The sequence below is a fragment of the Jatropha curcas genome, chromosome 1 (genome assembly GCF_041381405.1).
Source record: "Jatropha curcas cultivar XTBG-Jc1 chromosome 1, XTBG_Jcur_1.0, whole genome shotgun sequence".
Taxonomy (NCBI): Eukaryota; Viridiplantae; Streptophyta; class Magnoliopsida; order Malpighiales; family Euphorbiaceae; genus Jatropha; species Jatropha curcas.
The window spans coordinates 9,165,092-9,237,180 of record NC_143151.1 but is presented as its reverse complement, the minus strand read 5'-3'; the positions used below and the strand labels follow the sequence as shown (position 1 = coordinate 9,237,180).

General features: G+C 35.9%; 3 protein-coding genes, 2 long non-coding RNA genes and 1 other non-coding gene across 6 annotated transcripts; 4 read left to right on the top strand and 2 right to left on the bottom strand.

Moving 5' to 3' along the window:
* Positions 1-12,375: 12,375 nt before the first annotated feature.
* LOC149498960 (small nucleolar RNA R71) lies at positions 12,376-12,482 on the top strand. The gene has a single exon (XR_016319170.1). It is a non-coding gene; the product is annotated as a small nucleolar RNA R71 (small nucleolar RNA).
* Positions 12,483-24,350: 11,868 nt separating this feature from the next.
* Positions 24,351-25,303, bottom strand: LOC149498959 (uncharacterized). Its single transcript, XM_089721448.1, has 2 exons — positions 24,875-25,303; positions 24,351-24,404 (listed from the first exon to the last, which is right to left on the bottom strand). Exons 1-2 carry the CDS (start codon positions 25,301-25,303, stop codon positions 24,351-24,353), a joined length of 483 nt encoding a protein of 160 aa, XP_089577574.1.
* Positions 25,304-45,601: 20,298 nt separating this feature from the next.
* Positions 45,602-46,240, top strand: LOC149498958 (uncharacterized). Its single transcript, XM_089721446.1, has one exon. It carries the CDS (start codon positions 45,602-45,604, stop codon positions 46,238-46,240), a length of 639 nt encoding a protein of 212 aa, XP_089577572.1.
* An 8,799-nt stretch (positions 46,241-55,039) lies between these two features.
* LOC149498957 (uncharacterized) lies at positions 55,040-57,593 on the top strand. The gene is made up of 3 exons (XR_016318957.1): positions 55,040-55,414; positions 55,494-55,553; positions 57,418-57,593. It is a non-coding gene; the product is annotated as an uncharacterized LOC149498957 (long non-coding RNA).
* A 3,068-nt stretch (positions 57,594-60,661) lies between these two features.
* On the top strand, positions 60,662-63,235 carry LOC149498956 (uncharacterized). The gene is made up of 3 exons (XR_016318978.1): positions 60,662-61,087; positions 61,167-61,226; positions 63,092-63,235. It is a non-coding gene; the product is annotated as an uncharacterized LOC149498956 (long non-coding RNA).
* A 5,091-nt stretch (positions 63,236-68,326) lies between these two features.
* LOC105638639 (Endomembrane protein 70 protein family) lies at positions 68,327-71,615 on the bottom strand. The gene is made up of 7 exons (XM_012222465.4): positions 71,295-71,615; positions 71,164-71,204; positions 70,412-71,000; positions 70,183-70,314; positions 69,435-69,591; positions 68,849-69,333; positions 68,327-68,708 (listed from the first exon to the last, which is right to left on the bottom strand). The coding sequence occupies exons 1-7, from the start codon at positions 71,435-71,437 to the stop codon at positions 68,492-68,494; spliced, it is 1,764 nt and encodes a 587-aa protein (XP_012077855.1). The 5' UTR covers positions 71,438-71,615; the 3' UTR covers positions 68,327-68,491.
* Between the last annotated feature and the right edge of the window lie 474 nt (positions 71,616-72,089).

Genomic DNA, 72,089 nt, shown 5'->3' with positions numbered 1-72,089 from the left:
GGGACGTTACTTTCAATGAAAATGTGCTAATTCTCCCTGAAAAAGAAACTGTCAGTTCTTCTCCTTCTGACACAGGTGATTCGAAGAAAACCGACGAGAAGGTGGAGCTTGAGTTTGAAATACCAACTCCTAGTAAGGAGAATATTTCCTCATCTCCGATCACATCAGAGGTTCCTGATTCCATTGAACCAGATCGTCGTGAAAACTATTCTATTGCCAGAGATAGACCCAGGAGAGAAATCAAACGGCCTGAAAGATATAATGAAGGGAATTTGGTTGCTTATGCTCTTGCAGCTGCAGAGGATACAGTTGAAGGTGGAGAACCTCACACATACTCTGAAGCAATCTCATGTCCAAATTCTTCTGAGTGGCAAGTTGCGATGCAAGAAGAAATTGAATCTCTGCACAAGAATGATACTTGGCAGTTGGTGAAATTGCCAAAAGGCCAAAGAGTTGTAGGCTGTAAATGGGTCTATAAGAAGAAAGAAGGCAATCCCGGAGTTGAAGATGCAAGATATAAAGCACGTTTAGTTGCTAAAGGCTACACTCAAAAACATGGTGTAGACTTTCATGAAGTGTTTTCTCCTGTTGTTCGTCATACTTCTATACGTGTACTTCTTGCCCTTGTTGCCTTGCAGGATCTTGAATTAGAACAACTTGATGTCAAGACTGCTTTCTTACATGGAGAGCTCGAGGAGCAGATTTATATGCAACAACCAGAAGGATTTGTTGTTCCTGGAAAAGAAGACTATGTTTGTCACTTGAAGAAGTTTCTTTATGGACTAAAACAGTCCCCAAGACAATGGTACAAAAGGTTTTATTCCTTTATGGTTGAGCATGGGTATTGTCGTAGTCAGTATGATAATTGTGTTTATCATAAGAAGTTTTCATATGGATCTTTTGTCTATTTATTGTTATATGTTGATGACATGCTAATTGCTGCTCGTGATAAGTCACTAATCAAAGAATTGAAAGATCAGTTGAGCAGTGAATTTGAGATGAAAGATCTTGGTGTTGCAAAGAAAATTCTTGGTATGGAGATTCATAGAGACCGATTAGCTAGAAAATTGTATTTATCTCAAAGAAATTACATTAAGAAGGTTCTTGAGAGATTCAACATGAATAACTCAAAACCTGTGAGTACTCCTCTTGCAGCTAATTTTAAATTATCATCTGATTTCTGCCCTCAGTCTAATGAAGAGAAAGAGCAATTGTCACATGTGCCCTATTCTAGTGCAGTTGGTAGTCTTATGTATGCTATGGTATGCACTAGACCTGATCTTGCACAGGCAGTTAGTGTTGTGAGCAGGTATATGAGTAATCCAGGTAAAGAACATTGGCAAGCAGTTAAATGGATATTTCGCTACTTGAAAGGTTCTGTGGACACTGGATTGGTTTTTGATAGGAATAAGGTGACACCGAATATTATTGTTGGATATGTTGACTCTGATTATGCAGGTGATCTTGATAAGAGAAGGTCTTTGTCAGGTTATGTATTTACTTTATGCAATTCTGCCATTAGCTGGAAAGCTAGCCTCCAGTCCATTGTGGCACTGTCAACTACGGAGGCAGAATATATTGCAATCACGGAAGGAGTCAAAGAAGCAATCTGATTAAGAGGTTTGGTTACTGATCTTGGTTTAACCCAAGATGTTGTTACTGTATTTTGTGATAGTCAAAGTGCTATTCATTTAACTAAAAATCAAATGTATCATGAAAGAACCAAGCACATTGATGTGAGGCAGTATTTTATTCGGGATGTTGTGGCAGATGGGAAGATCATCGTGAAGAAAATTGCTACAACTCATAATCCTGCGGATATGCTCACGAAACCAGTTCCAAATCTCAAGTTCAAGCATTGCTTGGACTTGATCGGTGTTCACCAATTCTAAAGGCTCTTGGGGCATGGCGAGAAAGGAATATGCACATCATTTTGTAAGGAGATCATCTTAGAATTTAAGTCAAGGTGGAGATTGTTAAAATTGCCTTATAATTCTAAGATTCACACTACTAGTCCTTTGGTGGCTAGGAAATATGTTTCTCATGGCTTATACTAGTCTTTTGGTGGCTTCAATATTAGTTCACATTACTAGTTTTTTGGTGGCTTCAATGTTTCACACTACTAGTCTTTTGGTGGCTAAGAAAATTCAATGTTGGTTGGCAATGTTGGTGAGCTAACTTGGACTAGGATGGCACATCTTCAACAATGGAAGGAAGACTTGAAATTTGTTCACATGGTGATACACCTCTATATAAGGCAACCTTGCTTGGAGCACATTTAGAAGATCAAACAAGTGAAATTCATCCAAGAGAGAAATCCTCCAAGAGCATTTCTCTAAAACTATCCACTCTCTTCATATACCACCTTTTTATATATATACACACTCTTGCCATATTCATTAAGTGTAGTGAGGTGTTATCTTGAGTGTATTTTTGTGTGGGTGTAAAATCATTTGTATCTCTATATTTTTCATAGTGCATTTACTCCTCTCTCGCCCCATGGTTTTTTCCCTCTACATTGGAGGGTTTCCACGTAAATCTTGTGTCTCTTCCATTTATTATTTTACTTCTCATTTTATCATCAATTATCGAAACTAAATATTTATCCATTGCCACGCTAAATTCCGCAACATTTATTTATATGTGTTCTTATTTTCTTGGTTTGTGTTGCAAAAAGCTAAATTTAAATCACTTTGTTATAGTCGGTTCATTGTGGTAGTTTTTGACTCTGCATTTTATTTTTTATTGATTCTGTGAACTGTGATTATGTTACACTATAACTGTTTCTTAGAATATAAGCATTTGCCTTTTTTTAGACACGATTAAAGTCACAATTTCAGGTATATATACTTATTTTTTCTTTGTTTAATTAGAAAGAGTGATAAATTTTCGTATATATTATGTTTAACTGCTTGCATTTATATGTGTTCTTATTTTCTTGGTTTGTGTTACTAAAAGCTAAATTTAAACCACTTTGTTATCTTCGGTTTATTGTGGTAGTTTCTGACTTTGTGTTTTATTTTTTATTGATTATGTGAGCTGTGATTATCTCACAGTACAACTATTTCTTAGAATATAAACATTTTCTACAATTAAAGTCACAACGTCATGTATTTATGCTTATTTTCTCTTTTTTTGATTAAAAAGAATGATAAATTTTCATATATATTATGTTTAACTGCCTGCATTTATATGCGTTTTTATTTTCTTGGTTTGTGACAGCTTATTTCGCAAGTGCACGAATCGCTACAAGTAATATATGATGAGTAAGATATCGTTCCCACGAGGATTGGAATCCAAGTACCAAAATTATGTTATCTTGTTATTATTTAAACGATGATTAAGAGAATTGTTGTATAAATGTAAATTAAACAAGGGTCAAGTAAACACAAATTGATTTAAAGAAATCAAGGAAGTAAAACTACTAGGGGTTTTGATTTCACTTAACTCTATCCAATTTATTTCATTAGTTCATTGATCAATTTAATTATTCAAGTAGGGGAAACAACCCAAAAATCACTAACAAGCTCTCCCGATGTATTGTTAGCTATTTTAACCCGGTCTAATTACCTATCTTCCAATAGCGCAATCAAACATGAATTAAATCATTAAGTTTTATGGTTTGTTTTGTGAATTCATAACCTAAGGTCATTAACTTATGAAAACCCCCCATGAGTCAAACCATATAGCTTCCGCATCAAGTTATTATTCTCATGTGTTTTATTAACCTTTTCATATCAAAGATCCTTCTTCCGATAGTGATAATTGAAATACATCAATCTAGGGGAAAATTCTGCCTAGAAGCATTAAGTTCATTAATAAATCATAACTTGAATAAGGAAAAATAAATCTAATTGCATAAATTGGAAAAGAGATTAAGCTACATCAAACCCCTAGTATAAGAAATTAGTTACACATAGTACTTAAATAAAACTCAACAATACTTGATAAATATTCCATAATCAATAAAGATGATGAAAGAAATAACAAGAGTAAGAGTTTAGAATTAAGAACTAGTGATAGGTTGCTTGGATGGCTTCCTTGAAACACTTGACAACTCTTCCATGCCTAACTTCTAAAAGAGACTATATAAAGGCTATGAGAGGGAGAAGAGAAGTAGAGATGAATGTAATGTGTGTGATGGGGATTATTTGAGATGAACTCTACTCTTCTTTATGTAGACTTCTTTGAGAGAGGATTCCACATGGGTTAATGATCAAAGTCTTCTTTGTTGGGTTGTAAAGCTCTCTTTTTTGGTCTCCATTTTCTTCAATCATGACTTACCCATGTGCATAGGTTGGACCTTGGTTTGCATGTGAGGAAAGTTGTCCAAGATTAGCTCCATAAATTGGTAGAAGTAGGTTGCAACTTTTGACTCAAAACATTGATTTCTTGCTTGGCACGGGCGTGCTGACAGGCACGGCCTGGGGCGTGCCAGGCCTTGGAGGTCAGAGGCTTCGGCACGGGGCGTGTTGCACGGCACGTCCTGGGCATGCTAGCGCGCACGGGCGTGTTGCCCGGGCGTGCAGTCTCCTGGAAGTCTGGTTGATAGCGCGCACGGGCGTGCGGGGTAGCACGGGATGGGGCGTGCATCTCTCTGGAAGTCAGAGGCATATGAGGCACGGGCGTGCTGACTGGCACGGCTGGGCAGGCTAGCGCGCACGGGTGTGTTCCTCTGCACGGCTAGGGGCGTGCATCTCTCTGTCTCTTGGGTTGTTTTTGCCTTGTGCCAGACACGGCCGTGCGGATTGACGCGGGCTAGGGCGTGCCAATTGTACCTTGCTTTATTTTTGTTCTTTTCTTTGCGAAATTCTACAATTTTCTTTCCAATCAAGTGAGTTGTGATTAAAGGAAACGTTTGAATAAAAACATATCAATAATGCATAAAAACTAATTTAGATAAATTAAAAGTAATAGAAATTTAAATCAAAATTACAAAAAAATACTATAAAAATCAACACTATCAAAATTCCCCAAACTTAAATCATTGCTTGTCCTCAAGCAAAAAAATTCTTCTGAAAATAGCATGGAATAATTAATTGCGAATTTAATCACTTAACTGAATTAATCATAAGAATAAATTATAAATAAAATTCCTATGTAAGTTATTTTTAGCCAAAATTAATATAACATATTCCTTTTATTAAACATGAGTAAAGAACATTTTGCCTCCTTCTTTTTGAATAGTAAGTATTAGGACAAATAAAGCTTACATGTAATATTTCTCATCTCAAGGTATTTTTAGGTAACCTCATTCTATCTCTTTAATTGGTTGCATTTTATGCTCCATACCAATTTTATTTTTGTGTGGTCGCATTTTTATGCTCTATACCACTTATACATAGGGATATAAGTAACAAGTAGTTGCATTTTATGCTCCATACTACTTGGTTTTAAATGGATTTTTGTTTTTCTTTAAAACCTTCATCCTTTATTGATTTAAAACATACATGTAAGATGGCTTCAGTGTCCTTTTTCTCTTTATTCAAGTTTTGGATTCAAAATGCTTCTAGACAAATGGTTAAGTTCAGGAAGTATGTTAAAATCAATTTTTGGTTTAAAATAATTTACTTTGGAAATATTATTAATTTATTCAAAAGTTCAACTAAGATAGATCATAAATTCATGCTAATAATTATTCCATACTTATTTTATTGAAATAGAATTTATAGAAATAAAATTTATACTTTGGATAAAACGTCCACCCCCTACTGAATTGAGCACATTGTCCTCAATGAGCAATTCCCCAAACTTATGGTAGTGCAAATAATAAGAAGTTCAGAAAGTGTACCATCGTTGGCAAGAGAATGCACTGGAGAGTGGTAGATCATCCAAGCTATGAGGTGAGAGACATAAAATAATAACCAAAATGTGGAAATGGACAAACAAAGATAAAAAAATAGATCCAAAGAAATAACTGGAATTAAGGGAAATTCAAAATGTGCATAACAAACCAATGCCAAAAAGTGTGATAATTAGAACAATAAGAGAATAAACAAAGAAGTGCAAAAGAAGTCAGGCCCTGGTGGTGGAGGAGGAGGAGGCTGAAGCAACTGGATCACAGTCTGAAGCTGAGTGGAGAGGCCCTGGTAGTGACTCTGCAAAGTGTCCAAACGAGAGTCAACGCTGCCCTGTGTGATCTCAAGAGACTGGAAGCGATCATTAATCATGGACTCCATGCCGGTAAGTCGAGTGTCGAACATATCCATGCGAGAAAACATACGGGCGAACAGCTCATCATTTGACACAGTGGAAGTGCCCTGGAATGAAGGTTCAGCTCCAGATGTACTTGCACCGGAAGGAAAACCAGGGAAAGGAGGTGGCTGATCCTCCTCAATGTTAGTAGCTGCAGGTATGTCCTCGTCAGTGGTTTCCGCTGGTGCACCTATGACTCGATATGTATCTCCAAATTTTTCCACAATCTTCATGTGAATCATAAGATCAATATCTAATCTAGTCCCTCTACCAGCTCCTAAGCTATCATAAATAGGTCTAGCTGGATCCCACATCCTCAAATAGGTGGCAATGCGTGTAACAAAGCTACCCATCACAATGGCTCCCTTGTCGGCGCGTGCCACTCGAGCCCATTTTTGTCCTAGCCAATAGCCCACATTTAACAACACTCCATTTTGAATGGCCCAGAGAAAATAAAGTTCACTGCGCCCTACAACTCCTTCACTCTCATTTCGTCCAAAAATAGTGTGCACCAAAAACTTATGGATGTATCGTAAAGCGGGGCTTTTTAATTTTGATGCTTTGGAGGATCTAGCACTATAAACACTTCCGTCCGCTATCTCACCCCACCTATGACGATCCAAAAAATCATTCGGGATTTGGGTGACTGCATTTTCAGTAGGAAAACCGAAAATGTGACTAACCTCATTTATGGATAATTCAAAATTTCTTCCTAGGAGTCTAAATGTGACTTTATTCCTAAAACTGTCAGCTGGAAATTTAATTGATGCAGAAAAGGAGCTTAAAAATTCTAATGTGAGGGGAGGATACACCGGGTCTTTCATTTGAATAAAGGCACCCCACCCTACACGTTTGAACGGTTCAATCACAGCATCTTTAAGCCCCACAATTGACAAAGCATGATCATCAATAAATTTATTTGGTATGATGGGGCGTAGTAGAAGTTTATTGTACCTCTCTAACTGGTCACTGGAACCCATATCAAATGGAGGCAGTGGTGTAGTGTCCGAAGAAGGCGTGGAAGATCTTGTGGTGGAGCCTCGTCTAGCCGCTACTGATGAAGAAGAACGGCTGCGCTTGTACCTAGGAGGCATGATGTGAAAAATTATTGAAGAAAATCAGATATAAGTGCAAGAAGATGAGAGAAAAGTGAGAGAAAATGAGAGAAAATGAGAGAAAGAGGCTGTGACGGCTAGGGCGTGTTGAGTTGAATGATACAGCCGCTAGGGCGTGTCATTTAAATAAGGTAGCGCGCACGGGCGTGCAAAGTGACACGGTCCAGGGCGTGCACTCTCCTGGAAGTCTGGGTGATAGCGCGCACAGCCGTGCGTGATGACACGGTGCCGGGCGTGCACCTCTCTGGAAGTCCTGCAGGGCACTTATCTTACCTGGCACGGGCGTGTGGTTCTGCACGCCTGTGGGCATGCATGAAGGCACGGGCGTGCAACTCTGCACGGTCCAGGGCGTGTTTCTTTTTTTTTTTTAAGCTTTAATTTTCTTTTGAGCATGGTTTAGCTAATTTACATACCAAGATCATCTTAACTTTTTTTTTTTTTTTTTGGCAATTGTAAAAAGCAATTAAAGTTATAACAAACTCATAAAACAAAATAATCAAAATGAAAATGGGTTGTCTCCCATAAGCACTTTTGTTTAACGTCGTTAAGTTCGACGTACCGAACCTGATTCAAACTTACTCAAGATTGATAGCGGTTTTAACAGGATCAAAATTTCCACTTTGGTAAACCTTTAATCGGTGAGCATTAACTTTGAAACTGCGGTCACTGTCCATAATCTCTACTGCTCCATGCGGGAAAATTTCTTTAATCGTGAAGGGGCCAGACCACCTTGAGCGCAGTTTTCCTGGAAAAAGGCGGAGTCTAGAGTTATAGAGTAATACCTGCTGGCCTACCCTTAGATTCCGCAGAATAATACGCTTATCATGCCACTGTTTGGTGCGTTCTTTATAGATCTTGGCATTTTCATAAGCGTGAAGCCTCATTTCATCCATCATATTCAATTGAAGCAACCTCTTTTGACCAGCTTCCTTAGTGTCAAAATTAAGAAATTTGATTGCCCAATATGCTTTATGCTCCATCTCGACAGGGAGGTGACAAGCCTTACCGTACACCATTCGATATGGTGACATGCCAATTGGTGTCTTGAAAGCAGTTCTATAGGCCCAAAGAGCATCATCGAGCTTCTTGGACCAGTCCTTCCTTGATTGGCCAACAGTTGTCTCCAAAATCTTCTTGATTTCCCGGTTCGTGACTTCTACTTGTCCGCTTGTTTGAGGGTGATATGGAGTACCTACACGATGTGTAACGCCATATCTGGAAAGTAGTGAGTCAAGGTACTTGTTACAGAAATGCTTACCTCCATCGGTGATTATTGCTCTTGGAGTACCATGCCGTGTGAAAATGTATTTCTTGATGAAGCTCATTACACTTTTGGCATCGTTATTGGGAAGGGCAACAGCTTCTGCCCATTTTGATACATAATCCACTGCCACTAGGATATATTGGTTTGAGTATGACGATGGAAATGGTCCCATGAAGTCTAGACCCCAAACGTCGAAAATTTCGACCTCAAGAATGCCATGCAAAGGCATCTCATGTCGCTTTGAAATGTTACCTAACCTTTGACATCGATCACAAAGACGAACATAGTTAAAAGCATCTTTAAACAGATTAGGCCAATACAAACCGCTTTCCAAAATACGTGCTGCTGTCTTGTTTGCTCCAAAATGTCCTCCACATTCCATTGAATGGCAGAATTTAAGGACACTTTCCATTTCACTTTCCGGTATACACCGCTTGAATAGTTGATCACTACAATATTTGAACAAAAATGGCTCCTCCCAATAGTAGTATTTGATATCATGGAAAAATCTTTTCTTTTGTTGATAAGAAAAATTGGGAGGAGTAATTTTGCACACAAGATAGTTGACTATATCAGCATACCAGGGGGTTTGAGTCATTAGCAGAAGATGCTCATGGGGAAAACTCTCGTTGATTTGTAGCTCGGTTGTATCCTCTTCTCCTAATTCTAACCTGGAAAGGTGATCAGCCACCAGATTCTCGGTTCCCTTTTTGTCTCGAATTTCCAGATTAAATTCCTGCAATAAGAGAACCCAACGAATCAGTCTCGATTTAGCATCTTTCTTTTCTATCAAATATTTGATGGCTGAGTGGTCTGTGTAAACTATTGTTTTGGCCCCAATTAAATATGCTCTGAATTTATCAAAAGCAAAAACAATAGCTAACAATTCTTTTTCAGTAGTTGCATAATTCAATTGTGCGTCATTCAATGTGCGACTAGCATAATAAATGACATGCAACTTCTTATCCTTTCGTTGTCCAAGAACAGCTCCAACAGCATGATCACTAGCATCACACATAAGTTCAAATGGGAGAGTCCAATCTGGTGTGGTGATGATAGGTGCTGAGATTAACTCCTTCCTTAATCTGTTAAAAGCATCTAAACATTCTTTGTCAAAATTGAAAGGGACATCTTTAACTAATAAATTACAAAGAGGTTTTGTGATTTTTGAGAAGTCTTTGATAAACCTTCTGTAGAACCCTGCATGACCAAGAAAACTTCTTATGCCTTTCACTGAGTTAGGAGGAGGTAGTTTTTCAATTACCTCGATTTTGGCTTTGTCTACTTCAATTCCTTGTTGAGAGATTTTATGCCCCAAGACAATACCTTCACTAACCATGAAGTGACATTTTTCCAATTCAACACAAGGTTAGTATCTTCACATCGTTGCATTACTAAAGATAGATTATAAAGACATGCATCGAAAGAAGAACCAAATACAGAAAAATCATCCATAAATATATCAATGGATTTCTCAACCATATCAGAAAATATGGACATCATGCATCTTTGGAAAGTTGCAGGAGCATTGCATAGTCCAAAAGGCATTCTCCTATAGGCAAAAGTGCCATAAGGACAAGTGAAAGTGGTCTTTTCTTATCTTCCGGAGCAATGGGTATTTGAAAGTACCCGGAATAACCATCCAAGAAACAGTAGAAAGGATAACCTGTAAGTCTTTCAAGCATTTGATCAATAAAGGGTAAGGAAAAATGGTCTTTACGTGTTGCTTTGTTTAATTTTCTGTAATCAATGCACACACGCCAACCTGTGACTGTTCTAGTGGGAATTAACTCATTGTGTTCATTAAAGATGATAGTCATACCTCCCTTCTTTGGCACCACTTGAATAGGACTTACCCAACTACTATCGGAGATTGGATAGATAATTCCGGCATCCAGAAGTTTTATGATTTCAGCTTTCACCACCTCCTTCATGTTCGGATTCAAACGTCTTTGATGTTCGATTGAAGGTTTATAGTCATCTTCCATTAGGATTTTATGCATGCATACACTTGGGCTTATTCCTTGTAAATCAGAAATTGACCACCCTATTGCCTTCTTGTGCTTTCGAAGAACCTGCAACAATCCTTCCTCTTGATCAAGCATTAAGTGAGAGGAAATAATAACAGGAAAGGAGTTGTTCTCACCTAGAAATGCATGCTTCAAATGAGGAGGAAGCCGCTTCAGTTCTTGGTTAGGTGGTGTGTCTTCTTTTTCTTTTTCTTTTTCTGCATTGTTATCAACTATGCTATATAGAGTTTTATCTACACATGTATCTATTACATCTATTCTAAAGCAATCATCGTAGTCCATAGGAAGTTTACAAGATTTTAACACATCAAAAACAACTTCTTCTTGATCTACTCTCAATGTCAGTTTCCCATCATGTACATCAATTAGAGCTCTTGCAGTTGCAAGAAAAGGTCTTCCAAGGATCAATGATCCTTCTCTTCCTTCATCAATATCAAGGATGACAAAATCTACTGGAAAAATGAATTTTCCTACCTTGACTAGTATGTCTTCGATAATTCCTTTGGGATATTTGATCGATCGATCTGCCAATTGTAGAGACATCCTTGTTGGCTTGAGTTCCCCCATACCTAGCATTTTAAAAACTTCATAAGACATCAGATTTATGCTAGCTCCTAAGTCAGCTAAAGCCTTTTCAAAATTTAAATTGCCAATGTTACAAGGAATAGAAAAACTCCCTGGATCTTTAAGCTTTGGTGGCAATTTGTTTTGAATGATCGCACTACATTCCTCAATCAGTTTTACCATTCCTTGGTCATCGATCTTTCTTTTCTTGCTCAAGATTTCCTTTAAGAATTTTGCATAGCTTGGCATTTGAGCAAGAGCTTCAACAAAAGGAATGTTTATTTGAAGCTTTTTGAAGACGTCTAGAAATTTCATGAAGCTTTGGTCATCCTGTGTCTTTTTCAACCTTTGTGGAAATGGAACGGGTGGAACGTACGGTTTCACCTCTTCTTTCTCCACTAGATCGATGATAAGAGCATTTTTCTCCTCTTCCTTCTCCTTCTTTTTCTCTTTTCTGGGTTTGTCCTCCAACTCTCTTCCACTCCTCAAGGTGATGGCTTGTACCTGCTCCTTAGGTTTTTTTTCCGTGTTGCTAGGTAACGTACCTTGAGGTCTAGCTGCCATCATGTTTGCAAACTGTCCCATTTGGATTTCCAGATTCCTTATCGCAGCTTGTTGGATTTTATTGTGTTCTCTTGTTTCGTTCATGAAATCCATGTGCGATTTTGAAAGGGCAGTGAGGAGATCATCATGAGACTTTTTCTCCGGAGGCAAGAAACCTGGTGGTGCATTTAAAGTGTTGTTAGAATTACCATAAGAAAGGTTTGGATGATTCCTCAACCTGTTATCGTAGGGATTCGAATATGGGTAGTTCCTCCTTTGTTGATTCATCACATAGTTCACTTGCTCCAAAGTTTGTGGATTTGCAGAATCTAGCATGCATTCTCCAACTCCATGCGGTTCATTGCATCTGTCACAAGTTTGCATGATAGAGTTCACAGATTTAGTGGTTAGCAAATCGAGCTTTCTTACCATGTTATCAACCTTGGCATTGAGTGCAGTGATGGCATCTATTTCATAGATTCCAGCAGTTTTTCTTCTTTCAGAACTGCTTTGATAATGGCTATTGCTTGCCATTTCTTCTATTAAATCATATGCCTTATCGATCTCTTTTCTTTCAAAGGATCCTCTTGCAGCTGCATCCAAAGTGATTTTAATGTTAGATGACAATGAATTATAGAAAGTTTGGACTTGTAACCATTTGGGCAAACTATGGTGAGGACATTTTCTCAACAAATCTTTAAATCTTTCCCAAGCCTCATACAAGCTTTCTTGATCATGATGAGCAAAAGTCATGATCTCATTTCTTAATTTGGTGGTTTTAGAAGATGGAAAGAATTTAGCCAAAAATTTCTGGGCTAACTCTTCCCAAGTTGTAAAACTCCCAGCAGGACAAGATTGTAACCATGATCGTGCTTTGTCCCTTAGAGTGAAAGGAAAGAGTCTTAATCTAATGGCATCGTCAGAAACACCATTTTGTTTAAAAGTATCACAAATTTCCAGGAAATTGGTGATGCGAGCATTAGGATCTTCACTAGGGAGTCCTCCATATTGAATAGAAGTGGAAAGCATTTGTATTATTGCTGGTTTAATTTCAAAATTATTTGCTTCCACTCTTGGTCTAGTGATGCTGGAGGTAGCTCCGTTAAGAGAAGGTGTGGTGTAATCCCGCAAGGTGCGGACATTTTGTCCGTTCTGAGGATTTGCAGCAAGAGGCATTTCTGGAGGTGGAGGATTATTTTCATTCATGTTTGATTGTTGTTCGGTTCTGTTTTCTTGTGCTCTCCTTGCTGCGTTGTTCCTTCTGCAGGTTTTCTCAATTTCTGGATCAAAGATCAGAGGTTCTGTCCTTCTAGATCTTCTTTGCATAAAACCTGAGATAGTCTACAGAGAAATTAAATGACTAAAAACAAATAAATAAATGTCTAAATTAATAACATGATGATTTGTGTTGATATTGGCTTTGCCAATCCCCGGCAACGGCGCCAAAAACTTGACAGCTTATTTCGCAAGTGCACGAATCGCTACAAGTAATATATGATGAGTAAGATATCGTTCCCACGAGGATTGGAATCCAAGTACCAAAATTATGTTATCTTGTTATTATTTAAACGATGATTAAGAGAATTGTTGTATAAATGTAAATTAAACAAGGGTCAAGTAAACACAAATTGATTTAAAGAAATCAAGGAAGTAAAACTACTAGGGGTTTTGATTTCACTTAACTCTATCCAATTTATTTCATTAGTTCATTGATCAATTTAATTATTCAAGTAGGGGAAACAACCCAAAAATCACTAACAAGCTCTCCCGATGTATTGTTAGCTATTTTAACCCGGTCTAATTACCTATCTTCCAATAGCGCAATCAAACATGAATTAAATCATTAAGTTTTATGGTTTGTTTTGTGAATTCATAACCTAAGGTCATTAACTTATGAAAACCCCCCATGAGTCAAACCATATAGCTTTCGCATCAAGTTATTATTCTCATGTGTTTTATTAACCTTTTCATATCAAAGATCCTTCTTCCGATAGTGATAATTGAAATACATCAATCTAGGGGAAAATTCTGCCTAGAAGCATTAAGTTCATTAATAAATCATAACTTGAATAAGGAAAAATAAATCTAATTGCATAAATTGGAAAAGAGATTAAGCTACATCAAACCCCTAGTATAAGAAATTAGTTACACATAGTACTTAAATAAAACTCAACAATACTTGATAAATATTTCATAATCAATAAAGATGATGAAAGAAATAACAAGAGTAAGAGTTTAGAATTAAGAACTAGTGATAGGTTGCTTGGATGGCTTCCTTGAAACACTTGACAACTCTTCCATGCCTAACTTCTAAAAGAGACTATATAAAGGCTATGAGAGGGAGAAGAGAAGTAGAGATGAATGTAATGTGTGTGATGGGGATTATTTGAGATGAACTCTACTCTTCTTTATGTAGACTTCTTTGAGAGAGGATTCCACATGGGTTAATGATCAAAGTCTTCTTTGTTGGGTTGTAAAGCTCTCTTTTTTGGTCTCCATTTTCTTCAATCATGACTTACCCATGTGCATAGGTTGGACCTTGGTTTGCATGTGAGGAAAGTTGTCCAAGATTAGCTCCATAAATTGGTAGAAGTAGGTTGCAACTTTTGACTCAAAACATTGATTTCTTGCTTGGCACGGGCGTGCTGACAGGCACGGCCTGGGGCGTGCCAGGCCTTGGAGGTCAGAGGCTTCGGCACGGGGCGTGTTGCACGGCACGTCCTGGGCATGCTAGCGCGCACGGGCGTGTTGCCCGGGCGTGCAGTCTCCTGGAAGTCTGGTTGATAGCGCGCACGGGCGTGCGGGGTAGCACGGGATGGGGCGTGCATCTCTCTGGAAGTCAGAGGCATATGAGGCACGGGCGTGCTGACTGGCACGGCTGGGCAGGCTAGCGCGCACGGGCGTGTTCCTCTTCACGGCTAGGGGCGTGCATCTCTCTGTCTCTTGGGTTGTTTTTGCCTTGTGCCAGACACGGCCGTGCGGATTGACGCGGGCTGGGGCGTGCCAATTGTACCTTGCTTTATTTTTGTTCTTTTCTTTGCGAAATTCTACAATTTTCTTTCCAATCAAGTGAGTTGTGATTAAAGGAAACTTTTGAATAAAAACATATCAATAATGCATAAAAACTAATTTAGATAAATTAAAAGTAATAGAAATTTAAATCAAAATTACAAAAAAAATACTATAAAAATCAACACTATCAGTTTGTGTTACTAAAAGCTAAATTTAAATCACTTTGTTATCGTCGGTTCATTGTGGCAGTTTCTGACTCTGCGTTTTATGTTTTATTAATTCTGTGAACTGTGATTATCTTACAGTATAACTGTTTCTTAGAATATAAGCATTTTTTGCTTTTTAGACACAATTAAAGTCACAAAGTCAGGTACATGCTAACTCCATTACATGAAATGTGGCGAGCCGGGATTTTAATGAAGAGTTTACGTGCAAGCATATGTTGCTGTATGAATGAAATTGGCGTTAATCCTACGATTTCATGCAAGCTAAATATTATTGTCGTTTTTGTTCTTGGAATTAGATTTAGGCAACTAACTTACTCTTCAAGTTTTTTAAAATGTTGTTATAAATGTGAAATGATTAAAGGTGACTAATTTAATTTACTCATCGTTATGTGGTGGTTCAAGTTTCTTTTATTTCCAAATATAAATATTGCATTTTGTATGGTCTATATTTTTCAATTTCTTTTGAGTTAATATTATTGTTTTGAATATTAGAATGATTGTAAAAATTGATACTATTTTTCTTATTATTGGCTCTACAAATTATTTCTCTTTTTCTGCTCTATAAGTTGCCGATTTGTTTTTGTTTTATAAAGTTAGAAATTTGCCTTTCCAAATATTTCTTTCTATTTCCTTTGTTTTCTTTTTTTCAATTGTTATATGTGATTTCTGCAAATTTTAGCTATTTTAAATTGCAATGGCACGAATCCTATTAATGTTTTGGTCAGTGTTTAACACATGAAGTTAAACAATATGCAAGCTTTTGTCACATTAAAAACAAAAATATGTGGCTGAAGCAAGATTGTCGATGATCATTTTATATATATATATATATATATATATATATATATATATTTTGTGTTGTATTCATTTGTCATTTGTGTATGGTTTTATATCAGTTGTTCTTCAAGTTTTTAAAATATTGTCATGCATGTGAAATGATTAAAGTTGGCTAATTTAACTTACTCATCGTTGTGTGTTAGTCAAAGTTTCTTTTTATTTTTAAATATAATATTCAATTTTGTATGGTTTTTTTCAATTTGGTCATTTCTTTTGAGTTAGTATCGTTTTGAATATTAGAATAATTTTAAAAATTGATACTATTGTTCTTATTATTATTGGCTCTACAGATTAGTTCTCTTTTTCTGCTGTATAAGTTGCCGATTCGTTTTTGTTTTATATATTAATCCTTAGAAGTAATTTGATTACGATGAAATCCGATATTTCTGATTTTATTTATTATTTAATTTTTGCTTTTTAGATACATCCCTTTACTACCTTCTTTGCATTGTGAAAGTACACTTCAAGACGTAGGTCCTTCGTCTCTTTTAATTGTAATGCTTAAATTGAATTAGGCTGTAATGTGCAAGTCAAATAGTTATCTTCGTCCTCAGTCATTATGTTATATTTTAAATAGTTCACTTTTTGCTGGTTTGAATTAGAACAAAAGAATATTGGTTGACACTTGAATTAATTATTTATGATTATTTTGTTAATCATCATTGGATGTGGTTGATCTTCCATGCATTAGTCTCTTGCTCTCATCATTCTATATTTAATTTTTTAGAGTTCTTTTTAGTCTTATCCCTGTAACTTACTTTAAATTTTGTGTCCAATTCTTTAACTTTTTGGCCTTATGCTTTTATTTTCGACTGAGGTTGATTACTACTATGAAATCAACAAGTCTTCCCAATGGGATATAGAGAGCTTAGCATGAAACCATTTGCAAATGACTCTCAGGTTTAATTTTTATATTTGTTTTTGTATAATCTCTGTATTATTTGTTTGCTTTTGATGATTACACTTTTTCATTTTGTAGATTGCACCATATGAAAAAAAATTCACCCTATCTTAAGATGCTTCTTCATTTCTTGATGCCAAGGTAATTAATTATTATTCTATTTTTCAATTTTTTTTTTTTTAAATAGATTGTTTCGAGTCTTACAATGAGTGCTATGTGCAACTAAGTGAAACTTAAACACAAAGATATGAAAAGAAGCAATTATGTATAATTGTTGAGGTATTATTTTTTGAAAAAAAAAACTGTTGGAGAAAGTAATTTGGAATTGTTGTTAAGCTGTTTTTTAAGGTTTTCCATCTTGATAATGATTTAGTTATACATAGGTTATGTTATCTTTTTTTTGGTGAATTTATTAATTCAATTTATGATTTTATTGCATGATGTTTTTGTTGGGGTTTAGGAAAATTAAGGTTAAAATACCACTAAAATTAGTAACAGAAGCAAAAGAGGAGATGCAAGTGGTGGCTGAATTGTCAAACTCTTCTTCTTCCAAAAGATAACTAATTTTTTTAATATTTTTCTTTTTTTCCTTTAAGTCTAGGAATTGAAATATATATGCAGAATACATATTAAATTTTTTTTTTTTATTATTTCAATTGTTTGTTATTTTAGTTTTTGATTATTTAGTTGTTCACAGTTTTTTTTCTTTTGATTTTAAGTGCTCTTTTGTTTTGTTTTTTTTTTTATTTAATTTCATGTGTACTAAATGCTTCATATGATTAAATAACTAAAATGCTCTACATGCTTTATCTAATTTTGAAAAAATGGTCTATATGTTTTGTTAAATTTATTCTTGTTTTTTTTTTTTCTTTTCACATATCTTGTTGTTATTTGTTTTTGAGTCCTAAATTGCAAAAAAAAAAAAAAAAAAAAAAAAAAAAAAAAAAAAAAGAGCTTGGATCCATGAAGTTTTATTTTGTTTTTCTGTGTTTAAAAGAAAAATGGAAATCCATTGTTGGTTGGAGTTATTTATTAGTTTTAAATTTGATCAGTTCATGCTTTAATTTGCTTTCATTTTGTTTCTTAAATCTTTTTTTTATGGTTGATAGCTTTTAGTAAAAACAATTAATAGTTTCACAATGTCTTTGGAACTTTAAATAGGTTTAAATAAAAGGCCTTTTGTTTTTCTTGATAAATTTTAACAAACAATTTCTAATTATTTGTGTGTTTTCAAATAATAAAATTTTATGTTTGTTATTTACTTTTTCTAGTTTGAATTAGAATAAAAGCATATTAGCTGGCCGCTTTAATTAACTATTTATGATTATTTTGTTAATAATCACCGAATATGGTTGCATTGTTCTGCTGATCTTGCACGTATCAATGTTGGCAAGCCAAAGCATCCTGCGTATATTTCAGTTGAGGTTCTGCATTTAATTTATAATGTAACTATTAAGTCTCTTGCTCTCATCATTTTGTATTTAGTTTTTTACAATTTGACTTACATGGAATTTTTTTCCTGCTGCTTCAGCTTTGTGGTATCATGCTTTTATTTTGGACTGCGTTGTGAAATTAAAAAGTCTCTCCGGTGGGATATAGAAAGATTAGTTTGGAACCATTTGCAAAGGACTTTCAGGTTTAATTTTTATATTTGTTTTTGTATAATCTATCTATTATCTAAGTAACTATTGGTTTGCTTTTAGTGATTACACTTCTGCATTTAATAGATTATGCAAGATCATAAAAAAATGTCTCCCCTTCTTAAGATGCTTTTTCACTTTTTAATGCCAAGGTAACTAGTTATTATTATGTGTGCCAATTTTTTAATTAAATAATTAGTTAAGTTTGGAAAGCTTATTGAACAAATCGAATTTATGACACCAAAGGATATTTCTGGTTGATATCTTAAAGTGAAATTAATTTTAAATTTGACCAATTAATGCTTTGATTTATTTTCATTTCGTCCCTAGAATGTTTTCAATGTTGATATCTTTTGGTGAAAACAATTAGTAGTTTCACCGTGTCTTTAGAACTTCAAATACGTGAAACTTGAACATAGAGATAGGAAAAAACACAATTAGGTATAATTAGAAGACTTTTTGTTTTGCTTGACAAATTTTAATAAGAAAATTGTAATTATCTGTGTGTTTTTAAATAATAGAATCTTAAGGTTTTAATTCAGTATTGTTATATTTTAAATAGTTTACTTTTTATTATATACTTCTGTAGGTTTGAATTAGAACAAAAAGATATTTATTGGCTGTCTGAATTAATTATTTTGTTAATGATCATCGAATATGGTTGCATTATTCTGTTGATCTGTCATGATCAATGTTGGCAATCCGAAGCATCCGACATATATTCCAATTGAGGTTCTGCTTTTAATTTATTATTAATCAATTTAATCTCTTACTCTCATAATCGTGTATTTATTTTTATAGTTTTTTTTAAGCCTTGTCCCTATAACTTTTGCATTTTGTAGATTGTAGATGCTTCTTTACTGATTGGTACAAGGAGAAATATCATTAGACAATTTTGAACCAAGGTAATTAATTATGATTTACAATTTGATACAAATAATTTACCTTTGTGTTTTAATATTCTTATTCACGTGTTGACAATTTCTTAGTTTGATTTTCTTTGTGTGATCTATATTTCATTCACATGTCCGCAATCTTTTGGTATTTTTTTTATGCTTAGGTGGCTTAATCTTAGAATTAAATATTGTTATTTGAATTCAGTCTGATTTTTTTAAAATTAGATTATTATTGAATTATGTTTGACTTCTTAAGGAATTAATTTGATTTTATCTCAAACAGTAAATTTTTTATTTGTATGAATATTTTCCTACATAGATTTTTCTTTTTAGAGGACAAATGTTTCAAATAGTTTGAAAATTAAATCCAAAAAAATGTTACTTCTACTATTATGATTATATCTTTCTTTACTAATTTTTTCATTTTTCCCCAATAATTTAGATTTTAATTTTTAAAATATTTATTGCTTGGATGTCAAAATTTTCACAATCACTGCATTTTTTACTTTTTACATGCTTGCCAAATGTACATGCTACATTTTTACCCTTTGTATGCTTACCATATTGAAGGTATGCACAATGCAATGCATCCTTGCCACATGTTTTATTTTTATTTTTTCTCAACTTTTGCATGTTTACCATGTGTGTAAAATTTTAACAAGTGTCATGCATGTTTGCTAAATGTTCAATTATCATATTTTTTTATCCTTTGCATATATACCAAATGTATGTGATTGCCACATTTCTTACCTTTTGCATGTTTGCCACATGTAAATTCATAATAAATTGTTTACATATTTTCCAATTGTTTTTTTATAAAATCAACCAACTTGAAGAATCACAAATACTTGCTATTCTCTTCCACCTATCTTTCTTTGATATACTAATATGTAGATGAAATGAAACTCAACTCCAATTCTTAAGGTTATGAGGTAATTAACAAAGCATTTTTTTTTTCTTTTTCTGCACTTTGTGAACATTTGAATCCTAATAATTATAATAATTTTTATGCGTTTCTTCTTGATGGAAATATTTTTTTTTATTACTTTCAATGTGTTTGATTATTATAAAAGTTAGAAGCCCTTTATTCAATTTTTCCTTTTAATATTGTCTATCCTGGATATAATTTTATAATTTATTGAGTGTACTTTTGTAAGCAGATAGCAATTTTTTTTTTTATTTTGTGTTTTTGACATTATTGTTTTCTAGGAACATTAGTCATAAGTAAATACGAGAAACAAATATGTAATAAATGTGAATACATTCTTGTGAATACTCAAATTTTGACATTTGCTACAGTGTCAGTGCCGGACTGCAAACAGTCCGGCCGGACCGGAGGCCATTTTGGACATTTACTGGAAGTATGCCAATATGGTACTTAAAACGTCCGGAATGTCGCGAGGATCGCGGAACAGGTCCCGAAATATTTTTTGGAGGTCCGGAACTCCCGGAAAAGCCCCCGGAGTGAACTTGCCTGCCCCGGTGGCTCAGCCACCGGAGCCAGCCGCCGAGCCGGCGGCCCATCCCGGCGGCTCAGCCCCCGGGAAGGCCGCCGACCCGGCGGCCCAGCCGCCGAAGGATCGGCGGCTCGGCTGCGGAAAGGCCGCCGAGTCGGCGGCCCATCCCGGCGGCCCAGCCGCCGGGAAGGCCACCGACCCGGCGGCCTATCCGGGCGGCCCAGCCGCCGGGCGGGCCGCCGAGACCCGGCGGCCCGACCGCCGGAAGGGCCGCCGAGACCCGGCGGCCCGGCCGCCGAGACTTGGCGGCCTGGCCGCCGGGCGGGCCGCCGGGCCGGCGACCCGGCCACCGGAAACAGTCCGTTTTGCGCCTATAAATACAGGCTTCGGGCCTCCTGTTTGAGACACTCAGTCTGTGTTGACGGACGCTCCTTCTCCCTCTCGCTTCTTGCGAATTCTTTACTGCTTTCTTGCATTTTAGCTAGATTTTATTGCTTTCTTTGTTTTGATATTTGGTCATTAAAATTAAATTAAATTAATTAATTTCCCTTAACGAGGAGCTTAACCTGGAGTTAAGAAGTGGCCGTCGACTAAATCAGGTACACAAGCTAAACTCTATCTATTTAATTTTAGCACTTCATGCATACTTCTTTTCTACTCCTCCTAAATTCTATAACTGCATAAATGCATTCATATCATCCACTAGGCAAACAAATTGCCTCAATTAAATAAAATTAAGCTTAGATGCACGGTTAATCGATAATCGTGGTATTAAAGCCTAAAATTCGACAATACTGGCTAAAAGCCTAGTTAATCAATAGCTATGGTGAAATTGCCTTTATTTCGAATAGTTTTTGGCTTAAGTCTAATTAATCAATAATTGTGACTAAAAGGCCCTAATTAAACACTTTTTTTTATTATGGCAATAAATTGCCTATATTTCAATTTAATTAATCACTTTAGGCAAACAAATTACCTATAAGTGAGAATTGATCAAGTTTTTCAGCGATAAATCGCTCAAATCAAAATTTTTGCTAAAAGCCTTTAATAAATCACTTTTGGCAAACAAATTGCCTACAAGTGAGAATTAATCAGTTTTCAAGTCGCTTAAAGCAATATTTTGGCTAAAAGCCTTTAATAATCGCTTTTGGCAAACAAATTGCCTACAAGTGAGAATTAATTCTTTTTTCATAGCGACAAATCGCTTGAATCAAAGCTTTGGCAAAATGCCTTAAAACTAATCAATCTTTTGGCTTTAAAGCCTTAAATCAATTCATTTTGGCACAATTGCCTTAAATCAATCAATTCTGGCGACAATCGCCCAATCAACTTTTTGGCAACAATTGCCTAAATCAACTCTTTTCGGCTAAAAGCCTTAAATCAATTTTTGGCGTCAAACGCCCAATCAACTTTTGGCAAACAAATTGCCTAAATCAAACTTTTTGGCTAAAAGCCTCAAATCATCAATTTTGGCAATAAAATTGCCTTAATCATTTTGGCGACAAATCGCCTAACCAATCTTTTGGCTAAAAGCCTTAAAATCAATCATTTTGGCGACAAGCGCCTAAAATCAATCATTTTGGCAATCAAATTGCCTAAATCAATCTTTTTGGCTAAAAGCCTTAAATCAGTCAATTTTTGGCAATAAAATTGCCCAATCAACATTTTGGCAACAAATGCCTAAAACAATCAATTCTTTGGCAGAATGCCTAAACAAAAATGCACAAAGCATACACACACTCATGCATTAAGCATCCCATTCAAAGCCCTTCAAAGAAGGCCTATCGAACTACGTTGACTTTGATCTTCCATTCAAACGGAAGTACGTAGGCACGTTCGGGATTTCACCCCGAGTGGCAAGTCGAATTCATTCAAACATTTCATTTGGTCCAATTACTTCATCTTCCTTGCAAAGCAAACATTCATTCATTTTGGTTAGTTTAGCAGCATGACATAGTCTCGGGATCCATCTCGGGTTTGCATACCATGCCTTAGACATTGAGCTAATTAATCTAGTAACTAGGTTAATTAAAATTGGAGTCACTTAGGGTTTTTCCTAGTTTACCCTAAAACAATTAAACAAGGTGGCGACTCATTCATTCACGTGCATTTCTTCCTTTTGTCACATGCATTCATATGCCCATGATATTTTGGGGAGGGGTTCACAATTCTTTGGCTCTTTATGGATTGTTCTTACTTCTTTTATATGCATATTATGTTAATTTCTTTATTTATATATATTCTGTCCATCCCTGTGGTTAAAAAAAAAAAATGAAATCCATTGGTTGAAGTTATATATTAAAATAAAGAATTGGAAAAATTACTATCATGTCCCTATATAATTGAAAATACAACCAATCCATCCATCTATTTTATGATATGCATTTCATAGTCCCCATCTTTCACTTTCGTCATATGTTTCAGTTCTTCCATCCCAAATTACCCATTTTTGCCATTAGCTCAAAGCAAAAAGAGCAGATAGAGGAGTGATAATAAAAAAAAGACCAAAGTACCCTTAGTAACAATATAAATGCATGTGCTATATACTCTAAACACACCTTTACCTCTAATTGAAATTTACTCTCCATTTGGTAAAGAAGAGAGACGCTAGGGTTTGAAGGAAGAAGATGACTTCCTCGAGCGGTAGAGACAGAATCTAGGAAGGCAGGTTTGTCAACAGAAGATGTAAATGTGGGAGGAAGGCTGGCATTCGGATCTCCGAGACTAGCAAGAACAAGAACCGGCTATACTACTATTGCGTGAATAATGAATGCGGATCGTTTTTGGGATGGTGCAAGCCAACTGAGGCAAGTTCTGAGGCAAGCAAGCGTTAGGGGTGTGGTTGTGGATTCTCACCCGCGAGCAAGAGGGGGAAATGATTTTGAATCACTGTTTCATAGAAATCTTGTTAGAGATGTTTTGGAAGTTAAAAGGGAGGTGTGCACCATGAAGGATGAGAACAAGAAACTTGTAGGAAAATTGGAAGGGATGGATGGGGTTGTAAGGCATATGAAGCTGCTGAATGTGATATGCATTTGTTGTATTTGTATGCTTTTTGTTGTTTTGTTATGTTTGCTATTTAAGTAGAGGTTGTAGCTGCTGGGGGGGGGGTATAAAGGCAGTGGGAAGTGTTGTTGTAATGAATGTAAGTGGGTAATTAGGGATGTAATGAATGGCTGTGATATTTTGTTGGACTTGCAGTGTTAGTGGTGTTGGCCATACACCTGTTATGATGTAACTTTTTGGGAGATGAATGAAATGACAAATATGCAAGGTTGCCTAATATGAAGTGTTAAAATTCAACAACATAGAATTGCCAAAAGAACTTATATTTTGCATTAATATTGGTAATTAGTATGAACCAGTTAAGAGTACCTGTAAATCAATAGTTGTGAGATTTACAAGTAGGCACAAGCAACTATTAAATATGACTATTGCTATTACATTGACATTCTCATTGAAGTAGAAGAAAACCCAAAAAATTACAAAAGCAAGAAGTTGCATGTACCTTTTACCAAAAAATATCCTAAAAACCCAAAATTCCATATAGTCACTATACCATCACTTCCAAATCTGAGAGGTCCTTGTTACTTGTGCAGGCTTGGTGTTGGGAACTGTAGACTGAGTTTCCCTTTGAGACTATCTTTGAGAGCGACCCTGCTCTGCCCATTAAGACTGCCTCTGACTTTGAGATTGCGCTCCATTGTTCCTCCTTCTCTTAACCTGATATAGGAAAAATTGTAGAGAGTTGATGGATTAGCTTAGAGCATAACACGGCCACAGGCAACCAAAAAATGCATTAATTTCACCAAAGCCAAAATATTGCAGGAAACCATGTTACAAACTGCAATAGAAAATGTAGTTTCACCAAACATGCACGTCACTCGACTCAGAGCTTCTTAATCACTCCAAATACAACAAAGAAAACAAAGCAAAACACATTCACAGCAAATCATAACCACAAACAGGAAAATGCAACATAAAATGATAAGTCAAATACAACAAAGCAAAACACCTTCTGCAACAAACCAAAACCAATAGAATTGAAAATGCAAAAGCCAACCAAAACTAATACTAAAAAAAGAAAGAGAATGTAGTTTCACTAAAATATAGTAACAGCAAACCAAGCACAAACTCAAAGCTGCTCAATGATCAAAATACAACAAAAATACCAATTAAAATAAAAGAAATACTTGAGGTTGCAGTGATGGCTGTGATTGACATGTTCTCTTGTTATGTCCCCATTGAGAGCATTGTTTGCATCTAACAGTGGTTGATTTGGTGCTCTTGGTCTTCGCTGGTTCTTCACCCTCTTGACTATTTCTTCTATTTTTAGGCCAGCCCACTCTTCTCTTCACAGGTGGCTTAATTATTTCACTCTCATCAAATGCTTGGAAATCAGTTTGAGGGATAAGATGAATGACACCCCTGTAACACTCAGTATATTTCTCAATTGAGTAAAACTCAAGGCAAAAGTCTTCAATTTTAAGCCTCAAGTCTTCAATTTTAAGCCTCTTGTACCCAATTGCCAAGATAGCATGTTTGCATGGCAGGCCTGAAATCTCCCACCATGAACAACTACAAGTCTTCTTGGTCAAATCAAGAATGCTACTAGGAAGCATCCTACAAACTCATCAGTGCTACTAGGAAGCATCCTACAAACTCTACTCTCCTTCATTAACTTCCTTATGTCCTTCATGCATTTGGGTGTTAATTTGCCTTCCCATGAAGTGGCTTTAGCAAATCTTTTATGCAAATGAACCATACATTTCACTCTCAATAAATCCAACAAACAAACAATAGGCATTGCTCTAAGTTTTCCTACCCAACTGTTGAAGGATTTAGTCATATTGTTTAAAACATGCTCACTTTTTGCATAAGGATGACATGCATGCCTACCCCATTGATTCACAAGTATATTCATTAGTCATGCATGTGGTTTTCCATTTAGCATTTTAGAAATTTCTTTCATATGCAGTTTGAATTCATCACTAAATGTGGATTTTTCACTAGCCAAAATTATTTCCTAAGAGCTAAACCAGGAAATTCCTTCTTAAAATTCATCTCAATGTGCCTACAGTAGAACCTATGCAATGCATCAGGAAACCAAGTCTTGACTGCATCCATTAAGCCTTGTTATGCATGCTAATTAAAAAAAAAAAAACATCAGCCCAAAGTTAGATGCTAGTGACAGATATATATTCAACATCATACATAAACATAATAAATTACATGCATAAATTTAAAGTGCATATAGTTAAAGTAAAGATTCTAACCTTTTGCCTTTTCGACATAAATGTCCATGGCTTGTCCGTTGTTGAGGGACCAATACATAGTTAAAGACAATCTGAAAAGAACCCCCAAGACTCTTTGCACTCAGACTCCACTATTGCAAAAGTAATAGGGAAAACCCCTTTGTTTGTATCTAAGGTCACTGCTGATAAGAAGACCCTCCATAAGGCCCTTTTGGATGCCACCCATCCAATCCTATAAAAGGCCTACAATCCTTGATGAATCCATCTCTCAATGCCTTGAAACATACAAATAACCTCCCGAATACAATATGGTCAACTTCTGTGTTTCTTGGTTTTGGTTCAAATTTGACAAAGGTACCTGGATTGTACCTTTGTAAAGTCGCAATGTATCTTCTTAGATGGTTATAGCTATTCGCATAAGAACCATGTACATATGATTTTGCTTGGGTTCTTGCTTTATACAATTGCCAACCATGTACTTGAATACCCCATTTCTTTGAAAGTTCACTTTGCATTAACTCATAGCTCATGTTTGGATCTGAGCGAAGTTGATCTTGCAGCTTCTTCTTCACCCATCTAGTTGTGACATTGGGATTCTTAATACCAATTGGTCTCACACACAAATGTCATCTTGTATGGTCTTCATCATAAAGGTCATATTTTCATTCATCTTTAATACATGAAATCTCCAACTGCAGCCTCCTAAATTACATGACGCAGTTACTCTCTCAGCATCATTCTTATGCCACTTAATTATATACCCACCCTTCATAGCATAATCTCTGAAGGCCTCCTTGACTTCACCTACACTAAAAAACACTTGACAACCCTAAATTTGATATCCCCATCAATTGGTGCAGTAAAAATATCATCATACGTGCCTCTAAATGGATCATCATCACTGTCATCCTTCTCCCTTTCATCAGCTTCAGAATCAATACTGCTCAAACCATTATTTAAGTCATCAATCTCTTCAGTAGCAATACTAGAATCCCCAACATTAACCCCCTCACCAACATGATCAGATAAAGCACTAGCTCTCACAGGTGGTTCAGGAATGATAAAATCATCATCCAATTCAAATTCATCTTCTTCATCATCTGTAAAGCTAACACCATCATAGTCACTATCACTGCTGTCACTATCATTCATTTCATCAACTATCCCTAAACCCATATTTGGAGTACTTCTTTGGCTCCTAAGTTTGTAACTCTTGCTTTGACTTGCATTCTGAACTTTTTCTTTCCCTTTTTTACTTTTATTAGTTGCTGCTCTTTGCCCTTGTACAACTTCAGTAGTAGAAGTGGGATTCTGTGTTGTAGTATCATTACCCCTTCCCCTACTCCTAACATGCCACAGCCCCTGCTGATGCCCCTGCCACTGACCCTGCCACTGCCCCTTCCCCTGCCCTTGCCCCTGCCAGCTAATTTCTTATTCTCTAAGACCCCATCCCATATTTGAGCACCAGAAACCTATGTTTTCCCCTTTGATCTTGAACTTGTACCTACGTCAGTACCCCTTACTTCAGTTTGAACAACATTAGTACCCCCTAAGTTCAGTTTCAGCAACATTAGTACCCCCTACTTCATTTTGACTTACATTAGTACCCCTTACTTTAGTGCCCTTAGCCTCACTTCCCCCTATTTCACTACCCCCCACATCACAACTACCAAACTCAGTACCCCCAGCCTCATTATCTCCTAACTCATTACCCCCAACATCAAAACCACTAAAATCAGTATCCCCAGCCTTAGCACCCTCCATTTTAATAGCCCCACCATCATTACCCCCCATTTGAGTAGCCCCACGGTCATGACCTTCAACTTCACTACCCCTAACCTTAGTAGGCTCAAAATTCAGTATCCCCACCTACATTACCACCCAAATTAGTTCCCAACTCCATCACAACCAAAAACACTTCCCCCAACTTCTTAGTAGGCTTAGTAGTAAACTCAACTGCATTAGGCTCAACAAATTTAGATTGCACTTCATTGCCATTCTCTTCATTACTCACACCTTTACCCCTTTCATTAGGCCTCTCATAACTTCACTTGAATCAGGAGAAGGAGAAGCTTCAATTGCTATAGGTTGCACATTACTTCTTGTAACATAAAGTTCAACTTGGCCAGTTTCCCTAAACATCTCGAACATGTGCATCAAAGCCCTACCAGATTCTAATACAAGGTTATCTTTATATTTTATGTCTATGAATGTTGAATCAATATGAAACACTTCATATATATCATTCACCAAATCAAAATAACAATACTTATCAGGGTCCACATTCGCAATAGTACTTACATCACCATCAAGATGAATGTAAAGATAATAGTATGGTGGCAGCTCCATTCTGAAAATAAAAAAGAAAACCAAAAAGCAGAGCATGGAAAAATTCTCAGTTTAAATCCCAGTTTAAATACCATAACTGTATTTCATTTCAACTACAGAGTAATGATGAGGAAAATATCAACATTTTGTGAACCAAACATGTCAAAATCATGAAAAAAGCAAGAAAAAAAAACACAAAAACGGAGCCTGAAAAATTTCTCAGTTTCAATCCTATTGTAAAAACCCTAACTGTATTTCATTTCAACTACATAGTACTCAAGGGAAAAATATCAACATTTTTCGAACCAAACATGCCAAAATCATGAAAAAAGCAAGAAATTCACATACTTTATTTGCAATTTAGTTAACATTGGAAACATAGCTTTATCTACTTCAAACCAGGGATTCCTTACTTCAATACTGATTTCCACCAACGCTTTGCCCACCGGTTCAACCTAATTACAGCTGTGAAGTTATTTTGTTAAGCTATTTTGTTTCTCAGGGCTACCCTATGGTTTCCCTTTACTTCCGTTGATGGCAGTTGAGAGCGAGATAGAGGGAGGGGAGGCACAAAGGTTGGGTTTCTATTTTTTTTTTTTTTGTCTTAAGCTTTGTCTTTGTCGTTTCTATATAAGGTTATTTAGGTCTTTTTGGTTTGGCAAAAATGGGTAATTTGGGAGAGAATGACTGAAACATACGACGGAAGTGAAAGATGGAGACTACTAAATGCATTTCATGAAACAGAGGGATGGATTGATTTTATTTCCAATTATACTGGGATGTAATAGAATTTTCCCTAAAGAATTATGTTTTTATTGTGGTTACACAACCGGTGGCTTTTTTTGTGATTTTGTAGTTGTGCTTCTTTGAGTACACAGCTAGCAATTTTTTATTATTCCTTCAATGCTCATTCTTTCTGTTTGTTTATTTTATTTTATAGGAAGATCCTAGATTTTTAGTTCTTAGGAAAAAATAAAGTGTTAAATTTCCCCCTTTTTGTGCTGCAATAACTTATATAATAAATTTGTAAAATACAATTATAAAAATTTATTACTAATTATTATCTATTCGTATCGACTTGCCTATGCATGTAAAAGAGTTCTCTCACTCTATTCTATTTCAGTCGAGATTTAATTTGCTTTCCTATTAATATCTTTAACTACATCATGAAGCCAGATGAGGTCCACATGGAATTTTGTTTTGGCTTTAAAATGAGAGTTATTCAGATCAACATTCCGTGTAGAGGTCGTCTAGCTTGGTGATGCAACTAAAGATATTAATATGCAAACAATTTAAATATCGACTCAAATGGAATAAAGGGAGAGAAATCTTGCGCATGCATGGACAGTGGATGCGGATAGATAATAATTAATAGTAGATTCTTATAAATGTATTATTAAAAATGTATTATATAAATTATTATATAAATATATTAAGCAAATGTATTATATAAATTATTGTAAATTTAGTATGCTGAAACTTATTTTGTGAATGTATTTTACAAGTGCTTTGTGAATTATTATAAATTCATTGTATAATTATTATAAGTTATTACAAGTTTGATGTAAATTATGAAGATGAATATGCCAAAATTTGTGTTTACCTATTTGTATAATTAGTTGCTTGATGATTTAATGTGGTATAAATGCACAAATGCTTTGTAAAATATAATATATAAAATCACTTTATATAAATTATTCTAAATTTAATGAAATGTATAAAATGTCTTAAACTATCTATTTCATAAATAATGCTGATTATTTAATATCTTGCTCAACTTATCTTTTATATCATGCAATTAAATTTAATATTTTTTATACTGCTACTTTAATGCTAATTATTTCTGTTTATTTTTTTATTTTGTAGGAGAATCCTGCACTTTTAGCTCATTGGAAAAAGTAAAACGCTAAAGTTTATTGTTTCTATGCTGCAGTAATTTATATAATAGATTTACAAAATCCAGTTATGAGAATTTATTAATAATTATCATCTGTCTGTCTCGACTTGTCTAGGCATGTGCAATATTTCTTTCGCTTGGTCCCATTTTAGACGATATTTTACTTGCTTACTGATTAATATCTTTAAATGAATCAAGAAGCTGAATGAGCTCCATAGGGAATTTTATTTTGGCCCCAAAATGAGGTTTATTCAAATCAAAATTCCGTGTGTAGGTCGTTCGGCTTGGTGGTGCAGTTAGAGATATTAATTGGTAAGTAATTAAAATCTTGACTTGAATGGAACCAAGCAAAAGAAATCTTGCACATGCATAGAAAGTCGACACAGAGAGATAATAATAAATAATAGGTTCTTATAAATGTATTGTTAAAAATGTATTATATAAATTATTATGCACTATATAAATTATTGTAAATTAAAAATTATTATAGAGTTAGTATAATAAAAATCATTTTGTGAATGTATTTTATGCTACTTTGTAAATTAGTATAAATTTTCTATAAAAATAAACTGTGTATGTTATAACAAATTTCATGTGAATTTATAAAATATAGCCAGAATTCATTTTTTACTTATTTGTATAATTAGTTACTTCATAATTTAATTTGGTATAAATGGAGGTCATTAAAAGTATTTGGCTACAAAATAGGGCACGTTTTGCTCCTAAGAGTTCTCAAGAACCTTTTTCCCATTTTGGATTTGAGCAGTCGTGATAAAGCCACAATGAAATATAACATTAGTTGCATCCCACGATGTCGTGATTGTGTGATTGCATTTTTGTGTGTCATTTCATATCCATGGATCCGTGCTTACATGCATCAAGTCGTGTTTGCTAATATTTATTTTATGCAGTCAAAATAGTGCCTCAAAGGGATAAAGCTCCACAAGAAGTCAGTTGGTTAAGAATAGACTATCGCCTAGTTAAGGTTGAAGAAGATTCAACGCCCTCTGATTTGCCTGATTCTGCACCTACTAGTTCTTTGGGCTCCTGCACTGAGGTTGAGTACTTTCCAGTTTAAGCAGATTGGTTAGTTTTATATTCTACTTCTATTGATGGTATAGGTGAGACCAGTGTTCCTCTGTCAGATATTGAGAAGATGATCGAAAAGATAGTGGCAGCTAGCCTAGAAAAGCTCTTACGGATAGATAAGGGTAAAGTGCAAGTGGTGATAGAAGATGATGAGGCCAAGGGTGAACCCGAGCCAGTTGTGTCAAAAAAATTTGAGAAGTTAGATAAGAAGTTAGAAAAGCTGTCCGTCTTCATGAAATCCAAGGGAATGGATCAATATGTAGACATCAATCATGATGATGATGAAGAGTTGGAATTGAAACATACCACTCCTCTAACCTACAAAATGCCAGAAGTGGCAAAATATGATGGCAATTGTGATCCTAAGGTGCACCTTATGCAATACAAATCAGTTATGGAATTGGTGGGTTTGCCGTCAAGGGAAATTCTAAAGACATTCCTGATGCCCTTAACCGAGTCTGCCCAAACTTGGTATTATAACTTAGAAAAGAAGGTGAGAAGAGATTGGAATGAGCTCACTAAGGTTTTCCTAAGAGAGTATGCTTACAACCTTCAGATGAGCATCAATCTGAGGGATTTGGAAGCAACTGTGTAGAAAAATGACGAGAACTTTACAGATTATATGGTTGGGTGGAGGGCCAAGGTCACACAGATGAGGAACCGTCCAGAAACTAAGGAGCATATTAAGATTTTTATCAAGGGGACTCTACCTGCTTTTCGTGAGAAATTGTATTATATGCCCTTGACAGAATTTTTGCAAGTGTTTGAGGTGGGGACCGCTATTGAAGACAAGATTAGAGAAGATAGAAAGTATGGGAACCGTGCCGGTAATTTTAACAAATCTGGGTTCCAAAGGTCAAGTTCGTCCTTGAAGACCCCAACCACTAACAAGAACAGAACAACTGCTACTCTAGATTTGAGAGCCACTAATGTGCCACAAAGTAGGTTTTCTAACTTTGGCACTCCTCTCTCTAGGGTGTTCAAAAAAGTAAAGTCAGTGGGTCTGTTGCAACCACTCGCACCAAGACCTCCTTCAGTACCTTTTTCCAAGAATTTTGATCATAGTGCATATTGTCATTTTCACCAAAGCAAAGGTCATGCCACTAACCATTACCTTCGGTTGAGGCATGAGATCCAAAATTTGATTGATGATGGCATAGTAATTGACCCAGAAAAGTCAAGGCCGTGCATAGAAACTAATCCACTTCCAAATTTTCGTAATGTGTTGCCTCCTAAAAATTTGTATATGGTTGAGTCTGGAAAGACACCCGATGAGGTGATGGCCGAGTTTGAGGAGGAGGAGGAGGAAAGAGAGAGAGAGAGAGAGAGAGTTGTTGTTGGAGCAAACCTGTGTAATGGTCTTGAATGTGTGGAGTAGCGAGGAAGAAGAGGACGCCAAAGCTGTAAACCATATGACTTGCAGTGGTCGAGTATATCAATTGGACATGATCAAGCCTAGAGAGAAAAAGAAGAAGGAAATCCCATTGGTTGTGCCAAAGATAGAAACGATGCTTTGATAAAATAGTTAAAAAGAACCCATGCTAATGTGAGCATGTGGGACTTGCTCGTCTCTTCAAAGAAACTCTGAGAAGCTTTGCTGAAAGCAATGATTGAGATTCCAGTTTCATCATCCATATCAACAGTTGATTTTGTGGATTGGTTCAGCATAATCGCCTCACAGTCACCTTTTCTGAGGATGAGCTTCCTCCCGAAAGAAGGAATCACAACAAAGCTCTTTTCATAAAGGTTGAGGTAGGAGGAAGGATCACCAGTAATGTTATGATTGATGATGGATTAGCTTTGAATGTGTGTCCGTTGAAACCTCCAAGTTCAAGATGGAGTTGTAGCTAGCAATCAGTTAGAAAAATCCTATTCTTTTGTCTTTCAATTTTCGGATTCAACAAGCGATGCAATAATCAATTACAAGGCGTGAATACACCGATATCATTTAAAAACTTATAGAAAGACTGTCCTCTAGCCTCATATATGAAAATAATCATTCTTTATAAGAAAATTTCCCAAACTGGGTTCAAATACAAGAATGCAAGAATAAATGTAAAGAAGAAATATAAGCAGAAATCAGTTAGGGCAACCGGCTCAAGACATGCTTGAGGCCGTCTCCTCCAAGTCCTCACTGCCAGACTCCTCAGTCTCCATAATGATCACTGGCAGTTGTCCAGCTCCATGACCTGCACGCTTGCCGAGCCGCATCCCTCGCCCCTGACTAGCAGGAGGCATCATGTCAACTCTCTACACACATTCTTAAATATTAGTGATTGTATTACACGCATACATGGCATATGCATTGCATGTCTTTTTTGTAGTGTTTATACTTACAGATATATGCTCATCCGAGAGCCTCGCCTCTACCAACTTCAAGTGAGCTGCCTCATACAGCTGGCACACCTCATTATAGTAGTCAATGGACACATGCGAATAACATTAGGGTAAGGGCAAATAATAAGTAAGCATAATAATAAAGAGCAAACATTAGAATAAAAAAAATGGAAGTTACTCACGTGGGTGCAACCGAGCGATGACATCCAGTATGGACTCAAAAGATGTGTCTCTAGCATGCCCTAGGTAGGCTAACCTATGTTGTCTAGAATAAAGGAGAACAAGGCACCTGGCCCATGCTCTGGCATGCAGATAACAACAACCATATTCGGAGCTTTAGGCTTGGAACCTCTCCTCATGCGCTTACCGCTTTGTTGCTACTACTACAAGAATAAGGCATAGTTTATACATGAAAGACACTGGGGTAAAGCCAAAAGACGGAATAAAAGAGTTGAAATCTACTAGTACCGGGGCAGCGCCCTGGCCTCTATCTAGTTCCTCTGCCTCAGCAAAAGGATCAAACTCAGTCGGAGGAGGGACGTGAATCAGGGGCTGAATTCGCACAAATATAACATAACGCCAGCCACAAAGGCTGCCAGGTGATCTGTAGCAGCTGACCTTCTTCGAGCAACTGAAATGTCTTGCTCCAGCCAGATAGATCTTGTTGACAGCATGTAGTATAGAACATCATGAGGGACTCGCCTCTCCTCCAATTTAGGCTAAGCTCCCACTCTTATACTCTCCCTCCGAGGTAATACATGTCGTAGAACAGACCTGGAAGGAGGAGACATATGTGCTGATAAATGACAGCTGCTTGAACAAAATCAAGAAAGTCAGTTAAATTCCCCCATGGTTACCTCTCTATCTGAAAAACACAAAAAGAAAAAAGAAGAAAAAAATCATCAGCAAAAGAAAAGAAAAGAAAAGGCAAGAACATAAGAAAAGAAAAGTAAAGAAATTCAATAAACAAAGGGATGTAACGACTAACCCGATCCCAGCTTAAGCCGTTGAACAGCTGTGGAAACATCCAATGTCTGAGGTAGTGTGAGAATACCTCCTGTTGTACCGCCATGCTCGACCTCGAGGAAGAGTTCTCGCATTTACCCTGCCCTCGAAGCTAAACAAGCTATGCATAAGGAGGAATTTGTGCTGACAAGCCCAGATTTGCCTCATAAATAACCTAGAAAATAGTGCATAAGAAGAAGAGAAAAAATAAAAACAGAAAACAGACAATAACCAGAAGATGGGATTTTATACCTCGATGGGCCACTTGTAGCCGACCTTTAAGTGCTCTCCTCGAACGCAGAGGTCCATGCTATAATATAGATAAGACAGGGCAGCAGCTCCCCAGTTGAATTACTTAGTGGCATCTAGGTCCTGAAGTGGTGGAAGTAAGGCCAAGTCCGTCGTTACCATGGTTCATGAATAAAATGGTCGATAGCAGATAGAATATGTAGGCTCGAGCCACCAAATCCACGTCCATCTCAGCCACCTACTCCGGGGCATCTCCTGATAATGAGTATAAACGCTCTCATACCTGACCCTCTAGTCAGAGATAGTGCACTCCATGCCAATAGTAGCGCCAATATGTTGGACGGCAGAGTCTGCCCCTGCATCCAATGAAGAGTGTCCACAAAATGGCCAAAGCCTAATTTTCGGCTGCGCTTCTAGACCTGTTCGGGAAGTTGGCCAAACCATTCATCGACCGCAAAGGTGTTGCCATTGGATTTCCCTTGCCTAGTGCCCTTTTGCAAAAATAATTCATTGTAAGTACGCTAATAAAAGTGCAAAGGCACGTGTTTTTATGTTTTCATACGGGTAAGTGAGGGAAGATGTGGCGCAAGCCACTACACAAGTGATGCACGCCCCAGGCCTTATAGAGCATGCCACAGGCCGGCAGACTAGCCAAACAACACCTACAATGCCGCACACAATAGCTACTGTGGCACACGCCATACGCAGTGGCACACACCATAGTGGTCGTCACAAGCCCAAAACGCCCAAATCGTCCAAATCAGGTAAAATCTAGCCTAATTTCTAGTTTTTAACTCAATATTTGCATGTTTCTAGCATTAATAAAGCAGGAAAAACAAAGAAAAGGTTACAGAATACCTCAATCGTGCCCCAGCAAATTTGGCTAGGCAAATTGCGCCGCAGACTGATCGTAGTCCCCACATCCGGAATGAATTCTCATAGCTTCATTCCGTGGGTTACAGGTCAATTCATAAGGTCAATCGCCGTGTCGCTTAGAAGCCAATCTATGACATTCTCGGCAACCAATAATTTTAGTCGCAAGAAGAAGCAAAGGGTTTGAGAGAAAATAAGTTTGAAAGTTAGGTTGAAAGTGACAAATGAGTGTCACTTTCACCTTTTATAAAGTATAATGTGCCCATGAGCGCAACTTAAGCTTTGGGCCCAGTTCGACCTAAAGGCCCACCTACTGCATCCAGCTCTCATACTTAACTGGCAACCCATCAACGGCTAGCCACCCAAGCAGGGGCAATGTACTGGTAGCCATAGGTAAGTTGCCTTGTTTTGCGTGTCGTTGCACAATTTTCAATAAAACTCATATGCACTCACACAAGCACATACAGATCTACGAGTAATCAAATTCACACTCAAATACACGTGAACTTTCACATAAATTCATGCATTTTTATGTGGAATCACGTTACACATGTGCACGCTTTTTCAGGCCTAATCACAAATTTCTAACCATAACCGGTCGAAGTGCCTCCTCTCTTGTGTTGCTAGAATTATTTTATAGGAACATCCCAAAGTGGAGCATCCCAGTTTAAGCCGTCTGAAGTGGCGCACCTCCTAAAGTGGCGCACCTCCCAAAGTGGAGCTTCTCAGTTAAGCCCTTTGAAGAATGCACCTCCCGAAGTGGAGCATCCCAATTTAAACGGTCCGAAGTGGCACACCTCCAGAAGTGGAGCTTCTCAATTTAATCCCTTCAAAGAAAGCACCTCCCGAAGTGGAGCATTTCAGAAATTGAATCGACTGAAATGTCGTACTCATTCGTCTGTTGGAGTCATCCTAATGGCACACCTTGAAGCCATCCCTTATGGCGCATCTCATTCCGTCTTTCACCGTCCGAAGAATAATCTTCCAAAGTGGAGTATTTCAGAAATCAAGTCGATTAAAGTGTCGTACTCATTCATCCATTGAAGTCGTCCTAATGGCACACCTTGATGCCGTCTTGTGTGCCGCATCTCATTTTGCCTTTCGCCGTCTAAAGGACAACCTCCCGAAGTGGAGCATTTCAGAAATCGATTCGACTAAAGTGTCGTACTCATTCATTCGTTGAAGCCATCCTAGTGGTAGACCCCTGAAGCCATCCCGTACGGTGCATCGCATTCTGCCTTTCATCGTCCGAAGGACAACCTCTGAAAGTGGAGCATTTCAGAAACCGGATCGATCGAAGTGTCGTACTCATTCATCCATTGAAGCCGTCCTAGTGGCGCACCTCTAAAGCCATCCTGTGTGGCTCATCTCATTCCGCCTTTCGCCGTCTGAAGGACAACCTCATGAAGTGGAGCATTTTTGAAACCGGGTCGACCGAAGTGTCGTACTCATTCATCCTTTGAAGTCATCCCAGTGGTGCACCCCTGAAGCCATCATGTGTGGCGCATCTCATTTTGCCTCTCACCGTCCGAAGGACATCCTCCCGAAGTAGAGCATTTTAGAAATCTGGTTGACCGAAGTGTCGTACTCATTCATCCGTTGAAGCCGTCCTAGTGGCGCACCCCAGAAGCTGTCCCGTGTGCCGCATCTTATTCCATCTCTCACCGTCCAAAAGACAACCTCCTAAAGTGGAGCATTCTCAAACCAAAGCCGCCAACTGGTGCAAGATAGCCGCAGAAGTCACCGACAATCACCATGGCGCAACTTGTCCACCAGTCAAATGTCGTAATGGTACCAAAAGCCCCCCAAAGCAGGTTTTCAAATCCACATCAACAAAGCCATTAGAATGGCGCACTTCATTCATCAAAGTCATGCATATCACACAAATCAAGTAAGTATTTTCTTACTTGCGCGTCTACTTTACACTTTGATGACATTTTACTTGAAAAGAAAAATATTATCAAAGTGGGGTAAACTACAGACGCTTAAATTTTGCCCCTAACAGGTTTATGATACACCATTTTATCCATAAAATTGGATCGGGGTTCTCGAACACCTTGGTTTTTGGACCAATCGTCCGTAGTTGAGATTACTGATGCGTTTAACCATCTTTTACTTTTCAGGTCATCGGGCATTTCATGACGGAACCGGGCCCGGGAAGTGCATCGGGCCTGTCCGAAACATTTCCCGATGCACCACCTCATTCACGTGCCACCCGATCTGATTCGAGAATTTTTCTTAATAAGGGTGGCGACTCCAAAATTAAATTTTTACTAAAGTAAGATAACCTTTTTTTTTTTTTTTGAGGATTAAACGGGTTTAAGTAAAAGAAATCATTTTTACTAAATAAAATAAATCAAGCCCGTCCAATTCGATTCTTTCCAATCTTTTGAAAAAATCTGACATCTTCACCTACCCAAGCCTAAGCCATCATGCAATCATAGCTTAGTATTTGCCAGAGCTGTAAGGCAAGTCATAATCCACAGTTAATACGGTTTGCGAGAAAGTTAAATACTAGTCGAGTACTCACTACCAATAATTCTAAAAAGTAACCTATAAGGAGTCCTCCAAACTTTTATATAAAAGACCCCACGTCCTAACTCAAAAGATACAACGAATCAACTCCAATTACCTTTAATAATACTCTACTATCCTATTGCTAACTTAAGCATCAAAATTTCTACAGGTATTTCATCCCTCAATGATGCTCTAGTATGTTGTTTCACTTCCAATCTTGATCTTAATCATATGTCCACAACTATACTCGTAATTTTGTACCTCATCAAATATTAATACATACTGGCCTAAAATAATATCAATAAGAAAAAACTATCAATATTCATGCAACATCACAATAAATAAATTCACTGGATTCTCTGTTAATTATTGTAGATATATTACATTTGGTAAGCCATAATGAAATTTTTTTTTTTTGAAATGGTAACTTTATTAATAATTCTAATCAGCAACAAGAATACTCTTATCTTAATATGGTCGGGAACAACAGACCAAAATTAAGACAAGCATGATTTATAGCTTCTCTAACAAGAGCATGAGCAGCCATATGGTTTTGTGTTCTAGTCCAAACAATATCATGAATGTTGCGAGATAATAATTCCTTGCTATCTTGAACCAGCATACCCAACATGATCCCTTGACAGCCTTACAGACTAATTGAGCATCCAACTCCACAATAACTGTTAGCTGCTTAAAAGGGGGTTGAGTCGACATTGCACTTCACCAACCCCATAGGAGGTGGCTGCCATTTGAAAAGTCGGAGTGTGCAACGTTGAACTCAAGGGAGTGAAAACCTGTTGTGCCGACTGCTAATCATGAAGGATGCTCAACGCAGAACTAACAATCACTGACGGCGATGATTTGATGCCACGCCAAAAAATTTCATGCTATCACAGCTGCTTCCGCCCTATCCACCATGTCACCCCTATCCCACACCAGCATTTGCCAGTATTTAAAACCTTCTACAATAAGATCCTGAGTCCACTGTTGGCAACCTGCATAGCAAGAGACAGCCCGCGAACGGAACACCAAAGTATGTATTGCAGGCTCGTCCTCATTGTACACCAAATACCGGCTATCAAATTCTAAGCTTTCCTATATAGTCGGCTCTTGGACTGAATAATATCATGACAAGCACGCCACTGGAATGTGAAACCTTAGGCGGGACTTGTAACTCCCAGATATGTCTCCACATCACCTCATTTGCTGTAGCTCGCCTTCAAAAATAAGCTGCTTTGCAGTATACTTACTATCGGTTGTCCAATGCCAAATCGACCTTTCCTCACAATCCTACAACTCAACTTCATACAAAGGACAATATCAGCAACAGCAGGAGGAAACAACCCTCTAACTAGATCAATATTCCAGCTGCCAGCCATGGATTCACGCAAATCAACAACTCTCAAGTCTTCAAAGCCAGGTATAGGTTCCACTGGAACTCTGAAAAACTCATCACAATTTAATCAAGGGTCCTTCCAAACGTTAATAAAACAGTCATTCCCAATACGCCAACGAAGTCCAAGCTGAAGCAACTCCTTCAACGACACAAGACTCTCCAAATAAAACATTTTATTTATATCTCAAGTAAGGAGAGCCAGAACAATCAGATATAATGAGACTTCTAATAGTTCGTGGCAGAGAATCAAAAGAGAAAAAGCTTAACTAGGTATGAGTAATTCTGCTCTGAATTGCAATAGAGTGAGCTACTTGATTGCCCTCCCTGTATATATGTGTGATGTAAGAATTTGAGGATAAAAGGAAAGACCGAATAGATTGAATCTTCTGGTCAGACAAACTATTGTGTGTTTGCTGTAACTTTTGAATTAGATGCAAGGAATCTACTTCTATTTGGAAAGGTATCGGAATTCTTTGAGTACACCACTTGATACTTTCATGTAGAGCATGAAGCTCAGCCTGAAAAGGAGAAACTGCTGAGAAGAGAAAGGAGTGGCCAGCCACAAAATTCCCATGTGAATTCCGAATGACAGCGCCTCCAGAAGAAGAAGAAACGGAAAAGGAAGCATTCACGTTAATTTTATAAACAGTTGCAGTCGGCTTTCTCCAGTAAACCAAAGAGAGTTTACGCTGATTCCTCTGACCAAAACTAGCAGGAAGCAGATCGGTTAGAGCATTGGCAGGTTTTCTAGTGAACTTGCGATGCGAAACAGCAACTCCCCAGTCAAAAATAAACTTACTAATCTGTTGCTGAAGTAAATGAATTCCTGCATCACCTTCACCCCAGCTGAAATTACAGTATAATTTCCATATATGCCACATAATTACTAGAGGAACTAGACGACGAAGGATGCTTACAGAACTTTGTGGCCGAGAAACTAAATACCATGTTATCAGCTCTTGACGCAATGTACTACAAGTAGAATTGCCGCCAGAAAGCAAATATTGTCTATAGAAATTCCATACCCATAGAACCTTAGGACAATGAAGAAACAGATGATCAATGGTGATTGATGAGCAGGAACATAGAGGACAGCAATAAGGCCCATTAATCCCTAACACATTCAAACTATGAGGAAGAGGAAGAGCATTTAGGAGCAACCTCCAAGTAAAGGCCGAGAGTTTTTTAGGAATAGAAGAGTCCCACATCAAGCTAAATAACAATGTGTTGCTTTTATGTACTCGAACATGCTCATAAATAACGACAAAAGAAGGTGACACAACCTCTGCAAAATTATTTAATTCCGAAGCCACTTCATGAACACGACAAATGCGTTTCCAAGAGCAAGAATCAGTCGCTTGAAAAGACATAAAACCTTTACGGTGATACCTCTGAAACATGTAGGTTGACCATATCGAATCGCGCTGCATATAAGAGAACCAAAGCTTGACTGAGTATGCTTGTTGAATGGAAGAAAGGGATCGCAGACCCAAACCGCCCTCAGCAGTAGGGAAACAAATTTTCTGGAATTTAACCCAATGATGCTTATTAGTTGCATCTGTTTTACCCCATAAAAAATCTGCCATTTGAGTCTCTAAAATACCAAAAACGCGAGTTGGAAGCTTCATAGCACCCATAATATGTATGGGAATTGAACTCAAAATATGCTTAATTAAGACCAATCTACCACCCATCGACAAAAAAGTCTTAGACCATCCCATAAGCTTAGCAGCGATCTTTTTAATCAACTCATTACAATAGGAAGTACGATTAATACCTTGGTAAATCGGGGCACCTAGATATGTGAAGGGGAGGCATTTCTTTTTAATTGAAAGAGATGCTTCAATAGTTGAGACGGTCACGGGACCCAGTTTTTTTGAACAATAGAAAGAGCATTTTTCAAAGTTAATCATCTGGCCCGAAACATCTTGATAGTAAAGACGAAACTTTTTGAAATTTGTGGTACTACGCTTATCCCCCCTAATGAAGATCAAAAGATCATCTGCAAAGCTTAAATGAGTAACAGGGGAACAATTGCGAGCAAGCTTATAAGGTTGAATTTTTCCAGAAGAGACAAGATGTATCAAACCACGAGAGAAACATTCAGAAACCAGAATAAATAAGTAAGGAGAAAGAGGATCCCCTTGCTTGACCCCTCTAGATGGTGTGAAGAAACCATAATTGATACCATTAACACAAACTGACAGTCTGGTGGCCGAAAGGTTAGCTAAGATCAAACTATAATGAAAATATTTAATCTTATATTACATTAATTATTATTTCGTACAAATAATACGCTTATACATCTATCCTAACTCATATTTCGTAATCAACATATCATTATTAATAGATTTGAAATTAAGAAAGTTTCAGATTTTATAGGTACAGTGAGATTCGCTGGTAAACAAAAAGTAAAATACGTTTGCAACGTCATTAATTTTCACATTTCAGCTTCATAGATTTGAATTTATATATACATGTATTCACCTAAAACAATATCACTGCCTTAGTCATCAAGAAGAACTATCATTTTTTTTTTTTTAACAAAAGCCCAAATCCCATCGCAACATCACAATAAAGAAACCCATTGGAGTTTTGCTAGTTATGGCAATGCTAAATTCATTTGGAAGCGGTGTGCGAATTTCACAAGAATGGCTACAAGTCGATATGCTTTTAGTTCGTGGAAGAAGAAAAAGAATTATTGAAGGCTCTGAACAAGATCAAATGAGAAAAGAGAAGAAAAAGATTAAAAATAGAGCATCTGCTGCTAGATCTCGACAAAAGAAAATCGTAATGTTTAATTAATTTTTTATACATCCAAAATACATATTAAATAAATTTAGTAATTCATTGGGAAATAATTAAGTTTTTAAACGAAATATCACTCTTCATTTTTTTTTTTTCAGGAGAAGACAAAATTTATGGAAGAGCAAGTTGACGAATTGAGAAAAGAGAATACTCAAATGGAGAGATTAATTAAATTAATGGTAATTACCACTTTCTTTTTGATAAAAAAAGAAAAATTAAATTCTATAATTTCTTTTTTTTTTTTTTTGTAGTTTTATATACAGATTAATAGATTAAAATTACCTAAAATGATGAGTATATATAGTACATAAAATTGTTTAGAGGATTAATTATAGCATAAATAATCTTGAATATATTGGCAGATGGAGGAAGAGGAGGAGAAGGCTGAGGAGACTGCCAATAGGCCTTCAAGTCTGAAAAGGACCTTCAGTACACCGTGGTGATCATGTTTTTCCATCAAATGGCTAATAAATATAATTTATATTGTGAAACTTTTTCCTTTTATGGTGAACTAAAGTTCATATGTAAAATTTATATTGAAACCGTTTTCTTTAAAGATTGGCTACAAAGTACTATTGTCTTCGGTAGAAATTTTTTTCTTAATAATATTAATATTCATTATCTTAGTTAACAAAATTAAAAAATTAAAAAAGAAAAATAATATGTACATTATTCGACTTAACAAAATAGGAGAATTAAATAAAGATACGAAAAAAAAAAAAAAAAAGATTACCAATTTATGTCAAAGCTCCCGATACTCCCTTAAGCCCCAATCCTAATCTAAATTCTACACTTATTCCAAAACACAAATAATCATCACAATATCTATGGAGTTTATGAATCTTGTGATGTATTTATCTCAAAATAATAATTGACATTATTAATTTGGGATATCCAAACTAATAGTTTACTTTACTAATTTTATTAGAAATAAACAAATTAAAAAGGTTATTTTGTTTATAATATCATACAAATAACTTATTGATTTCTAAGTCACTCTATACTAAAGAGGGGTTAGTTACCGGAATTCATGTTTCCTTCGGAATTTTTTTTTAGAGTAGTTACTAAGGATATGAATGCACTCGCCATTTAATAATTGGATAGAAGATTGATTCTCTTTCGGTCTCGATGGATTACGGTCAAAGAACTGTAAAAAATGATTATTTTACAACTCGATCTTGTGACTAAGTGTATAATCTAATGTACCTAATCACTAGATCAAGCTTTCATTGTCATCTGAAATACTAGAGAAGTGGATTTCTAGGAAAATAATTTTAGGAATATTGAATAATCATATACTTGAACGACCATCAAGAAAAAAAATTAATAATATGACAAAATTATTTCATTAAAAATAATTTTCTGAAGATTCATACTCAAATCAAATTGAACTGTAATTCATTATGAGATAAAAGGAATATTATTTAATTGTTTCATATAAACATATATAGCTATGAGCAAATTAATTTATCAATATGTTTTTTTAATAATTAATGGGTCTAATCCCTCTAGCAAATTAATCCCTCAGTATTTCATTCGAGCAAGAAAGGACCATAGGAAGAAACCAAAAAATAACTCAATAGCCAAAGGAGGTTGCTAAGCTTCATCAACAACTACAATAAGGAAAGAAATACCAGTAAGAGGAGAAAGAGAACGAAGGTTTTGTGTCTAAGTAGCAAAATACGCCATTAATAATTAGTAGATAAAGCCTTAGTATTACCCCTAATAGGTATAAGAGGCAAAGCATGATCAGCTCATATTGATGCAACAATGGTATCAAGAGGAAAAAAAGATCTAAAAGTAACCACCATATTTGGAACAGAGGAACGAATAACCAATGTAATAATTGGAGTAGGAGGAGGAGCAGATCAAACAACATTCTAAGAAGTCTCCTTTTGAGGGGTTCAACATCGACCTCAATCTACTCTTGAGCTTCATGAGCTTTCCTTTTGCCATTGTCCTCTAGCTCATTTGACCTTCCAAAATAGAGCTCCTAATCATGATGGTAGTGGAGACTTCTATTCAAATAGACCTAAAAGAAATACTTCTTACAGAAATATATACATTTCACATCAGTTTAAGCAAATGTTAGAAGCACAGAAAGTTAGTAAAGCAAAAGTAGTATAAATTACTCGCAGAACTCAAATAAGTGTTCTGCCATGCTTCTATCCTGCTTATGAAGACAATCAATATCATAGTTAGTGTTGTGGTCTTTAAGATGCAAATTTAGTATGGCTTCAACAATTTAAGAAGGATTCTTCGTTAAAGGTTTGAAAGAATAGGACATATGGGTTGTATGCCATACATTGTCACCATCACAATGGATGGAAAAGAATCATCACTTCCATACACATTTCAGATTGATGAGAATCTTCTTTAATCATTTTTTTATTTATCTACATTGAGAAAGACAAAAAGGCGCCAATGGCTTTATTCTAGGAATGAAATAGACTAAGGAAGGTTTCAATTATTAGCTTTTTATCTAGAAATCTATTAAATATCACCGATTAATTTAGAAAAGTCACTACTAAAATGGGCTGCCATAATAAGCCAAGACTTGGGAAGCCTTTTTAGCCCAAAGATAGTTGATCTAAGCCCACAAAGTGTGTAAATACCTAGGGCATTCTAGAATACTCCCACTCAAAGATATTTTGTGAAATGTCTACCTAACTCTAGAATGTTCCTTATAATCTAGACCGTCCATTTTTGTAAGCAAATCTTAGCCGTACATTGAGGATGTGGAAATGTCTATAAATACCACCCCTCCTCTCATTTGTAAGCACCAAGCAAAAACCAAGTAAGTAATCTTTTCCTTAAACTTTATGAATATTTGCTTCTTATTAATACAATTATATTTGGTGTTTTATGTTAGTATTATTTTGGTTGCCTTTCCCGTTATTATTTTTGGTGTTATAAATTATTAATCAATCTTGGAGTTTATCACTGCGCTGATATCCAACAAGTGGTATCAGAGCATGGTTGTGGTGGTAGTTGTTGTAGCCGTGGTATTTTGTGGTGTTCATTTACAAGTTTAGGGTATTGTTAATCTACTGGAATTAACAGTCGGGGACTGTTGTTGAAGCAACAAGATTCACAAGCCAGGATTGTGATCGTGATTGGTCAAGGACCGTCGTGCATTGGTTAGTGTTAGGAACACCAGTACCTTATGGCGGATTTTTCTAGAGTTGCTAATAGCAACGAGAAGCTAAATAACAACAATTACGGGAACTGGAGTACCCGTATGAGATATTATCTAATAGGTCAAGACTTATGGGATATCGTCGAAGGAGATAATACTACACAACCAGTTGGGGTTGCGAAAGCTCTGAAAGAGTGGGAGACAAAATGCGGGAAGGCGATGTATGTGTTGACGGTTGCAGTAGAAGATGAGCAGATGCAACGGATCAAGTCGCCTAAAACACCAAAGGAAGCGTGGGCCATCCTCAAGTCTGCTTTCGTCAAGAAGAATGAAGCAAAACTGCAATGGCTCGAAAACGAGTTGTTCTCAATCTCGCAACAGAACCTCACTGTAAGTCAATACTTTTCTAAAGTAAAATCTTTATGTGAGGAGATTTCGAAATTAGATCCAAACAATGAGATCAACGAGACAAGGATGAGGAGGATCATCATTCATGGTCCAAGACCTGAATTTAAGGGCCTTGTGACTGCTAATCGTGGTTGGGCTACACAACCAACCTTAGACGAGTTAGAGGATATCTTGTCCAATGAAGAGACTTTGGAAGAAAAAATGTCTAAAGTAGCTTTGAAGGATGATGAGAAAGCTCTCTTTGCTAAAAAGAGGTGATTTCGAAACGTTGCGAGAGTAGATGGTGGAAAAGAAAGGAGTAATCAACAAGGATGGAGAAAGCAAAAATGGAGACCATCACAGCAAGGGGGAGCAAGGCCAGGACAAAGGAAAGACGACTGGTGAGAAAGTGATCATTGCTATAAGTGCAACAAAAGAGGACATTTTGCCCGAGAATGTCAAAGCAGACGAGTAGAAGGAAACACAACATCAACTCAGAACGAGCAACAAAATGAAAAGGAATGGGATATTCACAGTTCCTTTGTTCAGGAGGAAGAATATTCGCCACAAAAGCCAGTAGAGATGATGATGAAAGGACCCGAGTAGGAGTCATCATTAATATCTGTAAGTGACAGAATCAACTATGATGATGATTGGATAGTTGATTCTGGAAGTTCTGATCACATGACATGAAACAAGGAGAAATTATCGGATGTATCCGATTATGATAGAGGTCGTGTTATAGTCACAACAAATAATACGAGATTGCCAATAGCTCACATTGGAAAGACAACCATTGTTTCTCCCTTCAGTAAGGAGAGAATGGAGTTACAAATGGTTTACCATGTGCCAAGGATGAAGAAAAACTTGCTCTCTGTATCACAAATAGCAAGTGCAGGTAATTATGTGGTGTTTGGTCCTGATAATGTGAAGGTTTATCGTAACCTTAAATTAATCAAAGATCCAGTCATGGAAGGACGGCAAGTAGAATCAATCTACGTTATGTCAGCACAAGAAGCCTATGTTGACAGAACAAGGAAGAGTGAGACAGCTGACTTGTGGCACACTCGTCTGGGACATGTTAGTTATCATAAGTTGAAGGTGATGATGAAGAAGTCCATGCTTGAAGGTCTTCCTCAGATGGAATGCCGAGAAGACACTATATGTGTTGGATGCCAGTATGGAAAAGCTCACCAACTTTCCTTTGAAGAGTCAAAACATAGAGCCAAGGTGCCATTGGAATTAATACATTCAGATGTTCTTGGACGGATCAAGCAATCTACAAACAGTAATATGAGGTACATGATTACTTTCATTGACGACTACTCGAGATATGTTTGGGTAGATTTCATGGTAGAGAAGTCAGAAGTTTTTGAAAAATTCAAAGCTTTCAAGAACAAAGTTGAAAAAGAAGTCGGAAATAAAATTAGATGCCTTCGCACTGACAATGGTGGAGATTACACATCTGATGAATTCACTAAATATTGCCAAGAGTAAGGCATTCGAAGGCAATTCACATGTCCAAGAACACCGCAGCAAAATGGAGTTGCTGAGAGAAAGAATCGACACCTAATGGAGATTTGCAGGAGTTTTCTCCATACGAAGAATGTGTCAGCTAGATTTTGGGCAGAGTGCATGAAGATGGTTGTATACGTCACCAACAGACTACCTCAAGTAAGACTGGAGTTTACATCCCTATTCCAGAAACTGTGGAACATTAAACGAACTGTAAGTCATTTTCGCATTTTTGGATGTGTGTGTTATGTCTTCATTCCGGATGAACTTCGAAGCAAGTTTGACAAAAAGGCACTTTGCTGCATATTCGTTGGTTATGATGAGCAAAGAAAAGGCTGGAGATGTTGTGATCTTATAACTAACAAGTGCCATATTTCATGTAATGTGGTCTTTGATGAGACATCATCTTGGTGGTCATCTCAAGCAACCCTGCTACCAGACTCAAAGGAAATTCAAGAAAAAGTTGAAAAGAAGATAGGAGAGGGAGAGTTCATCCCAGAGAAAGGTCAAGCAGAGCCATCCAAAGTTTAAGAGAAATTGAAGAGCCCATGGAAGATAGGTGCATACGAACAACAGCAGCCAAGGCAAGAAGAAGAAGATCCAGATTATTCTCTACTTCGGCGATCGGGTTGAGAAAGAAGGCCTAATCCAAAATATGCAAATGCTGCTATATCAAAGATAAAGGAGCCAACAACTTATAAAGAAGCATCAAAGAAGATGGAGTGGACTACTGCGATGGAAGAAGAAATTGCTGCTCTGGAGCAAAATCAAACATGGGAATTAATGCCAAAACCAAGAGATGTGAAACCCATCTCTTGCAAATGGGTCTATAAAATCAAAACTCGCCCGGATGGATCAATTGAGCTATACAAAGCAAGATTGGTTGCTTGTGGATTTTCTCAACAGTATGGCTTGGACTATGATGAGACATTTAGTCCAGTTGCCAAGATCATTACTGTGCGAGTATTACTAGCTTTGCAGCTATTAAGTCTTGGCCTTTGTGGCAGATGGATATTCTTACATGGTGAAGTTGATCGTGAAATCTACATGGAGCAACCACTAGGGTTCAGAAGTCGTGAAAATCCTAACTATGTGTGCAACCTAAGGAAAGCTCTCTATGGTCTAAAACAAGCACCGAGGACTTGGTATGGCAAGATTGCAGAATTCCTTGTCAAGAATGGATATGTTATGGCACTAGCAGACTCCAGTTTGTTTGTGAAAGATCAGGAAGGAAGACTAGCTATAGTGCTAGTATACGTTGATGATTTAATAGTCACTGGCGACAACATCAAAGAGATTCAACTCATTCGAGAGAATTTGGCTACTCGTTTGAAGATGAAAGAGATAGGAAAGCTCAGGCATTTCCTTGGATTGGAGATAGAAGAAGCCAAGGAAGGTTTGTACCTCGAACAACAGAAGTATGCAAGAGATCTGCTGAAGAGGTTTGGAATGATGGAATGTAAGCCGATATCTACTCCAATGGATGCTAATGTCAAGCTGTGTGCTCATGAAGGGAATGATCTCGAAGACGCTACTATATATAGACAACTAGTGGGAAGCCTAATCTATCTCACTATGACACGGCCGGACATTTCCTTTGCAGTTGGAGTAGTCAGTCGATTTATGCAGAAGCCTAAGAAACCTCACTTGGAAGCAGTTCGAAGAATATTGAGATATGTCAAAAGTACAATCAATTATGGGATCTTTTATAAGAGAGGTGAAATTATCAAGTTGGAAGGATATTGAGATGCTGATTATGCAGGAGATCACAACACTCAACGCTCGACAACAGGCTATGCATTTAGTCTTGGTTCAGGAGCAATCTCTTGGTGCAGCAAGAGACAACCTACAGTGTCACTTTCCACTCTAGAAGCTAAGTATCGGGCAGCAGCAACAGCAGCTCAGGAAAGTGTTTGGGTGTCACAACTTATGAACGATCTGCATCAACCCATCAACTATCCGATTCCATTGAATTGTGATAGCATTCAGCTATACAAATGGCTGAGAATCCGGTATTTCATGCGAGAACAAAACACGTGGAGGTTCACTATCACTTTATTAGAGAGAAGGTTCTACAAGGAGAGATAAAAATGAAATATATCAAGATGGAGGATCAGCCAGCTGATATCTTTACAAAAAGTTTAAATGCAAATAAATATGAAGATTTTCACCAACAGTTGGGAATAATGAAGAAAGAGAAATTAATCGTTGAGGGATAGTATTAAATATCACCGATTAATTTAGAAAAGTTACCACCAAAATGGGCTGCCATAATAAGCCAAGACTTGGGAAGCCTTTAGCCCAAAGATAGTTGATCTAAGCCCACAAAGTGTGTAAATACCTAGGGCATTCCATAATACTCCCACTCAAAGATATTTTGTGAAATGTATACCTAACTCTAGAATGTTCCTTGTAATCTAGACCGTCCGTTTTTGTAAGCAAATCTTAGTCGTACATTGAGGAGGTGGAAATGCTTATAAATACCACCCCTCCTCTCATTTGTAAGCACCAAGCAAAAATCAAGTAAGTAATCCTTTCCTTAAGCTTTTTGAATATTTGCTTCTTATTAATACAATTATATTTGGTGTTTTGCGTTAGTATTATTTTGGTTGCCTTTCACGTTATGATTTTTGGTGTTATAAATTATTAATCAATCTTGGAGTTTATCACTGTGCTGATATCCAACAAAGTCTACATAAGGTCTTCAACATAACCAACACTCTCCATGAATCGCAATGTAGCTAGGGGTACTAATTTTGTTTATCTTTAGCACAACAACATAAAAGACATCTAAGGGAAACCTAAGTCCAACTTTTAGGGCTTCTCCATATACTAAAGATTCTCCTGGAAAACTACGAACTATGGTAATATGTTCATTATCTACTGCTCAACAACAAATGAAGCGCACAAGAATTTTATATTTCTCAATAATTTTGACAAATATTAGTATAAGTCAAAATGGATCTAGTTCTAGAAACATCAATTTCAACTATATTCTTTGTGAAGCTCAAAGAATCAGATAGTAAAGTCTAAAAATATAGTAGAACTCACAAACAGAGATCACCTTGGTGAAAATTGCCTTATTTCTCCTAAAGCTTTCCCGATTCGCAAAGGATAAGGAGAAAAGTGATTCGCTACAACTTTTAAAGTTCCGCTAATTGACAAAGAAGAAAACTCATAGTATAAGTTTAAAAGGTATAAAAAGTGAAGCCTAAATCTCATTATAACTATATATTTTAAAACTCAAAAGGGTGAAAACCAAAGAAAACCATCATTAGGGACCTCTGGAGATGTGTACCTTAACATTTTATTGAAAAAGGAACTACCTATATATTTAAAATAAAAGAAAAAAATGCAGTATTAGCATCAACCTAACTTATTAAATCAATCCGGGTCAACACTATAAAATAAAAATTTAGCTCAATATTCTCATGCCGTAATAAATAAATTTTTGTAGAGATAGCTCAGAGATAAGGCCAATAAATTTGGCTTAAAGATTGTTGCAGCTCATATTGAAGTACCACTTACTCATAACATCATTAAAGCCTGCAGAATAACACTTTAGCACCTATAATTCATCAATCAAATGAAGATTTGATACATATGGAGGACATCTGCTACCAAATGATAATTGCAATTGTCATATTAGCATAGCGCAAGCCCAAAAACAAGACAGAGATCGTGGCCCAACCCAAGCCTAAGCCATCAAGCAGTCACAGCTTAGTATCCACCTAAGCTGTATGGCAAGTCATATTCCACAGTCAATGCGGAATATTTCCAGAAAGTTAAATACTAGCTAGTCAAGTACTGACTAGCAGTAATTCTAAAAAGTAACCTATAAGGAGTCATCCAAACTTCTATATAAAGGACCCTAAAGTCCTAACTCAAAAGATACAATGGATCAACTCCAACTACCTTTAATAATACTCTACTATTCTATTGCTAACTTAAGCATCACAATGTCTACAGGTATCCCATACCTCATTGATGCTCTAGTATGTCATTTCACTTCCAATCGTGATCTTAATCCTATGTCCACAACTACACCTGTAAATTTGTAACTCATCAAATATTGATACATACTAGACTAAAATGATATTAATAAGAAAAAACTATCAATATTCAATTGAAAAAAAATCCCAATCCCATTGCAACATCGTAATCGCAATAGTTCATTATTCAATATACACAACAAATAATTGATTTAAAATTACTTCGATTAGTGAGATAATACTCATTAAAATTTCTTTTTAATTATTATTGTTGTGGTTCCCTCCAACATGTGGGACCCATACACTTTTGAACAAGAAAAAAGAAGGAAAATGTGTTATTTGAAGAAAGAAAGAAAAGAAAAGAAAAAGGAAAATCAACAATTATAAGCAATTGTTGACAAAATGGACAGCCGTGAATGCGTTGTACACGGCTCATTCACTAACCTCTCCTACAAATAGAAGTAGCAAAGCCTCACGCAAAACACACAGCAGAAAGAAGAAAAAAAAATGTAGAGAGAGTTATCTAGTTTTAAGAAGGGTTTCCTAAAATTAGAGAGAGAAAAATAGTGAGGAAATTATTATGGGGTGTTTTTGGGAAACACTTTGTGTGCCACTATTTTTGTATTACTCTCGTTGTGTACCTACTTTTTTTAATAGTTGAAGAATTATTCAGAGTTTGTTCTGTGGACGTAGCCCTAACAATTTAGGGTGAACCATGTAAATTTCTGTGTCACAAGTTTACTTTTCCGCTGCGTTAATTTTCTCTTAATTGGTTGAAAGGGCCCAACGAGTGGTATTAGAGTTAATGCCCAACAACTGGTATCAGAGCTGAAGGTTTCGGCAGGTCCAGACGATCAGATAGCGGTACCGGATCCGTGGATATATTTTGAAAATAAATATACCACCACGAAGGGAAAATTACAACGAGTCCATTGGTGTTGTCCGCTTGGAAAGACGTTGCAGAATCGACTTAGTGATGAATAGTAAAATAGTAACTCAAAGTTGATGGTGACCAGTACTATTTATGTTACTATTGCTGAGTTCCACTATTCACGCATAGTACTATTCACATGTACAGTTACTATTCGAGTATAGTATTACTATTCATGATCACTATTCACGTATACGACTATTCATGTATACGGTTTATATTAGTGATGATATTCTGCACAAGTCAAAATGGACAAGCAAAATAATCAGTCTAAATGGTGGGAATTACCATATATGGAGAAATGAGAGATCTCCTTATGGTAATCAAAATGCATTTGCTTATGTTTAGTTGAACTAAACCGGAAGAGAAGACTGATGAGGAATGGGCTTTCAAGCATGCGTCCAAATCTCAGTTGTAGATTTAATGATGAAGGTTTCTATAGCACCTTCAGAAATGGTCAGTGGAAGCTCACAAAAGGTTCATTTGTGGTAGCTAAAGACCAAAAGCTATACGTGATGCATGCGAAACTCTCCCAAGACACTTTGAGTGTAGCGGAGAATGACAGTACAATTGAATTGTGGCATAAACGACTACGCCACATGAGTAAGAAAACTCTGGCAAGAAAGAACGTACTACCTGGATTGGATGAAGTTCACCTAGACAAGTGTCCTGATTGTATGGTGGGAAAGCTAAACAGAGTAGCTTTCAAGATTACCCCTCCTTCTAGAATGAAGAATGTATTAAATCTGATTCATTCAGATTTGTGTGGATCATTGACGATGTCATATGGTGGAAATCGATATTTTGTGATATTTATCGATGACCATTCTAGGAAGACTTGGGTATACACATTGAAGTCTTCTAAACCTGGTTGAGAGACAGACAGGCAAGAAGCTGAAGTATATTAGGACAGATAATGGTGGAGAATACACTAGGCCATTTGATGTTTTCTGCAAAGAGTATGGCATTCAACATCAAACGACACCTCCCAAGACGCCGCAATTGAACAGTTTGGCTGAGAGGATGAAAAGAACTTTGATGGAGAGAGTCAAATGTTTACTCTCACATGCAAAGTTGTCTAAAAGATTTGGGGTGAAGCGTTACTCACAGCAGTTCGCCGTTCACTTTGTTTCCATCTACAATATGATACTCCAGAGAGAGTATGGTTAGGAAAGGATGTTTCCTATGATCATTTGCGAGTGTTGGTTGCTAAGCCTTCATGCATATCCCGAAGGATGAACGGTCTAAGCTTGATGTCAAGACTAGACGGTGTGTATTCATTGGCTATGGCCAAGACCAATGTGGCTATAGGTTTTATGACCTAATCCAGAAGACGATTTTAAGAAATCGTGATGCTGTATTTGTTGAAGATCAGACTATTGAAGATATTGAAGCAGAGTGCTAATAGATCTGATGAAGACTCAACAGACATATAGAGAGTCCCTCCAATAGAATGCAGACAAATTGGAGAAGAAGAAAATGTTCCACAAGAACAAGTGCCAGAGTTAGAAAATCCAGAAGTTCCCAATGAAAATGAACCAGATGAAGATTATGGTGTTCATGTTCAACCACCAGCGCCGGAAGGTTCTCAAACATTAAGAAGATCTAGTAGAGTCTGATAACTATCTACTAGATATCTAGTCAATGAGTATGTACTAATGACTGATGGGGGAGAACCTGAAAGCTTTGAAGAAGCTATGGAAAATGAACACAAGTGGAACTGGATTGAAGCCATGCAAGATGAAATGAAGTCCTTGCATGAGGATGAAACATTTGAGTTGGTGAAGTTGCCTAAAGGCAAGAAAGCTTTGAAGAACAAGTGGGTGTTCAGGATCAAGCAAGAAGAACATAGGTCCCAACCACGATTCAAAGCTAGACTGATTGTGAAAGGATTCAATCAAAGAAAGGGTATTGATTTTGATCTTTTCACAAGTTGTGAAAATGACATCCATTCGAACAGTGCTCGGAATGGCTACCAGTTTTGAACTGGAAATCAAGCAAATGGGTGGAAAGACTACCTTCCTACATGGAGATTTGGAAGAAGAAATATACATGGAGCAGTCAGAGGGTTTCATAGAAAAAGAGGATTGTGTTTGCAAACTGAAGAAGAGCCTGTATGGCTTGAAACAAGCACTGAGACAGTAGTACAAGAAGTTTGAGTTTGTTATGGGGGAGCATGGTTACAGAAAGACTACTTCAGATCACTGTGTTTTTATTCTCTGATGATGACTACATTGTTTTTGCTCTATGTGGTTGATATGTTGATTGTTGGTTAGAATTCTAGGTTGAAGAAATAGCTATGTAAGTCTTTTGCTTTGAAAGACTTGGGACCAGCAAAGCAGATTCTTGGCATAAAGATTATAAGGAATCAAAGAGCCAAGAAATTATAGTTGTCACAGGAGAAGTACATTGAGAAAGTACTTTAAAGGTTTAGAATGGAAAGCGCTAAAGCGATTAGTTGTCCTCTTACTAATCACTTTAAGTTGAGTTCTAAATAGTGCCCTTCTACGGATGGAGAGAAGGAAGAAATGGAAAAGATTCCATATGCTTCAGCAGTTCAAAGCTTGATGAATGCCATGGTTTGTACACAACCTGTAACGTCCCATTTTCTATTGAATCGAGTTGATGCTTAGAGTCGAGTCGGGCTGATCTAAAACCCGGTTCGAGCCATTAGAGTCTAGAGTGGGCTAGAATGAAATAAGGAGAAGAAGTGGACTTACTTGAAGGAAACAAAAAGATCAAAGTATAAGGATTAGGACTTACTTGCACAAAAAGATAAAGTTGAGGTATTGAGTTGTACCATTTTGACACTTGAGGTACCATTTGGTAATTTTCACATAAAAATCAATGATATTCTAGAGACTACCCGTGAGTTCCATTTCATTTTCATTTCTTCATCCTTATCTTCATCTTCTTCCTCTACTTTCCTCTTCCACTTTCCTTTCTCCATCACTTTTAATGGTAGTGAAGATTTTAATGGGATTCAAGCATTAATTCAACTTCTATTATATCCAAGTAAGTAAACCTTCTTGAATTTCATACTTGAATCATTTGGTGATATTTTTAGATGATTCATAAGAATTCTTATGTATAGGAGAGGTGATCTCAAGGTAGAAGGAAGCTAAGAAGAAGATTCCAAGCTTGTTGAGTGAAGGTGTGCTATCTCCTTTAGTTTAATTCATTTCCTTGCATGATAATTTGTGTGATGTGTTGAAATGAGGAGATATGTTGCTTAATATTAAGTAAGAAGACTGAAAATGGTGAAAAAGCATGAGATGAAATGAATAAATGAAGTAGATATTGAGTTCATGCTGAAACAAGTTTTGCTGGAAAAGTTACCAGTAACTTCACCTTGATTTTTACCCTATTTAACGATGGAATTAGGAAGTGTCATAAAAGTGTTATTTGTTCCTCTATGTGTTAGCTTTACATGGGTTTTTGAATCACCCAAATCGGAGTTGTATATTGAGAGATATGACCAAAAGAGTACAGACTGCGCAGGCTGGAAAACACGTCGTGCGCTCGCGAATTTCATTTGCGCGCTCGCGAATTGTGTCTGGAAACTCTCTGACTCTCATTTGCACTTCTCGCGCTCGCGACTTTGCATGACGCGCTCGCGAATTGTGTTCTGATGCTCTTTTGGACTTCATTTTCAATGCAATTGTATTCCTTTGCTCAACTTGTATGCCTCCAATCATTTTAAAACAAAAAGACAACATTAGAACATGCATCAAAACAACATGCAAGCATGCAAATGATGTGAAATGAGGTAAACACAACTTGTAATTGTATTCTATGCAATTGTGAAATGATGTGAAATGGTGTGTGAAGTTATGAATTCTATGCAATTGTATTCCTTTTCTCAACTTGTATGTCTTCAATCATTTTAAAGCAAAAAGACAACATGAACACATGTATAAACACAAAATGCAAGTATGCAAATGGTGTGAAACTAACATGACACAAGTTGCCCGCTTGGCGAGGCTATCAGCATACAGGTAAGTAGTAAATTTTATGAAATGATGAAGCAGTTAATTTTATGACACAAGCAAGTGAAAATAACATGACACAAGCATGCAAATTATGACACAGTTACTATGCATTTGTTTTATCTATTGACATACCAACATTATGCTCCATTGAGGTTAGGTAGAAACCATGTAGATAAGGTTATGTCGTGACATAGAATAGCATATCTGCGCCCCATACAGTTTGGTACTCCGGCTACAGGTCGTTGAGTGGATATGATTATATAGGCCATAGCAGCCAAGCATACAGTTTCATCCAGTTTCATACAGTTTTTCTTATCACTTCGGTTTCACTATAATCTTATGGAGCCATACAGATATCTTGACATAACATTGCATGAAGCATACAGTATACTAAACAGCAAGAAAGATCATCAAGGTAAAATGAAAGTATCATGATATGTGTGCTTACATTCCACATGTGAGTACATGTTTATTTCTACATATGTATGTGCTTATATGTTTCTTTATTCATTGTGATATTCACTGAGTTTAATTAAAGTTGCAGAATTCATACAGCATAAAGAACATCAGGTAAGATCATGAAAGTATAATGCTATATATGCTTACAAGTTTATTTATTGAATCTTTAACAGTCATGAGATGTTATTAATCATAACTTGAAAGTGCATAAGTCATACAGCATAATGAATAGCAAGTAAGACAATGAACATATACTGTTATGTATTCTTACATGTTTATTGATTTCATTCATACAACACAATGAACAGCAGGTAAGATCATGATAGTATCATAATGTGTGATTAAAGGAGTTATGAGATAATTAGAACTAAATTATTTATGGTGTGAATTAGAAGTTTATTCTTTGCTATAAAGATGCATTGATGTTGAAATTTACTGAATCTATGATTTTCAATGCTATTATGCAAATTTGTATTTTAAGTTAGTTGCCATCACACTTTGTTAAGTATGTGAATTATGAGCACCACTGAGTTTTATACTCAGCGCGTCGATTTTTATCACGCGTAGGTTGAAGATCGTGGTTGCTACTTGAAGACTTGAAGAGTACTATCAAAGCAGAAGTGATTAATTTGGGAGTAGTAGATTGAGAGTTATATAATTAAGAATTATGGCATGTATTAAGATTTATGGCATGTATAATTATTACATTTGTTAGAGCTATGTGATTGTAAATATAAGTGAAGCATGTAATTATTTTGGTATAAGTAGTTGGAGATAAGAATAATACTTATGAAATGATTGAAGATGAAATATTTTACTATAGTTGGTATGATTAGGTCCTGAAGACTTGATATAGATCATGAATGCACTTAATTGCTAGCTATTACATGCTATTGAGGATTGATACAGTTATGACTATATATATATAAAGTGTTATTGTGTTATGATGATTAGTTGGAGATATTGAAAGTTTGGAGTTTAATTGGGAATATTTTGTATTCATAGTTAGCATACAGGATGATATCAGCATGACAGGACATGAGTTCAACCAGATTGTAGCGTCTCGGCTCCGTTCATTCGGGTTAACGGGTGGACCGGGAAGGGATTTTACAATTTTTTGTATCAGAGCCTAGGTTTAGGCGGTTCTCGGACCATATGTGTATCTATGTAGGAAGTTATCTGTTTTGCAGTGAGAGTATGAGTAATTTAAGTTAAAGACATGCCATATTGGTTTGATTGGAAACAACCAGCCATTGGAAAATGGTGTCGTGGTAAGTGGAGTATATATTGAGGTTACTATTGATGATTAATGGTTAGATCCTTTTGGACCATCATGCATGGAGGATATGCTTAGAGAATAATGGATAGGGAATTCGATGTAGTGGTTATTGGAGATGAAATATTATTGAGGTGTTAAGGATTTGTGTACTTTCGTGAGTTGATATGAGTTCTACATATTATAAGTATTATGAGATGTATTCTGACACTGATTTTTATCCATGATTGTGATAGCATGAATGACTTGTAAAAATGTTTGTTCATTTTGACTCCAGAAAAAGCCTAGTTTATGTTGCTTATGACCAAATGATTTTGCTATGAAAATTCTTCTTCTCTGAACACTTTGAAAAATAAATTTTCAAGTGTGGAGTTCTAAAGTTTTGATAAATGAAGGATTGTTTTATAAATGACAATGAAGTCACTTGTATAAATTCATGAGCTATGAAGTATATTGGTTTATGACTTAAACAAGAAAATAACATATATGTATATACAGATGTAAGATGTAGTGTAACCTTGTATGGTTGTGTACGCAAAGCTATGTTAAGTCATGCATGATTAAGATTATAAAGGTTAAGTTGGAATTAAATGATGTGAATGTGAAATGCATGCATAAAATGCATGAATGTGTGTACATGTGCCTATGGAAGGAAGAAGTATGTTGAGGATGAGTTGTTAGTATTATCTAATAAGAAAACGAACTGATTTGGATTTAAGGACATTAGAATCTATGTAAGAAGAGTATTGAAGTTTACATGATTTTGGTTAATGGAATCTATTATGACTATTGAGATAAGCATTTTGCTGATAGAATACATATATACATATATTCATTGGTGTATTTACATATATGATCTTAATGATGAATGATTTGATGTGATTTGCTCTAAGAATGGGTGATGAGTATTTTGCATAAGCACTAATGTTGGTGGAATGAAACATTATTTAAAGCCATTCATGAGAGGTGATTTCTATTTATGAGAACTACTTACTATTTGGTGGAGTCAAGTATATTGTGGTGTTCATAAGCTATTTTGCAACTGTATGAATATCAGGAATAATATAAAGTACTATGGTTATAAGAAAAGTATGGTGATTCTTAGGAAGAAGTAAATTACTTAAATCTTGATGAGCCTAGTAGTGGATCTTGTATGAATTGTGACATCTTATGGTTTAATATGGTATAAGTATGAATTAAATTCAACGATATTTAATCTTTTGAGGTTTACAGTACTTGGTGCATTCTCGATGTTATGTAAGTTAGAAATAAAGAGTGATTCGAAAAAAAAAAAAAAAAAAAAGTAAACGACTCCTAAACACCAAATGAAGATACTTATGTTATATAAATATTGGACCATGATGATTAAGTGAAATGATGAATGACATTGGACATGGAGAGATAGTGTCTAACTATTGAATTGATGTTATACCAAGAAATTAGGTAAGTAAGAATGGATCTAGTCATGTTATTGAATTAAGATTTAGAAAAGCATCAATTACAGAGGTGATGGAGTATGCATTAGGATGATTTAAATGAGATGATAATCATTCAGAGTTTTGTGACAAATTAGGAATCATGGGTATTAAGATTGGATGAAAGAGAAGTAATGATGCATCAGAGTATATACAAGATCAGACTTACTATACTTTGAGAGTTCATGAATATGTACAAATTGTGGTTCGTGTTGATCTCACTATGTTTATATAAGAATAAATTTGAAGTCAAAATGATCAAGATTTTATAAGTGATCATACTTCAGACAGAAAAGATTGGTTAATCATCAATAGAGTATTTATAAGTCATGGATGATTTATAGATTTATGTGAGCTATCTATGATTAAAAAAAAAAAAAAAGTGGAATTGCTATCACTTAGTGAATTCTATTTGGATGGAACTACCAAATCATTATGGATAAATGGTCAAGTTGAGATAATCTATATGGCACATTTCATGATTTGCATAACCTTGTGATTGTGTATAATTACTTTCATGTATTGACATTTGGAACTTTGGTTTCATTTTGTTTTCTTCTTGAGTGGAACTTGCAAGTATGCATGTATGACTATATGTATATATGCATGACAGTGGATGAGAAGAAGTACCATGACGGTACCATGACGACATGAAGTTATTCATACAGTTATGAACATAAACTATATGATCTCAGTATATGTGTCTATAATCTCATCATGCTTTATGAGAATTTACTTTATGCAAATCTTTGAATAGGCTATTGCAATGAAATGCCTTGATATGTATATGAGATGATGATATGATCTGTATATGATATGATATGTATCTGATACGCTGATATGTTTGGTATGAGCGGTATATAGGTCTTTGGATTGAGTGCTGATATGGACTGGATATATTAGCTAGTATGGATGTTCATTTGGGCGAATCATGTGGAGAACATAAGGCTAGTAAGTGCTCGCCGATTATCGAAGAATCAAATTGAGTTGGAAGCTATTATGAGAGTTATCAGTGTTTAATGTAAGTGAATTTCGAGGACGAAATTTGTTAAGAGGGGTAGAACTGTAACGTCCCATTTTCTATTGAATCGAGTTGATGCTTAGAGTCGAGTCGGGCTGATCTAAAACCCGGTTCGAGCCATTAGAGTCTAGAGTGGGCTAGAATGAAATAAGGAGAAGAAGTGGACTTACTTGAAGGAAACAAAAAGATCAAAGTATAAGGATTAGGACTTACTTGCACAAAAAGATAAAGTTGAGGTATTGAGTTGTACCATTTTGACACTTGAGGTACCATTTGGTAATTTTCACATAAAAATCAATGATATTCTAGAGACTACCCGTGAGTTCCATTTCATTTTCATTTCTTCATCCTTATCTTCATCTTCTTCCTCTACTTTCCTCTTCCACTTTCCTTTCTCCATCACTTTTAATGGTAGTGAAGATTTTAATGGGATTCAAGCATTAATTCAACTTCTATTATATCCAAGTAAGTAAACTTTCTTGAATTTCATACTTGAATCATTTGGTGATATTTTTAGATGATTCATAAGAATTCTTATGTATAGGAGAGGTGATCTCAAGGTAGAAGGAAGCTAAGAAGAAGATTCCAAGCTTGTTGAGTGAAGGTGTGCTATCTCCTTTAGTTTAATTCATTTCCTTGCATGATAATTTGTGTGATGTGTTGAAATGAGGAGATATGTTGCTTAATATTGAGTAAGAAGACTGAAAATGGTGAAAAAGCATGAGATGAAATGAATAAATGAAGTAGATATTGAGTTCATGCTGAAACAAGTTTTGCTGGAAAAGTTACCAGTAACTTCACCTTGATTTTTACCCTATTTAACGATGGAATTAGGACGTGTCATAGAAGATTTATTTGTTCCTCTATGTGTTAGCTTTACATGGGTTTTTGAATCACCCAAATCGGAGTTGTATATTGAGAGATATGACCAAAAGAGTACAGACTGCGCAGGTTGGAAAACACGTCGCGCGCTCGCGAATTTCATTTGCACGCTCGCGAATTGTGTCTGGAAACTCTCTGACTCTCATTTGCACTTCTCGCGCTCGCGACTTTGCATGACGCGCTCGTGAATTGTGTTCTGATGCTCTTTTGGACTTCATTTTCAATGCAATTGTATTCCTTTGCTCAACTTGTATGCCTCCAATCATTTTAAAACAAAAAGACAACATTAGAACATGCATCAAAACAACATGCAAGCATGCAAATGATGTGAAATGAGGTAAACACAACTTGTAATTGTATTCTATGCAATTGTGAAATGATGTGAAATGGTGTGTGAAGTTATGAATTCTATGCAATTGTATTCCTTTTCTCAACTTGTATGTCTTCAATCATTTTAAAGCAAAAAGACAACATGAACACATGTATAAACACAAAATGCAAGCATGCAAATGGTGTGAAACTAACATGACACAAGTTGCCCGCTTGGCGAGGCTATCAGCATACAGGTAAGCAGTAAATTTTATGAAATGATGAAGCAGTTAATTTTATGACACAAGCAAGTGAAAATAACATGACACAAGCATGCAAATTATGACACAGTTACTATGCATTTGTTTTATCTATTGACATACCAACATTATGCTCCATTGAGGTTAGGTAGAAACCATGTAGATAAGGCTATGTCGCGACATAGAATAGCAGATCTGCGCCCCATACAGTTTGGTACTCCGGCTACAGGCCGTTGAGTGGATATGATTATATAGGCCATAGCAGCCAAGCATACAGTTTCATCCAGTTTCATACAGTTTTTCTTATCACTTCGGTTTCACTATAACCTTATGGAGCCATACAGATATCTTGACATAACATTGCATGAAGCATACAATATACTAAACAGCAAGAAAGATCATCAAGGTAAAATGAAAGTATCATGATATGTGTGCTTACATTCCACATGTGAGTACATGTTTATTTCTACATATGTATGTGCTTATATGTTTCTTTATTCATTGTGATATTCACTGAGTTTAATTAAAGTTGCAGAATTCATACAGCATAAAGAACATCAGGTAAGATCATGAAAGTATAATGCTATATATGCTTACAAGTTTATTTATTGAATCTTTAATAGTCATGAGATGTTATTAATCATAACTTGAAAGTGCATAAGTCATACAGCATAATGAATAGCAAGTAAGACAATGAACATATACTGTTATGTATTCTTACATGTTTTATTGATTTCATTCATACAACACAATGAACAGCAGGTAAGATCATGATAGTATCATAATGTGTGATTAAAGGAGTTATGAGATAATTAGAACTAAATTATTTATGGTGTGAATTAGAAGTTTATTCTTTGCTATAAAGATACATTGATGTTGAAATTTACTGAATCTATGATTTTCAATGCTATTATGCAAATTTGTATTTTAAGTTAGTTGCCATCACACTTTGTTAAGTATGTGAATTATGAGCACCACTGAGTTTTATACTCAGCGCGTCGATTTTTATCACGCGTAGGTTGAAGATCGTGGTTGCTACTTGAAGACTTGAAGAGTACTATCAAAGCAGAAGTGATTAATTTGGGAGTAGTAGATTGAGAGTTATATAATTAAGAATTATGGCATGTATTAAGATTTATGGCATGTATAATTATTACATTTGTTAGAGCTTTGTGATTGTAAATATAAGTGAAGCATGTAATTATTTTGGTATAAGTAGTTGGAGATAAGAATAATACTTATGAAATGATTGAAGATGAAATATTTTACTATAGTTGGTATGATTAGGTCCTGAAGACTTGATATAGATCATGAATGCACTTAATTGCTAGCTATTACATGCTATTGAGGATTGATACAGTTATGACTATATATATATAAAGTGTTATTGTATTATGATGATTAGTTGGAGATATTGAAAGTTTGGAGTTTAATTGGGAATATTTTGTATTCATAGTTAGCATACAGGATGATATCAGCATGACAGGACATGAGTTCAACCAGATTGTAGCGTCTCGGCTCCATTCATTCGGGTTAACGGGTGGACCGGGAAGGGATGTTACACAACCAGATATTGCTCACTCAGTTGGAGTAGTGAGTCGGTTTCTTTAAAATCCTGGAATGGAACATTGGACTGCAGTGAAATGGATTTTCAGGATATTCAATCACATTTGCAGGAGAAGCTGTGTCGTGGCAGTCAAGATTACAGAAGTGTGTTGCTCTGTCAATAACTAAGGCAAAAGGAGAGGTTCGAGTTATGTGTCAAAGCGGCAGGAATGGAGAGTTCCACCATGTCGTCCGGAGGGGGAGAATTGTTGTGGGTCCCTCCGACATATGGGACCCCACACACTTTTGAAAAGAAAAAAAAGAAGGAAAACGTGTTCTTTGAAGAAAGAAAGAAAAGAAAAGAAAAAGGAAAATCAACAATTACAGGCAATTGTTAACAAAATGGAGAGCTGTGAACGAGTTATACACGGCTCATTCACTAACCTCTCCTATAAATAGAGGTAGCGAAGCCTCAAGCAAAGCACACAACAGAAAGAAGAAAAAAAATGTAGAGAGAGTTATCTAGTTTTAGGAAGGGTTTCCTAAAACTAGGGAGAGAAAAATAGTGAGGAAATTATTATGGGGTGTTTTTGGTAAACAGTTTGTGTGCCACTATTTATGTATTACTCTCTTTGTGTACCTACTATTTTTTAATAGTGAAAGAATTATTCAGAGTTTGTCCCGTGGACGTAGTGCTAAACAGTTGAGGGTGAATGTAACACCCGCCACCCAGTCCCGAGAGACCCGACGGCGGATGCCACATTCGGTGCCGGAGACACAGAAAAAATGGGGCGTTACAGTGAACCACGTAAATTTCTGTGTCTCACAAGTTTACTTTTCCGCTGCGTTAATTTTCTCTTAATTGGTTGAAAGGGCCCAACGAGTGATATCAGAGTTGATGCCCAACAATTATTTAGTACAAATATTACGCTTATACATGTATCCTAACTCATAATTCGTAATCAATATATCATTATAAATAGATTTGAAATTAAGAAAGTTTCAGATTTTATAGGTACACTAAGATTCGGTTTTAAACAAAAAGGAAAATATGTTTGCAACGTCATTCATTTCCCCATTTCAACTTCATAGATGTGAATTTATATATACTTGTATTCACCTAAAACAACATGATTGCCATAGTCATCAAGAAGAGCTATCAATTTTCTTTTTTAAGAAAAGCCCAAATCACATTGCAACATCACAGTAAAGAAACCCATTGGACTTCTGTCAATTATGGCAATGCTAAATTCATTTGGAAGCGGTGTGCAAATTTCACAAGAATGGCTACAAGTCGATATGCTTTTAGTTAGTGGAAGAAAAAGAATTATTGAAGGCTCTGAACAAGATCAAATGAGAAAAGAGAAGAAAAAGATTAAAAATAGAGCATCTGCTGCTAGATCTCGACAAAAGAAGATTGTAATGCTTAATTAATTTTTTATACATCCAAATTACATTAAATATATTTTGTAATTCATTAGGAAATAATTAAACTTTTAAATGAAATATCACTGCTTCAATTTTTTTAGGAGAAGAGAAAATTTATGAAAGAGCAAGTTGAAGAATTGAGAAAAGAGAATGTTCAAATGGCGTGGTTAATTAAAAAATTAACGGTAATTACCACTTTCCTTTTCATAGGAAAAGCAAAATCAAAATCTAAATGATAAGTATATATATACAGTAGATAAAATTGTTTATAGGATTAATTAATTAGCATAAATAATCTTGACTATATTGGCAGATGGAGGAAGAGGAGAAGAAGGTTGAGGAGACTGCCAATAGGCCTTCGAGTCTGAAAAGGACCTTGAGCGCACTATGGTGATTATGTTTTTCCATCAAATGGCTAATAAATATAATTTATATTGTGAAACTTTTTCCTTTTATGGTGAACTAAAGTTCATTTGTAAAACCCTATATTGAAACCGTTTTCTTTAAAGATTGGCTACAAAGTACTATTGTCTTCGGTAGAAATTTTTTTCTTAATAATATTAATATTCATTATCTTAGTTAACAAAATTAAAAAATTAAAAAAGAAAAATAATATTAAAAATGTTAATAGTTTACTTTACTATTTTCATTAAAAATAAACAAATTAAAAATGTTATTTTGTTGATAATATCCTTCAAATAACTCATTGACTTCTAAGTCACTGTCTACTGAAGACGGGTTAGGTCACGGAAATTCATGTTTCCTTTGGAATTTTTTTTAGTGTAGTTATTAAGGATATTAACTCACTCCCCATTTAATAATTGGATGGAAGATTGAATCTCTTTCGGTCTCGAGAGTGATTAGGTTCAAAAAACTGTAAAAAATGATTATTTTACAACTCAATCTTGTGACTAAATGTATAATTTAGTGCACCTAATTACTGGATCAAACTTTTATTGTCATCTGAAATACTAGAGAAGTGGATTTCTAGGAAAATAATTTTAGGAATATTGAATAATCATATATTTGAACGACCATAAAGAAAAAAAAAATAATATGACAAAATTATTTCATTCAAAATACTTTTCTGAATATTCATACTAAAATCAAATTGAACTGTAATTCATTATTAGATGAAAGGAATATTATTTAATTGTTTCACATTAACATATATAGCTATGAGCAAAGAAACTATTAATTAATTTATCAATATGTTTGTTTTAATAATTTATGGATCTAATCCCTCTACTGTATATTTTTATTTCCATGAACATATTCCTATAAACTCTGTGAATTAATATGTAGTTTTTCTTAAACCATATTTCAAGAATTTTATCTAATTATTTATTTAAGGAAAAGTACATATATAAATATATTGAAGTTTCACGTGCTTCCACTTTTATTTATTTGCAACCATGAAAACTGAAATTCAAGATTGCATGCATGATTTTAAAGACTGAAAACGTGTTACGCTGCTAGATAAATATATCTCTTGTTTAATTAGTTATTACTAAATCTCACAAAAACAAAAGAAAAAGGAAAAAAGAAAAAAAAAAATTTCAACACCTATTTTCTATCCTCCGTCTTTAATAGCTTGCTCTGCGTCCTTCAGCCATTAATGCTTGACGAGCTGATGCAATTCCATTAGGGGCTAACAAATTATCAAATGAAGAATAATCAACCCAATCTTTAAGAAAATTTTCTTGACTCCATGTTTCTGGTATGCTCACTTGTCCAGCAACCTCTTCTCTGTGCCTCTTCAACCTTTCTCGTCCCACAAAATCTTTACGCGATGCCTCGTTGTCGTTTGACTGGTGAACATGCCGTCTAGGTGATGAAAATGAGCTATATTGATCAGGTTCATTTTTAGGAGGCAACACCTGTAACTTGGAGAGTGAATTATATTCCAGCCAAGAAAAAGAACCCGTGTTTGTTTTGGCCGGAGAAGCAAGAATCAGGTGAATGGGTTTGGTGGATTCTTGATTCTTGGATGAGAAATGGGTGTTCTCCATGTTGTGGCTACACACAATAATAATGGAGATTGCTAAGGAAAAGGGTTAGTGAAAGAATATTAATACATAAGAGGTTTTTTTTGTGTCCAGTTTTTGGAAAAGAAAAGAAGAAAATGAATGGGGGAGTAATATTACACGTCGCAAGAGTTTATGTTGTATGGTAAGTGACAACCCTACGTCTCATGCTTGTTGTTGGAGTCAAGTTTGTGTGGTTTATTTCTCATGTGGAAATTTAGATTTTAAATCAGTTGGGTCTTTCTATTCTTTTGCCTTCGACTGGTCTATTCTTGTTAATTGTTTTTATTGTAGCCTTACAAAAACTTGAGCTACTACATAGTAGAGCCCACATTTTCTTTTTTTTTTCAAAAGTAATATTCATAGGGATTGAATTGTGTATACTGAATTTATGGACTTATAAATAAATTAAAAATCAAAAATAATCTTTTATTAAAATGATGATATTTCTGAATATACAATCTGAAAAAACAAAAAGAAAAAGTAAGAATAATTTTTAAAAAAATTCTTATTTTCACATATTTAGTACATGAATTACATTCAAAAAGAGTAATTGTAATGAATTTCAAAACAAAATTATATAAAAATTTAAATTTGATATATGAAAAACACACAATTTTTCATAAATTACATGAAAAAAATATAACTTTTAAAAGAAAATTTCTAGATTTGAATATTATCATCTTGAAGATATTTATGAGAAAAGAAAAAGATCGAAAGAAGTTTTTTCTATTATGTAGTATTTTGTGATTAATAAAATTTTTATTTCAGAATTTGATTATTAAATTAATGATTTCACATGGAAAATAGAAAAAATAATTAGCGGTTTAAACAATTACAATTCTCCTCTTAGAGAAAATTTTCTAAAAGGCAAAAGGATGGGGTTCTAAAGTAGTTAGAGAGGTTAAGTGTATTAACATAAGAGTCTGCAACCAAAACATAAAAGGTTAGTTTGTGGATTTGAATGCAAAAGGTAAAAAGGGACATACAAATTGATTTGTGGGAGAGGAAGAAGAAGAAGAAGAAGAAGAAGAAGAAGAAGAAGAAGAAGATGTGGACATACATGAAACAAAATGGGATATTTCTTTCTGAGTTTCATAACAACCAAACGCTAATATAATTAATGTTCCCATAATTTCTCAAGAACTAGTGGTAACAATTCGTAACCATAGCAAGCAAGCAGGGGCAGAGTAGATTCTAACTTAGAGGTCCCAAAAAAAAAAAAAAAAATTCAATGGTTAAAGGGGACTAAATAAAAAAAAAAATTGTGAAATTTGTCAATCATATTAATTTATAGATGTTACAACAGCAATGACTAAATTTCCCTCCTCTCTGTCTTTCTTTCTAGCCTCCCTACCTTCTTAAGCAAGGAAAGAAGAAGGATGGTCCATTACAAATGTAAAAAAGAAAAAGCATGTCTATTCATTCTTTACTGCGTGGTAAATCTGGGAAACAAACATGAAGGAAGCACGAAAACTGACCGTGCCAAGTATCAAGAAAAATGCATAGCACATACATGCATTATACCCGATGAAGAAAGATAGTTGCATGAAGCCATTCATATTTGATCTGGCAAAGAAGAAAACGCAATAACCGAACATGAAAATGGCCGGTGAGCCCCCGCACAACACAGACCTGCATCACACAGAAAAATGCTAAATACATACAAATGTTAAAAACGAAGCCAAAAAAATGCACTGGAAACCGAAAATATATAATCGAGGCCACCGTGCTTCCTTTCTTTTTTAAACTGAATCGCTTGACATATAACATACCTCCACCACCATTGATGGTCTTCTGCAGATAGCTGAATGTATGTCATCCCAATGCTCAAAATTGCAGTAAGTAACATAAGGATGATGAATGTAACAAACAATATGCTGGGAAGAGTGCATATCTTATAGCCCCACAAGCTTGCATATAGATGGTGTAACTCGAGGACAACTGCACTACAAGATAAAAGGCCAGCGAGAAACATCTGGGAAGGTATTTTCCTGTACCATCCCAATGATGGAATCTCCCTTGGGTACCTTTTCGTAGCAGAAGGTGCTTGAAACTCAGACCTGAAACAGTACCCAATCACCCCTCCAAAGGCAAGCAATGGAACAGCTAAAACTATGAGTATGAGAAGAATCACCATAATGGTTCCAAATGGAAGTGCAGCTGTGGCCCCATAGGATACGGCAATGATATTCAAAATGGACAGGATCACAAACAATGGACCCAGATATAAAATCCCGGTCAGAATAACACTCCGTTTCTGAAATGTAAATCATTGTTCAAGCCAGTATATATGGGAAAAGGAGAAAATAATACAAACAAAAGAAAAGGTAGAACCCATTATAAAAGAAAATTTCTCACCCATCCAGTTTCAGCAAACTTATTGTGGAAAGAAGCAGCATTATACCCCCCAACCACAGATGTAAGAGTATAAAGCAAGACAAAAGAAGTGCATAAAGCTCCACGGTTGTAAGGGTAGAGTATGCCAACAGATGCCAAAGCAAATAAAAAGCAAACCCTGAAGAAAATTATAGTTAGTGGAAGAAATATCAGAAATCTGAAATTTGTAATGGTCATATTGATTAATGCTACCATGTACAAGCACAATATCTTCAGATGCATAGCAACATAAATTGTAGACTTACCACCATTCTGATTTCATTTAAACATTTTATAGCTTAGTCAGTGACCTTCCATGTGCAATATTATACTATTTTTGGATACCTTAAAACACATTGCATTGGAGCTTGAAAAATGACATAAGAAAACATTATACATAAACTTTTGGAATGAAGTCAAATTGTATCGTTTTAGATCCATTTTAATAAAGTTGGCCACAGTATCTCTATCCAGCAACACATTCGATGTTGCTTCTTCAATGCAGCAGCACTGATAGAAGCAGACATATAACTAGAGCAAAAATTGATGGGGCTTTCCTTCAGAATACGGATTTTAAGCAGATCCAATCCAAAGGACAGCTAATGAATTATAAGTAATATACAACTCCACAAAATATTAATCAAAACAAATAAAGAAGGACCAGACTATTGTTGTAGAAAATACAGATTAGGATAAAAAGTTGAGCACTGAAGTTCTTATGTCCACTTACATTGTCAGCAGTTGAGTACCTGTGCCCAAGATAGCACATAACAAGGGCATGTTTTGGGGATATCTGAAAACATCACCATGAATGTATTTCCATCCAACCTCTTTATCTTCTTCTTCATCTCCACTTGAACACCTGTGATAGGCACAAACATAAAACCATAACTAAAAGAAACATGCTTCTGAGCTTAAACTATAGTTAACAAATATCAAAGCATTCAACATTTCACTACTTTCTCAAATCATTCTTGAGATGCCGCATAAAAAGCCCTGTAAGCAGTCCCATTAAGAGCAGAATGATGACAACCGAATTTAGAAATGAGAACCAATGAATTTTCTGGTGTATTGGAAGTAATGAAGCTCTTGAATATTTGTTCATCCTGATCTCAAATGGAGCTGAGGTTGCATTCCAGAGAACCGAATAAGTGAACTCAACATCTATATCAATATCTTCAGTTATATCCACAGCATGATTTGGATCACTAAAGGCACTTACTTCAATAACTCGATTGCCATTATAAAGAACATCAAAGTGCACATGTTTAAATAGATAGTACTTAAGCTTCTTCTCACCAAGAATCCAACTCTGTTCTTCAAATTTCCCAATAAAGCCCCATAATGGGAGATCATCATAGTACATTTGGAAGTAGAAATCATTGATAATGGCATCTCTAAAACGCAAAAGTTCATCCTTTTCAAGCTTTTTCTTACAAAGGGTAACTCCAGTTTTATCCTCTCTGAATTTCAAGTCATACAAAGAACTACTCAAACGATCGCCATTTAACACTTCACCAAGCGTTTCTTTCTTCGAGATTACATTATCTGCAAGAACCACAAAGAAAATGCTATGAACTTCTAAGTTGCTTCAACTCTAATTCAACAATTAAAGTGATAAAGAGAGGCAAAAAAAAAAAAAAAAAAAAAAAAAAGAACAACAAAACAACACGTAATCAAATTGCCACCGAAAGTACCTAAGGAGTCTAACCTGGACGACAGAATGGCAAATCATAATATTGATAAGTCTCACTGCAACGAATACCCACAAACCAAAAATAAATAAGAGAAGCTTAATTGCAATGAAGATACAATTTTGATTGGATTTTGAGAAATTGGTACCTGGGATTGTGCAAGGGACCGATTTTGTTCACGAAAAGAGGGACGTTGTCTCTCACATTGTACCGGTGATCTGTCGGCGACGAGGTAGCCGATCGGAGAGAGAAGAACTGAGTTGTAAAGAGAAGAAACAGGAAAACACTCATTTCTGGTTAATTTTTGGAGAGAATTCTTTTGAATTCAATCACAGAGAAGTTAAAGATTAATAAGGTCAGTGAAAGAGTTTGGAGGTTCGGAGGGGGCTAAACTCTCAGGATTGCAGTTCGAAGCCGTTCCCATTTTTCTGGTCTGAAACTAGACTGGCGTCGCACACAATTTGGAGTACGATGTTCATAAAACGCAGCGTTTTATTCCTGGGAAAAAAAAAAAAAAAAAAAGAAGCAACCTGGATGGAGATTAATTATGTCGTATTGTTTGACTTAACAAGGGGAAAGTAGTCGTTAGTCCCTAAGTTTTGACTAATTAACTAACTCGTCCCCTCCATTTTGATAAACCCTATAAGTAGTACTTGATGTTTAGTTCCATCAACAAAATGTCCTTTTGTCTGTTAACAAAATATAGAAAGACTAAAATCTCCTACAAAATTGATAAGTGAAATTCCATTGATCTAAAGGTTTTAATCTTAAAAATGTAGTCTCTCAGTGACAACGATTCAAATCTAAGCCTCAATTACAACTGCAATCAAAAACAGTAATTCAAATCGATAGCCCTAACCACAATTATAATCGATGATGGCTCCAACAGAATAAAACTTGAGATGTGAGAATTTGTTTCTTACTTGGATTTTGTATAGACCCT

Bases quoted from the DNA above. Each gene is read 5' to 3' on its own strand.
- LOC149498959 (XM_089721448.1), bottom strand. From the start codon at position 25,303: ATGCTTCCTAGTAGCATTCTTGATTTGACCAAGAAGACTTGTAGTTGT. The intron at 24,405-24,874 runs GTATTTCTTTTA...TTCCTATATCAG, and splicing joins AGCCATCACTGCAACCTCAA to GTTAAGAGAAGGAGGAACAA.
- LOC149498958 (XM_089721446.1), top strand. From the start codon at position 45,602: ATGGCGGATTTTTCTAGAGTTGCTAATAGCAACGAGAAGCTAAATAAC.
- LOC105638639 (XM_012222465.4), bottom strand. From the start codon at position 71,437: ATGAGTGTTTTCCTGTTTCTTCTCTTTACAACTCAGTTCTTCTCTCTC. The intron at 71,205-71,294 runs GTACCAATTTCT...TATTCGTTGCAG, and splicing joins GGTCCCTTGCACAATCCCAG to TGAGACTTATCAATATTATG. The intron at 69,334-69,434 runs GTGAGAAATTTT...TTTACATTTCAG, and splicing joins AGTTTGCTGAAACTGGATGG to AAACGGAGTGTTATTCTGAC.